This window comes from Mus musculus, chromosome 13, assembly GCF_000001635.26.
Source record: "Mus musculus strain C57BL/6J chromosome 13, GRCm38.p6 C57BL/6J".
Lineage (NCBI taxonomy): Eukaryota > Metazoa > Chordata > Mammalia > Rodentia > Muridae > Mus > Mus musculus.
The window spans coordinates 50,515,771-50,587,859 of NC_000079.6; the positions used below are offsets into that span (position 1 = coordinate 50,515,771).

Below are 72,089 nucleotides of genomic sequence, written 5' to 3' on the forward strand. Positions count from 1 at the left end.
TGCTGACCAGAGATTCTGTGACCTAGGTCAAATTAAAACAAAGATTGGAATGGGTGGATGTCCACATAGAGTCCAGAGGGGCACAGCCATGCATTCAGATATAGAGAAATTGGAGTCAACAGCAGCCAGGCATTATACATGAAGCCATTGATGCCAGGAGTCATCTAGGAGAAACTCATACCTAGCAGGTGATCTTCCTGAGATGGTTCCCTCATGAATTGTAAAGGATGTCGGATTTGCTTCTTTAGGCAAGGCCGAGAAGATTAAGTTGGAGAAAAGATTCCTGCTATTAATTTATTTTGGTTATTAATAAATTTATATAAGAAACACTAGGCATTAGCCCACCCTTTGTACACATTTCTGCAGGGCAATGAAAATTTACTGCCTTGTAGGAATGCTTTATTTCTTAATTCTTAATGATGATGATAAAAGAATTCCTAAAATTATAATAGGAATTATTGAGATCTTTAATAATAGGACTGCTATTAAGACCTTTCCTATGTCAAAACTGCAATTAGAACTCTGCAAGTCTTCAAAATTTCAGAAGAGTTCATTGCTTCTGAGATGACAGAAAACAGGCTTTTAAAACTGAAAGCATATTCCAAGGGGTTATAAAGCAATTAACCAAAGGTCATAAAATAGAACTAAGAATTTACTATAAGTGCAAGGAGAGAAGATAAAAAAAATTGACTGGGTTTACCAGTAGAAAACTTCCATAATAACTTAGTCACAAAAATTATGTTCTTTTACTTTCAATGCGCCTGTTGAGCTAGTGACAGATAATGAATGTTTAGCCAGATAATTAATCCTAAGTGATATGTATGTAAACATTCTCTGTTGTAAACTTCTTACTCAATTTATGATTTGAATTTATGTGTAAATTTGTGGTGATCTTTTTATATCATATATTCTGAAAGATACATAAGTACTAAGGACAAAGACTGTACAGAGAATTCTTTTTTGAAATGGTATGGTTTTTCAGAGGATTTGTAGACATAGAACTTGCAAATAAAAATTAAAATCACCTTTTTCCCCCTGGGACTCCAAAAGCAGGCTGAGAGTTAGATCTGAGAGGTTCCTGCAGAGAAGACACAAAGGCTACTTAATGCCCTGCCTTTATGCTACAGGTGTGAATTGTCTAAGCCAGTGGTTTTTAACCCTCAAAATGAGCCAGAATGGTTTTACAACTTCCTAGAAGGAATCAACAAGAACTCAGTATAGTCAGGGAACAAGAACATCTGGAGACTCTCAGTCTTTAAAGATACACCTGCATCAGACTCCTTGTCCAGCTGTGCAGGCTTCAGGCAGATTGACCCACACCAAGGAGAAAGAAAGGAATGGGCTGTGACTGCCTTACATTCACAATGGGAAAGGAAATTCCCAGTGAGTAAGGACATTTTACCAGATGGTGAATCAAATTCAAACAGATAAATGTCAAAGATATGAGTGATAGTGTCTGTGTAGAAATAAAACGACTCAAGAGGGCTTGTTGTCCTATAAAGAAATGAAACAATGTGTTGATGGCTTTCCATCAGAGATGTAATACAAATAGCCTTTAGGGCCCAGAGGAAGGAAAGAAAACAGCTGTTCTGAAGCTGTTTTTCTATGTTATCAAAGCTAGATTACTACTAATCTGAAATAGGTTTGGGCACATCATTAGAGCATCTATTAACTATGGTCACAAAATCAGGAAAACAATTAACATGATACAATAAAGTATCTATAGAGAAAAAGGAAAGAAGTGAGTAATAAATATGAGCTGGAGGATGAAACAAAATATCAAAAAGAAAAATGCAATCCTAACCCCATCAGTGAACAGCCATAACCAGGTGCCTTAGAGGACAGGGCTGGTAAACTTTAAAAACAACATGGTTTTGGAAAGAAGTCTGTTTGTTCTTTCATTTTCTTTTGTTTTTAATGCAGCACATGTTGGCTAATAGTGCCACAATTCTCCAGCTTAGGTTCCTTAGTTTTGGGAATGTTGGCATTGCTGCCATGCCAAGATAAAAATGGTAATAAGTGTAATCTCTACTGCAGGAGTCTGAGGTTGGAAACACAGAGGACTGGAAAAAGGAGGAGGTTGTGTGAGAGGAGAGCAAAGAACGAGGGAGCCAGGGAGGGAGGGAGGGAGGGAGAGAGGATTAACTGTTCATCCCACTGAAACTGCCAGTAGAATATTCATTCATAAACGAAGTGAATCTATATGTTGAAAATCCCAACAAGCTCATAAAACAAAACTAAATATATCATACATAAATAAAATAACTAGAACTATTAAACTCTTGCAGGTTATAGAAAATTATATTACTATTAAAATTATGTTCCCAGAATGCTCCAGATGTCCACACTCTTGACTTGTCAAAGAGTCTCTTGGACTACAACAATTACTATCCAAAAATCTAGTCAGTGGAACATCATTTGCAGGTCACTGCCCTGGGAGAACATGCAGGCTTGGCCAGCGTTCACCTCTCAGTCTCCTCCTGTCCTGTGTCTAAAATCACAGATTAGTCTTTTGAAGCCTGCAGAAGGAATGCACAAGTGTTATGCAGAAGGCTTCAGTTGTCTCTGCTCTCCATCCTGCAGCAGGTTGGGGTCTTGTGTTCCTGAAAGAGAGGAACACAGATGATATGCACTGTAAGATCAAACTCCCAGCATTTAGTGAGTGAGCAAAGAAACCTGATACACACTTAAAAAAACAAGGCAAATGGATGGAAAATATCATCCTGGGTGAGGTAACTCAATCACAAAAGAATACCCAGGGTATGCTGCCACACACCTCCAATATGATCTATATGACAAGTTCCACAGACTGAGGTGGTTGACCTCAAAAGGGGGAAACCTCCTGGAACCATTTGTGAAACTATTCGCTGGAGAAAAAAAAATATTGAACCCTAGTTCTCATGGCATCTGTTTTGTTTTCTCTTATTCCTTTTCTTATTTACATGTTTTTGATAGCCTCTGCCCTTATCTTAAGCAAGAGTAATGGGTAAGAAACGATCCCTTCAGATGGGGTCACTAACATGACCTTATCCCCGAGAAAACCAATGCTTTGATGTTTAAGTCATTTACAAAACTATTATGAGAGATAAAAACTTTCCCAACAATAAAATTTCATATGGCTACTCATGTGTCATCAGAGGTGGATTTTGGTATATGGTAAAGAAAGCCTTAATTAAAAAGAATTAAAATATTTCAAATTTACACGTTGAAGACTTATAAAAAAATCAGGGGTTAGATGATAAATAATAACTGACCATACAGGGCTGGAGGATTAGCTCAGCGGTTAAGAGCACTGACCTTAAAGATTTCTTAACCTGCTCTTGGAAATATGCCACTAGCCTGGGACAACTGCCCCCACTGAATACATCATTTTGGAATTGTAATAGTTTGATGATTAATATCAATACTGATGTTACTTGTTCTGTTTGTGATTGTTTCCCTGGATACAGTTTCTAAGAGATATTCTTGTGCTATACTACACCAAATGAGTTTTGTTGGTATTTGTGATTGTTTCACTGGATACAGTTTCTAAGAGATATAATGTTTGGTTTTTAATGTATAAAATCCTCTGTGAAAGAGCTGCAAAATATGCTCAGATTCAAACTGCCTCTGTGTTTTGTTTGTGTTTGTCACCACCTAATCCTTACCCACATGGCCTTGAGAACCCACATCTCAGGGGCCCCCATACACAACTGGGGTGGTCCATGGCAGTATGTACTCACTAATAAGTGGATATTAGCCCAGAATTCAGAATACCCAAGATACAATCCACAGATCACATGAAGCTCAAGAACAAGGAGGACCAAAGCTCAAGAACAAGGAGGACCTTCTTAGAAAGGAATCAAAACACCAGTGGGAGGAGATACAGAGACAAAGCATAGAGCAGAAAAGGAAGGAAAGGCCATGCAGAGACTGTCCCACCTGGGGATCCATCTCATATACAGTCACCAAACCCAGACACTATTGTGGATTCCAACAAGTGCTTGCTGACAGAAGCCTGATATAGCTGTCTCCTGAGAGGCTCTGCCAGTGCCTGACAAAGAAGTGAATGCTCACAGCCATCCACTGGACTGAGTACAGAGTCCCCAGTGGAGGAGCTAGAGAAAGGACCAAAAGAACTGAAGGGGTTTGCAGGCCCATAGGAGAAACAACAATATGAACCAAGCAGTATCACCAGAACTCCCAGGGACTAAACCACCAAACAAAGGGTACCCATGGCTCCAGCTACATATGTAGTAGAGGATGGCCTTGTGGGACATCAATGAGAGGGGAAGGTCCTTGATCCTGTGACAGCTTGATGCCCCAGTGTACAGGAATGCCAGGACAGAGAATCAGGAGTGGGTGGGTTAGTGAGCCGGGGGTGGGGTGGGGTAGAATAGAGGGGTTTTCAGAGGGGAAATGAAGAAAGGGGATAAAATTTGAAATGTAAATAAAGACAATATCTAATAAAAAAATTTAAAAACAAACAAAACAAGTGGACCTAGCAGAATGAACTCACACCTCTCCTGTCACTGTACCCTATTCCTGTGTCTCCCTCAGAGTGGGCACATGAAGGACAGAGGTGTCCTTCTCTTGAAAGCACATTTTACCATGAATTAAGTCTGTTATATAATGTCATTTATATTGTTGGGCCCCACTTTGGGCCTGGTATGGGCCTTGAGGACCAATCCCAAGCCTGGCACGAGTTTTGAGGCCTGTCTCAGTCACTTCCCTATATGGATGACTCAGCAAGACCTCTTTGGTGTTGCCTCTGCCCTACCACTGCTGATACAGAGCTATGCCATTGGCTCTGTCAGTCACTCCATACCCTCCATCACCCTTCCCCTGCCTCCTACATCATCTTACCCCAATAAAAATCCCACTATGTTCTGAATTTATATAAATGAGAGGGTAATGTCATAAAATTGAGTTCCTGCTTAAAGAAGACTCCAGGCTGTGTGTGGAGAGCCATGCCGCAAGCAATTGCAAGCTTGCCGTGATCAATTGCCATTATAAGATGGCACTGGCTTCCACTGCACCTAACTAGTAAACAAGCCTTATGGGCAAGTGCAAGAGTGAACTCACGCCTAGTCACTGCCCATCTCACGGCAAGTAATGGGGTGATGGGCAAGCAATGAATCAGGAGCTGTCACGCCACATCAGGTGCTGAAACGTCACAATGCAGGCTATATAAGCAGTGCCATTTTCCCAGTTCGGTGTCTTCCCTCCTGATAAGTAAGCAATAAAAGCTTTGCCACAGAAGATTCCGGTTGTCCTGAGTGTGTTCTTGCGGGCGGGGACAAAAGCTCGGGCAATAGCTGTGTATGTTTCTTTTGGGTCATCAACACTTACCATACTCCTCATCCCAATAGAGACCCAGCAGGACCCCTCGACTCTTGCCTGGACCTGCCAGCAAGGAGCCAGAGAGATAGAGATAGAGATAGAGATAGAGAGAGAGAGAAAGAGAGATAGAGAGGTAGAGGTAGAGGTAGAGAGGTAGAGAGATACAGAGATAGAGAGATAGAGAGATAGAGACAGATACAGATACAGAGAGATATAGATATATAACAAAACTATGCACAACGGGCTAAATATACCCATAGGTGAAAAGTTAATTGGAGGAAAGGGGAACCAGAAAGCACCTGAGGGGTACTGAGGAGGTTCATCACCATTTTCTGCATCCTGTTTGGACACAAGCTGATGAACCTAGGGTCTAATACTGCACTGCCATTCAATCTGATCCATCAGTGGCCTGAAACTCCTAATTTATGTCCTGTTCTGAGGGCCCTGAGCAGGCCCATCTATTTCTGTTTTGGTTCTAATCAGGGGCCTTGTTTATAGCTCCTTGCTGGAACTAGCCTCCTATCTAACACAAGAACAGTGTGTCTTAGCTAAGGAAAGACTGAGTACACAGGCTAGTTAATGTCCTCTAAACACAATCTGTCCACCACAAGAATGGAGAATCCACCCGGGGAAACGGAGGAGGTAGACCTGGGATTATACCTGCACCATCACACTTCAGCAGTGTAGATGGCTCATCACAGAGAATGGAGCCTTGTGGCAGGGAGATGTCCTCAACCATCGGACATCAGACCCTCTCAGGTTTCAGGGCCAGCTGATATCCCCGCCAGAGATGCTTATAGTGGTAATTCTCAACCTGAGGGTCATAACCACTTTGGAGGTTGTAGATCAGATATCCTGCATATCAGATATTTACATTATGATTCAAAACAGTAAAATATTTATAGGTTGGAGGTAGCAATGAAGTAATCTTATGGTTGAAGTGTCATCACATCATGAGGAACTGGATTAAAATATTGCACAGTCAGGAAGGTTGAAAACCACTGGCTTATAGGAATGAGATGAGGCAGGAATGCCAAAAGGACAAGGAACTGTATAGTGCTATAGTGTTTTGATCAGTGACTCCTGCTTACACTGAGTGAATTGTACATAGAATCGCAACAATACTTGAACATGAAGTCTATAAGAAACAGCTTCAAACTTCAAACAGGTCCATGTGTGCTCTGTGCCCAGGAACTGGCAACAAGTCTCAGTGTCCATTGTGATGTTCTTAGCCATTGTCAGTGGTATTCTTAGCCACCCTGCAAGGAAGGCACCATCTGGAATCTGCTAAAAGGTAATGTCTTCTCTTTTGTCTGTCATTTATCTTTTTAGGGTATGTGCTCCATGAACATAAATTGAATATGCCCTGGAGTGGGGTGCAACTTAGGAGTTTAGTGAACTCCTATACTGAGCATACTCAGGGCACTAGTGTCTTCCTGCATGGAGCATGTGCAGGGAGAGACCCACACTTCTACCCATATGCACAGGCTCATGGAGTGAAGTGCCCATGCTTTACTTGCTGGAGCAAGATGTGGCTTCCCAAATAGGATGCCAATGCTCTCCTCATCCCCTTCAGGTAATAAACCTTCCTCCTCTCTTTTGTCTCATCTCTGCTTAGTTTCTCTTTCACTCACTGCCAGGAGAATCCTTGGTGTTTGTCTTGCATTTAGACAATCAGTGTAGCCCACACAGCAGGCATCTGCCATGCTGCTCTCTACATTTCTTCTGCATCAGTGACATGACTTGCTGGGCCTACACAGTTGTGCCTATTTCAGGACAGTGAAAGCCCTTCAGAGATAGAGACTTAGTGGTGGACTTACTCCTCATATGCACATTAGCAGTGTCCTGGGTAGGGAACAGGAATATGGATGGCCCTTCCTCAAGTTGTCCCATCCAGGGGACAGGTGCCATGGTACAATCACCTCTCAAGGCTCAGCTGAACCACTCTTGCGTCCTGTTCAGGAATTTTGTTACAGCATCTGCTGGAAAAGAGAAGACATGACCATTCAGCCTAATAAATGTGCAAATGGAGCCAAAGGGGCCTATTTCCCTTGGGTGGCTCACCTGGTGCTGGTGGTCCAGGTTCAAGAACATGTTGCAAACCCAAGTCAGGGGTTGGGACGAGGGAACCGTTCTTGACCAGCATGACCAGGACATCATGGTTGGAGCTCCTGGAAGCTGATGGAGCATAGATCTAGTAGCTAAATTCCAGCAACTGGAGGAAGGGCACAGGCACTTGTATCCAGAGTTGCATTGTTGGCTGGTGGGTGGTCAGGCATATGTCCCCTTGAAGCTTGAGCCTGGCTCCTTCCTTAACCTCTCAGTCCTTGTCAGAATACTCCCTGCTCCCATGGTTCAACACCCACAGAGATGGGCCTTTTCTCCTTCATCTCTTGAGAGACACAGGAAACAGACTGTTGGAAAGGTTAAAATACCTCACTGATGCAGTCCTGAGTAGCCCTCAGCAGTATCAACAGCATCCTCTACTAACCCTCTTGTAAATGTATTCTGGGCCAGAAAAAGCCATCACCCATGTGGGCCTGGCCAAAAAGACGTGGCAAAGGCCTCCTCTAGAATCTGAGCATGCATGAGTAATTATGAAGGATGGATCAGTTTCTGACAAGTCCAGCCACACTGGGTCCCTCCACTTGGTCACAGAACTGTCCAACTTTACAGGAAGATCAGGAGTACACCCAAATCTGCATTCATTCCTTGCAACCTTAACTCTCTAGGACATTGTCTAAAACATGACAGCAGGGTCTACCATCTTCCATGTGTTCAATGTGTCTGACAGCAAGTTTGCTTCTCCTTACTGAATAGAAATCACAGCATCAGGATTGAAGGCACAAGCACGTATGTGAACATGGTGCACCTTGCCACTGCCCAAAAATCATGTCTGAAATACACCCTCTTCCAACATGATCCAGTAGATATGAGGACCAGCAGGCAAACATGCAACACACACACACATACACACACACACACACACACACACACACACACACACACACACACACTGCTAGCTATTATACCATGCTGCTGCCCCCCCCACTACTGCTAGGAATGAACTATAAAAGAAGGATGGCAGGCTTGTCAGAAAATGCATAACAACTCCTGAAACACAACAGTAATGTAGCAGAGGGTGGAAGTGTGCATCAGGATGCCCAGTGTGCTCTGAGAGCTGGCAGAGGATGTGAGTTCGCTACATGGATCAAGGCAAACCAACAGGCTCTGATATACTAGTGTGCATGGGACAAGCTGGGCAGCTGGGGAAAGGCTGGATACCTAGAAGTTTCTATGGGAAAACAGCAGGTCAGTGTCCAACCTGGCTTGAAAATGTGCAATGTTTGCAGATGGAAATGACTGGGAAAAGGGGATCATGCCTCCCTAGGTCCTGTCCCTCCACACTTTGTGTATTGGTTAGGTACAGTAGGACCTGACACTATACAAAGCACAGTGGTGGCAGGAGGAGGGGCTCCTGATTCTTCAGAGTGCCTTGAGTTTGGTAGTTGAATTCCTAACAAGACTAAACCTTAGCAGTGAACACAGGAGGTTAGGAACAGCAGGGTCTGATTCCTTACAATGTATGTGAGGTAGGGTGGTCTCACAGGGTATAAGACTTAGTATTGTATGTGGGGTGAGGCAGAGTGGATTTACCAGCATAGACTGAAACATAGCAGCATCTTTATGAGTGATGGGTACAGGGAGGGAATGTGTCCAGCAGGGTCGGATAAAAACCCATTACACAATAGTGAGGATTTGGTTCCCTGAGCATATGTTTTATGACAGTATATATAGGGATCTAAGTGCTTGCCAGCAGCACTTGCAATCTACCAGTTTATGTGGGGTAGGGCCCAGTAGGTCCTGAGTTATGGATGGTTGTATCCACCCAGTTATATGCAGCTGGAGTTGATAGCTTCTATTGTATATGGTATATCTGTGAGGGAGGTGTCAGCAATGCCTGCTACCTATAAGTTTATAATATTTATAATATCCACTCTCCCATGCTGCTGCCCCAAATATAATGATAATTTTCAGGCAGGGTTGGACACACTCATTTAGAACCCATGTAATGTTTAAGGTGTCAGGACTCAAAGGACAACACACCAGAGTGGCTACACCACTTACTATACCAGATGACAGATGCTACTGAACAAAACAACTCCCTGCTGCTATCTGAAAAGCATAAGCAAGCTATCAGGCCCTACAGCTTGTCTCCTGATGCAGCCCCACTTATAGTGCCATTTTGAGATCCTTCTGGACACTCTACACCATCCACATGACATACACTGAGGTTTGAAGCCCTCTAGGACATCCCTTCCACTATCACAGACAACTGCTAGGCCCTAGGTCCTGTTTCACTCGCCTTTCCCCTTTCCCACAGCCCTAAATACACTGCTTTTACTCCATGCTGGGTGCCCACACACACAGTGCTATTTTCAGGCAAGGATGTCCATTCAGGCAAGGTGGACACCTAAAGCCACCTTCCCACATAGCATTCAGGTGTCTAGGCCTTCCTAAATACCCCTTCCCTGAGGATACCAATCCACACACAGTGCTAGCTATCTGACATTACTAGAAATTCCATTGACAGTGCCACACAGCTTGGCATAGGGGACAGCATGTTGGCATTGTACCCAAACAGACTCTTGAGGGGATGTCCATCAAGACTGATGTCCTAAGTTTATCCAGCAGGGCCTATGACATAGTAGATTATAGTCTGTGAAAGGGGTACAGGAATCTCCATCAAGGCCTGATAACTATTGTTGTAGTAGGTGCAGATTGGAGCTGATGTCTAAGAGGGTCCTGACACCGAGAAGGACATGAGAACACCATTGCACACAGGGACATGAAATTGTATGTATTTGGACTGGCCATCAAAGGTACCTCTGGGCAATAGTTCAAGGGTGGTAGTGGTATAGTGTGTGGTTAATGTGAGGCTGTCAAGCAGGGCCCAGGACAGAGCAGTGAGTTGATGGTACAGTGGCAGGGAGTATCCATCATGGCCTGATGACTATCAGTCAATATGAGGGTTTGTCAGGGATCAGGACCGGATACACGGATCTAATGTGATGCATATGTTGGTGACCTGTTTAGCATGCTTCAATACCCAGCAGTCAGGGTGGTGTTTGGTGGGAAGTAGTGCATGGCCCAATACTTGGGAATGTATTCAAGGCAATGGGGAGGTTGTACAGTAATTCCTGGTGCCTCCAAGTACAAGTGCTATTTAACAGTGTATTACACCTGGGGTATATGCCAGGACAGGAGGTGTCCTGCAAGATGTGAATCTAAGAGTATATGTTGGTTAATGGCAGGGGTTGGAATGACAAGCAAGTCCTGATGCCTGTCCCTGTATTTCTGGTGGCAATGTAGTTAGGGGAATGCCTAACAGGTTCTGGCACCTGGCTTTGTATATGAGACAGCAAAATAGCTGCTGTCTAGCCAGGACTGATGTCTAGAAATCTATATGTTAATTGTTCTTTAGGTACTTGAAGTAACAATGTATTTAGGGTGTTAAAGTAAGGCTGTAGTAGATCAAGTCCTGTTGCTCACCCCATCCCATACTACCTGACAAAACAGTGCTATTCCACACACAATATATTGGGAATCTGGTGTCACCAAACCACACACTATACCACTACCACCCTTGAACTATTGCCCAGAGGTACCATTGATGGCCAGTCCAAATACATACAATTTCATGTCCCTGTGTGCAATGGTGTTCTCATGGCATAGTGAACTGAACACACCTGTGTGTGGATGTGCTGAGCCTGCTCCTCCTGAAAACTGTCAACCTTCTGTGGCTCAAAACATCTCTTTCTGCTGTACATTCTATTACCATAAAGATGCATTTTCTGATGTGGAGCAGCTTCATGATGTTTGGATGGTCCAGAAGCTTAATTTGTCAATTTCAGTCCTGTTGTCTGTGTCATTTTTCTCACCCCTTTCAGAAGATCCTGACAGCAGACCACAACTCTTTGTGGAGGTGACAGAGCCATGTAAAGCTGCCTTTACTGAGGCTCCTGAGGTGACCAAAGAGGGTCACACTTTCAGAGGGCCTGACCTCCAGGTCAGCTGCATCACTGCCTGCTCTCTTCACTTCCCTGCAAGCTGCTTAATAATTTCAACTCTAATATAGACTGACAAACAATGAGATGAAAACCATGGTATTACAAACAAGAGAAGCAGGTTTGGAAGAAGCCTTACTGTTCTCAATTCCCACGTAGAAAAGTAAGACAGAGGTAAGATGGTCCCATAGTGCACTTCTGGGTCATAGAAAACTAACAACACAACACTGGAATTTACTGGGAACAGCAGGATTCAGGCACCCAGGAACTCCACCTGACCAGTGGCACAGGTTCCTTCCAGTCTGAGCCCATGCGCTGAGCAGACCTTGAGCATGAACTCCACAGCCAGTCCCACAACACCCAGAGTAAGCTCCACTACCAGGCTCTCTAACAACCCCAGGATTGCAGGTTCACCGTTTCTCTGGATTGCAGGATCTCACAATCACAGGATCCCAGAATCACAGGATTTCATAATCACAGGATCCCAGAGACAGCTGAACTCTGAGTAGTTCTGACACAACCAGGATCACAGGAAGGACAGGCTCCAGTCAGACATAGTCAGGGTAGGTAGCACTAGAGATAACCAGATGGAGGGAAGGCAAGCATAAGAACATAAGCAACAGAAACCAAGGTTACTTGGTAGCATCAGAACCTAATTCTCCCACTAGAGCAAGCCCTGGATACATCATCACATCAGAAAAGCAAGATTTGAATCTAAAATCACTTTTCATGACAATGATAGAAAACCTTAAGAAGGACATAAATAACTCCCTTGAAGTATAGCGGAACACAGCAAAACAGCTAGAAACCCTTAAAGAGGAAACACAAAAATCCCATGAAGTACAGGAAAACACAATCAAACATGTGAAGGAAATTATCAAAACCATGCAAGATCTAAAAATGGAAGTAGAAACAATAAAGAAATCACAAAGGGAGACAACCATAGAGTTAGAAAACCTAGGAGACCTTGCCAGCGGACTCGCTGAACACCTGCAAGGGCCCACACAGGATTCCCCACAGGATCCTAAGACCTCTGGTGAGTGGAACACAGAACCTGCCCCAATCCAATCGCGCGGAACCTGAGACTGTGGTACATAGGGAAGCAGGCTACCCGGGCCTGATCTGGGGCATAAGCCCCTTCCGCTCCACTCGAGCCCCGGGCTACCTTGCCAGCAGAGTCTCGCCCAACACCCGCAAGGGCCCACACAGGATTCCCCACGGGATCCTAAGACCCCTGGTGAGTGGAACAGCGACTGCCCCAATCCAATCGCGCGGAACCTGAGACTGCGGTACATAGGGAAGCAGGCTACCCGGGCCTGATCTGGGGCACAGGCCCCTTCCGCTCCACTCGAGCCCCGGGTTACCTTGCCAGCAGAGTCTCACCCAACACCCGCAAGGGCCCACACAGGATTCCCCACGGGATCCTAAGACCCCTGGTGAGCAGAACAGCGCCTGCCCCAATCCAATCGCGCGGAACCTGAGACTGTGGTACATAGGGAAGCAGGCTACCCGGGCCTGATCTGGGGCACAAGCCCCTTCCGCTCCACTCGAGCCCTGGGCTACCTTGCCAGCGGAGTCGCCTGACACCCGCAAGGGCCCACACAGGATTCCACACGGGATCCTAAGACCTCTAGTGAGTGGAACACAACTTCTGCCAGGAGTCTGGTTCGAACACCAGATATCTGGGTACCTTCCCTGCAAGAAGAGAGCTTGCCTGCAGAGAATACTCTGCCCACTGAAACTAAGGAGAGTGCTACCATCCAGGTCTGCTTATAGAGGCTAACAGAGTCACCTGAAGAACAAGCTCTTAACAGTGACAACTAAAACAGCTAGCTTCTGAGATTACCAGATGGCGAAAGGCAAACGTAAGAATCCTACTAACAGAAATCAAGACCACTCACCATCATCAGAACACAGCACTCCCACCCCACCTAGTCCTGGGCACCCCAACACAACTGAAAATCTAGACACAGATTTAAAAACATTTCTCATGATGATGATAGAGGACATCAAGAAGGATTTTCATAAGTCACTTAAAGAATTACAGGAGAGCACTGCTAAAGAGTTACAGGCCCTTAAAGAAAAGCAGGAAAACACAACCAAACAGGTAGAAGTCCTTAAAGAAAAACAGGAAAACACATCCAAACAGGTGATGGAAATGAACAAAACCATACTAGAACTAAAAGGGGAAGTAGACATAATAAAGAAAACCCAAAGCGAGGCAACACTGGAGATAGAAACCCTAGGAAAGAGATCTGGAACCATAGATGCGAGCATCAGCAACAGAATACAAGAAATGGAAGAAAGAATCTCAGGTGCAGAAGATTCCATAGAGAACATCGACACAACAGTCAAAATACAAAATGCAAAAGGATCCTAACTCAAAACATCCAGGAAATCCAGGACACAATGAGAAGACCAAACCTACGGATAATAGGAATTGATGAGAATGAAGATTTTCAACTTAAAGGGCCAGCTAATATCTTAAACAAAATAATAGAAGAAAACTTCCCAAAAATAAAGAAAGAAATGCCCATGATCATACAAGAAGCCTACAGAACTCCAAATAGACTGGACCAGAAAAGAAATTCCTCCCGACGCATAATAATCAGAACAACAAATGCACTAAATAAAGATAGAATATTAAAAGCAGTAAGGGAGAAAGGTCAAGTAACATATAAAGGAAGGCCTATCAGAATTACACCAGACTTTTCACCAGAGACTATGAAAGCCAGAAGAGCCTGGACAGATGTTATACAGACACTAAGAGAACACAAATGCCAGCCCAGGCTACTATACCCGGCCAAACTCTCAATTACCATAGATGGAGAAACCAAAGTATTCCACGACAAAACCAAGTTCACACAATATCTTTCCACGAATCCAGCCCTTCAAAGGATAATAACAGAAAAGAAGCAATACAAGGACGGAAATCACGCCCTAAAAAAATCAAGAAAGTAATCCCTCAACAAACCAAGAAGAAGACAGCCACAAGAACAGAATGCCAACCCTAACAACAAAAACAAAAAGAAACAACAATTACTTTTCCTTAATATCTCTTAATATCAATGGACTCAATTCCCCAAAAAAAGACATAGACTAACAGACTGGCTACACAAACAGGACCCAACATTTTGCTGCTTTCAGGAAACCCATCTCAGGGAAAAAGACAGACACTACCTCAGAGTGAAAGGCTGGAAAACAATTTTCCAAGCAAATGGGCTGAAGAAACAAGCAGGAGTAGCCATTCTAATATCGGATAAAATCGACTTCCAACCCAAAGTTATCAAAAAAGACAAGGAGGGACACTTCATACTCATCAAAGGTAAAATCCTCCAAGAGGAACTCTCAATTCTGAATATCTACACTGCAAATGCAAGGGCAGCCACATTCATTAAAGACACTTTAGTAAAGCTCAAAGCACACATTGCACCTCACACAATAATAGTGGGAGACTTCTACACACCACTTTCATCAATGGACAGATCGTGGAAACAGAAACTAAACAGGGACACAGTGAAACTAACAGAAGTTATGAAACAAATGGACCTGACAGATATCTACAGAACATTTTATCCTAAAACAAAAGGATATACCTTCTTCTCAGCACCTCATGGGACCTTCTCCAAAATTGACCATATAATTGGTCACAAAACAGGCCTCAACAGATACAAAAATATTGAAATTGTCCCATGTATCCTATCAGACCACCATGGCCTAAGACTGATCTTCAATAACAACATAAATAATGGAAAGCCAACATTCACGTGGAAACTGAACAACACTCTTCTCAATGATACCTTGGTCAAGGAAGGAATAAAAAAATTAAAGACTTTTTAGAGTTTAATGAAAATGAAGCCACAACGTACCCAAACCTTTGGGACACAATGAAAGCATTTCTAAGAGGGAAACTCATAGCTCTGAGTGCCTCCAAGAAGAAACGGGAGAGAGCACATACTAGCAGCTTGACAACACATCTAAAAGCTCTAGAAAAAAGGAAGCAAATTCACCCAAGAGGAGTAGACAGCAGGAAATAATCAAACTCAGGGGTGAAATCAACCAAGTGGAAACAAGAATTATTCAAAGAATTAACCAAATGAGGAGTTGGTTCTTTGAGAAAATCAACAAGATAGATAAACCCTTAGCTAGACTCACTAGAGGGCACAGGGACAAAATCCTAATTAACAAAATCAGAACTGAAAAGGGAGACATAACAACAGATCCTGAAGAAATCCAAAACACCATCAGATCCTTCTACAAAAGGCTATACTCAACAAAACTGGAAAACCTGGACGAATGGACAAATTTCTGGACAGATACCAGGTACCAAAGTTGAATCAGGATCAAGTTGACCTTCTAAACAGTCCCATATCACCTAAAGAAATAGAAGCAGTTATTAATAGTCTCCCAGCCAAAAAAAGCCCAGGACCAGACGGGTTTAGTGCAGAGTTCTATCAGACCTTCAAAGAAGATCTAATTCAAGTTCTGCACAAACTTTTTCACAAGATAGAAGAAGAAGGTACTCTACCCAACTCATTTTATGAAGCCACTATTACTCTGATACCTAAACCACAGAAAGATCCAACAAAGATAGAGAACTTCAGACCAATTTCTCTTATGAATATCGATGCAAAAATCCTCAATAAAATTCTCGCTAACTGAATCCAAGAACACATTAAAGCAATCATCCATCCTGACCAAGTAGGTTTTATTCCAGGGATGCAGGGATGGTTTAATATACGAAAATCCATCAATGTAATCCATTATATAAACCAACTCAAAGACAAAAACCACACGATCATCTCGTTAGATGCAGAAAAAGCATTTGACAAGATTCAACACCCATTCATGATAAAAGTTTTGGAAAGATCAGGAATTCAAGGCCCATACCTAAACATGATAAAAACAATCTACAGCAAACCAGTAGCCAACATCAAAGTAAATGGAGAGAAGCTGGAAGCAATCCCACTAAAATCAGGGACTAGACAAGGCTGCCCACTTTCTCCCTACCTTTTCAACATAGTACTTGAAGTATTAGCCAGAGCAATTCGACAACAAAAGGAGATCAAGGGGATACAAATTGGAAAAGAGGAAGTCAAAATATCACTTTTTGCAGATGATATGATAGTATATATAAGTGACCCTAATAATTCCACCAGAGAACTCCTAAACCTGATAAACAGCTTCGGTGAAGTAGCTGGATATAAAATTAACTCAAACAAGTCAATGGCCTTTTTCTACACAAAGAATAAACAGGCTGAGAAAGAAATTAGGGAAACAACACCCTTCTCAATAGTCACAAATAATATAAAATATCTCGGCGTGACTCTAACTAAGGAAGTGAAAGATCTGTGTGATAAATCTTCAATTCTCTGAAGAAAGAAATTAAAGAAGATCTCAGAAGATGGAAAGATCTCCCATGCTCATGGATTCACAGGATCAACATTGTAAAAATGGCTATCTTGCCAAAAGCAATCTACAGATTCAATGCAATCCCCATCAAAATTCCAACTCAATTCTTCAATGAATTAGAAGGAGCAATTTGCAAATACATCTGGAATAACAAAAAACCTAGGATAGCAAAAACTCTTCTCAAGGATAAAAGAACCTCTGGTGGAATCACCATGCCTGACCTAAAGCTTTACTACAGAGCAATCATTATAAAAACTGCATGGTACTGGTATAGTGACAGACCAGTAGACCAATGGAATAGAATTGAAGACCCAGAAATGAACCCACACACCTATGGTCACTTGATCTTCGACAAGGGAGCTAAAACCATCCAGTGGAAGAAAGACAGCATTTTCAACAATTGGTGCTGGCACAACTGGTTGTTATCATGTAGAAGAATGCGAATCGATCCATACCTATCTCCTTGTACTAAGGTCAAATCTAAGTGGATCAAGGAACTTCACATAAAACCAGACACACTGAAACTTATAGAGAAGAAAGTGGGGAAAAGCCTTGAAGATATGGGCACAGGGGAAAAATTCCTGAACAGAACAGCAATGGCTTGAGCTGTAAGATCGAGAATTGACAAATGGGACCTAATGAAACTCCAAAGTTTCTGCAAGGCAAAAGACACCGTCAATAAGACAAAAAGACCACCAACAGATTGGGAAAGGATCTTTACCTATCCTAAATCAGATAGGGGACTAATATCCAACATATATAAAGAACTCCAGAAGGTGGACTTCAGAAAATCAAATAACCCCATTAAAAAATGGGGCTCAGAACTGAACAAAGAATTCTCACCTGAGGAATACCGAATGGCAGAGAAGCACCTGAAAAAATGTTCAACATCCTTAATCATCAGGGAAATGCAAATCAAAACAACCCTGAGATTCCACCTCACACCAGTCAGAATGGCTAAGATCAAAAATTCAGGTGACAGCAGATGCTGATGTGGATGTGGAGAAAGAGGAACACTCCTCCATTGTTGGTGGGATTGCAGGCTTGTACAACCACTCTGGAAATCAGTCTAGCGGTTCCTCAGAAAATTGGACATAGTACTACTGGAGGATCCAGCAATACCTCTCCTGGGCATATATCCAGAAGATGCCCCAACTGGTAAGAAGGACACATGCTCCACTATGTTCATAGCAGCCTTATTTATAATAGCCAGAAGCTGGAAAGAACCCAGATGCCCCTCAACAGAGGAATTGATACAGAAAATGTGGTACATCTACACAATGGAGTACTACTCAGCTATTAAAAAGAATGAATTTATGAAATTCCTAGCCAAATGGATGGACCTGGGGGGCATCATCCTGAGTGAGGTAACACATTCACAAAGGAACTCACACAATATGTACTCACTGATAAGTGGATATTAGCCCAAAACCTAGGAAACCCAAGATATAAGATACAATTTCCTAAACACATGAAACTCAAGAAAAATGAAGACTGAAGTGTGGACACTATGCCCCTCCTTAGAAGTGGGAACAAAACACCCATGGAAGGAGTTACAGAGACAAAGTTTGGAGCTGAGATGAAAGGATGGACCATCTAGAGACTGCCATATCCAGGGATCTACCCCATAATCAGCATCCAAACGCTGACACCATTGCATGCACTAGCAAGATTTTATCAAAAGGACCGAGATGTAGCTGTCTCTTGTGAGACTATGCCAGGGCCTAGCAAACACATATGTGGATGCTCAGAGTCAGCTAATGGATGGATCACAGGGCTCCCAATGGAGGAGCTAGAGAAAGTACCCAAGGAGCTAAAGGGATCTGCATCCTTATAGGTGGAACAACTGTATGAACTAACCAGTACCATGGAGCTCTTGACTCTAGATGCATATGTATCAAAAGATGGCCTAGTCGGCCATCACTGAAAAGAGAGGCCCATTGGACATGCAAACTTTATATGCCCCAGTACAGGGGAACTCCAGGGCCAAAAAGGGGGAGTGGGTGTGTAGGGGAGTGGGGGTGGGTGGGTATGGGGGATTTTGGTATAGCATTGGAAATGTAAATGAGCTAAATCCCTAATAAAAAATGGAAAAAAATTAATCTAAAAAAAAAACCTGGGAGAGATATCAGGAGTCATAGATGCAAGCATCACCAACAGAATACAAGAAGAGAGAATCTCAGGTGCAGAAGATACCATAGAAATCATTGACACAACAGTCAAAGAAAATGCAAAATCCAAAAGGATCCTAACCCAAAACAGCCATAAAATCCAGGACATAATAAGAAGACCACACCTAAGGATAATAGGTATAGAGCAAAGCAAAGATTCCCAACTTAAAGGGCCAGTAATAACTTCAACAAAATTATAGAAAACAAGTTCCCTAACCTAAAGAAAGTTATGCCCATGGACATACAAGAATACTATAGAACTGCAAATAGATTGGACCAGAAAAGGAATTCCTTCTTTCACATAATAATCAAAACACCAAATGCACTAAACAAATAAAGAATGTTAAAAGCAGTAAGGGAAAAAGGTCAAGTAACATAGAAAGGCAGACCTATCAGAACTACACCAGACTTCTCACCAGAGACTATGAAAGCTAGAAGATCCTGGGCAGATGTCATATAGACCCTAAGAAATCACAAATTCCAGCCCAGCCTATTATATCCAGAAAAACTGTCAATTATCATAGCTGGAGAAAACAAGATGTTCCATGACAAAACCAAATTTTACACAATATCTTTCCATAGATATGGCCCTACAAAGGACAACATGGAAAACACCAACACAAGGAGGGAAACTACACCCTAGAAAAAAGCAAGGAAGCAATCTTTCAACAATCTTAGAAGAAGATAGCCACAGAAGTATAATTCTACCTCTAAATACAAAAATAACAAGAAGTAACAATCACGTTTCCTTACTATCTCTTAACATCAATGGACTCAATTCCCCAATAAAAGACATAGCATAACAGACTGGCTATGTAAACAGAGCCCAGCATTTTGCTGCATACAGGAAATCCATCTCAGTGGCAAAGACAGACAATACCTCAGAGTGAAACGTTGGAAAACAATTTTCCAAGCAAATGGTTCCAAGAAACAAGCTGGAGTAGCCATTCTAATATGGAATAAAATCAACTTTCAACCAAAAGTTATCAAAAAAGATAAGGAAGAACACTTCATACTGGTCAAAGGAAAAATCTACCGAGATGAACTCTCCATTCTGAACATCTATGCTACAAAAGCAAGGGCACTCACATTCATAAAAGAAACTTTACTAAAGCTTAAAGCACACATTGTACCCCTTACAGTAATAGTGGGAGACTTCAACACCCCACTCTCAGCAATGGACACATCATGGAAACAAACTAAACAGAAACACAGTGAAGCTAACAAGTTATGAACCAAATGGATCTAACAGATATTTATAGAACATTTCATCCTAAAGCAAAAGAATATACTTTCTTCTCAGTCCTCATGGTACCTTCGCCTAAATTGACCATATAATCAGTCACAAAACAGACCACAATACATACAAGAAAGGTGAAATAATCCCATGCACCCTATCAGATCACCACAGACTAAGGCTGGTCTAAAATACCAACAAAACAATGGAAAACACACATACACATGGAAACTGAACAACACTGAACTCAATGATAACTTGGTCAAGGAAGAAATAAAAATTAAAGGCCTTTTAGAATTTAATGAAAATGAAGACACATAATACCCAAATTATGGGACACATTGAAAGCAGTGCTAAGAGGAAAACTCATAGCTCTGAGTGCCTCCCAAAAGAAACTGGAGAGAGCTTACACTAGCAGCTTGACAGCACACCAGAAAGCTCTAGAACAAACAGAAGCAAATACACCCAAGAGGAGTAGATGGCAGAAAACAGTCAAACTCAGGGCTGAAATCAACCAAAAAGAAACAAAGATAACTGTACAAGAATCAACAAAACCAGGAGCTGGTTCTTTGAAAAAATCAACAAGATAGATAAACTCTTAGCCAGACAAACCAGAGGGCACAGACACAGAATCATAATTAATAATATCAGAAATGAAAAGAGAGACATAATGAAATATATCTTAAAATAATCATTCTATTTGCTGAATATTAACAGTTGAAAATATTAAAACCATATTTTACAAACATCACGGAATTATTATTGATAATTTTTGATCACTGTGCTTGAAATTAGCATTTTCTTAATGTTTAGCTTCAAAGAGTTTTTTCCATTTAAAAGTATTTAAATATATTTACTGATAAAATAATTTCTCTCCTAGAAACATTGATAATCTTTTTAAAGCAAACTTATAGACAGTGTACACAGACATATAGTGTGTTTTCAATACCTATGTCAGGTGGTATCATATAAAGGCCTTTGAATATATTTCTTAATGATTCTTTTTTAATATTTTATGATCTTATACTATGCTTAATTCCTAAAGAATATGTTGTATGTTTTGAAACAATTTAGTATTCAACATTAGATATAGGATCCTCAGATACGGGCAGTGTTAGATGTTCATTAATGATATTTTTAGGGTATGGAAGGCTATGAATATAAAAGTTGAACAAAATTTTTGCATTTGATTCTCAAAATACTCAATATTCTTAATATGTTTGATGTATAAAATGCATTTAAATAATAAAAAAATTTAAGGAAAAAAAAGGAAAAGAACAACAAACACAACTCCAAACCAGTAGCTGATAAAACAGGCTGAAAGTGAGAGCTGAGACTAACCAAACAGAAAATAATGAACATTGAAAAAAAAATCCTGGTCCTTGGAAAGGAGAGAGGAAACTGAGGAAGCATTCCCAAATCTAAGGATATGAGAAGATACAGGATAAAACTAGAAACAAATGACTGTGATACAGTAGCAGATACAGCAAGGCTCTAACAACCTTTAGAACAGGGCTGGAGAGATGGCTTGGGCTTTGAGAGCAGTGACTGATCTTTCAGAGGTTCAGAGTTTAATTCCCAGCAACCACATGGTGGCTCACGACCACCTGTAATGGGATCTGATGTCCTCTTCTGGTGTGTCTGAGGACAGCAACAGTGTACTAACTCACAACAAATCAATATATAGATCATAAAAAGAAAAAAAAGAAAAATTAGAACATATCTAAGAATCTTTGAAACAGATATAGGAAACCTATACTGCAAACAATTGTGAAACAGGGAGTAATGGACAAATTTCAAAATACATATAAACTGCTTGAATAGATCAAAAACAAGTAATGAAGTTAAAATATTAACTGGAAAAAATCAACAAAACTCCAAGGGTTGACATATTCATAAATGAATTCTACCAGACTTTCAAAGAACACCAATGTTCCTAAGATAATTCCATAAAATAAAAGGGAAGGGACACTTTCCATTGTGTTCCAGAAAGCCAACATTACCCTGTAACCAAAACCAGACAAACAGAAAGCTTGCTGCTTTTGTGGATAGAGTTGCTTACCACCAGACCAGATGATCCAAGTTTTGTTCCTGGTGCCCACATGGTGGAATGAGAGAACTGGCCTCACAACTGGTCCTCTGTGCTTCCCATGTGTGCAGACACACACAAACAATTAAAACTAGAGTAAACCACACACTATTACCAATATTTTCATGTAAAAGATGTGACAAACCTTAAGGAGAGTCCATGATACTTCACAATAAACAACAAATTTATAAGCTCATGTTCATAAACATCAGTTCACTCAGGAATATAAGGTGAGTCTGAAATACACGAATCCATAAATAAAACCATTTGAAGAGTGTACGAGATGAAAAAGGACCTAGCCTTAAGAATAAAAAGTGTCAGCCCAGCATGGTGGCACATGTCTTTAATCATAGCACCTGGGAGGAAGAGGTAGGCATATTTTTGAGTTCAAGGCCAGCCTACAGAGTGAGCTCCAGGACAGACAAGGCTACACAGAGTAAATCCTGTCTCAAAAAACAAACAAACAAACAAACAAACAAACAAACAAAAACAAAGAATGAAAAGTGTCATTTTCCAGAAAATAGGTGGAACTAAGGATAATGGTTCATGTGACAAGCAAAGTCTCTAAAGACAACTGTGGTATGTTTTCATTTCTATGCATAATGTGCCCGTTTTTGGAAGATCCTGGACATAAAAGGGGGACATGAAAGAGGGCAAGGCTCTGCTTCCCTGTGATGGTCCACAGGGCTTGTGCTGGGCAGGAGCCTGCTTGTCTCAGCCACCCTGAACTGTCCAGGGAGTGCTGCACAGAGTCCTGGGACGTTCAGCATCTATATTCTGCAGCCCCAAGGCCTCCAATCGCCAGGCAGTGGGAAGAAAGGGTCAGTGCCTACAACACAACCAAAGTGGTTCTGACAAGATGAGAAGGCGGGTTAGGGAGTCACATCATCAGCAAGACTAGGAAAACTAGGCTGTACCTGGGTGCTGGGGGAGTAGACAGGAGCAGCTCTCTCTCCTGAAATCATGCCTGAGCACACTGTCTCTACCTCTGTAGCCCCGGAGTGAAAACTTAACCTCAGTTATAACAGGTCAGTTACCAACTGTCTCAGCAACCTCGCACCAACTGTAACTCCTGGTCTATGACCTAAGTGGTCACATATCCAGAACTTAGCCAATCAGACTGACTAGCGAACCAGGACTCTCCTGATTGGTCATACTGAGGTCATGTGACTCGTGTACACACATGAGAAGGTTCATGTCCCTACCACAAGCAGACAGTCTTATTATAGCAGGGTTAAGGAGAGAGGCTTTGCATGCTCTGTGCTTCCTTTCCAGGACTGTGCCAGCTAGGGTGCACCTCCCCATCCCATTGCCTCTGTGTACAGGAGAGCGCACTAGCTATTACACTTCCTTTCTCAGGTCCCAAAATACAGACCTATTTCTGAAGGGCAGATTTTCGGTTTGCTCCCAGCTGCCGGTCCTCTCTGAGTACAAAAGCCTTCAGTTATGTATTCAGTCAGTGATCCTTCACCTTTCTTTCACTAGGGATCACCTACAGGGTCCGGAGGGCAACAAGACTGAAGGAATTCCTGTCTTCAAAAAACTCACAGTATAAAAGAAAAAGTGTGACACATTTAAGCAGTGTCTATATCTACAGTGTATACTGTCCTGTGCCTCAGAGAGGGGGCTCTTAATGCATGCCCTGCCATGTGTGCTAATACCATTAACTAGTGAACTCCAAAGGTTTATCATAAAATACTCATGGCTTGTCATACTTGGTTTTGCTCTCAAAGTATCTACAATTAAATGTTATTTCCCCTTTCTTTTCTGATCATTCATTGCACTGCTTTAGTGATGGATAATTTTAATCCAGAAATTTTTTTCTCAGCTGTAGCAACTTCCCCAATTTTTTCATGACTTCTCCAGTACTTTTGGAAAATAGTTTCAATCTCTTGCTAGCCCTGATGGTCCATGTGCACTTTCTATGTTTCTTCCAAACCCTCCATTTTTGATTTCTTTTAATTTAATGATTTCATATATTTTTGAGAACTCTGTTCAGGGGAACTGTGTCCACTTCAGTCATGCCCCAGCCTCTCAGCTTTTCCCATCCCCCATTCAACCCATGGTTTCTTTATTGTTGCATATATATGTGTGTAATAAGTACAGGGTCTGAGATTCAATTTCAGGGAGAGAGTAAGAGTAATAGTGACAGCTCATCTTGTTGGTGGAGACTCTTGAGATATGGGAAAGGGAGATTTCCCAGGCATTAGGTCTGTTTTAACTGTAGCCCTTGGGAGAATCATTATCAACCCTAGTGTTACAATTTCATTTAAATTAAGTACACGCTTGGACACAAAAATGTCTATGTGTGTTGTCAATGATTCCTCTTAATAGCCCCCATCTTTCTGAAAGGTGAGTGTCTTAGAGCTTACATTGCTTTAAAGAGACACCATAAACAAGGCAACTTATATAAATGGGGACTGGCTTACATATTCAGAGGTTCAGTCAATTATCACCACAGCCAGAAACATGACATCTTTCAGACAGGCATAGTTCTAGAAAAAAAGCTAAGAATTTTATGCCTTGATCAGAAACCAGACAGGAAAAGATTAGTTCATGTAGGTAGAAGGAGGATCTCAAAGCCCACCCATAAATGATACAATTCCTCTGACAAGACCACTTATTCCAACAAGACACACTTCCTAATAATGTCACTCCATGTGGGCCAAGCATTCAACCACAAGGTTCTAAGGGGACAAACCTATTTACAAGACCACACTGAGTGTAAATGGCACTGCAATTGCAAGAGATTTTAACATGATAATGTTTGTTGCCTTGATTGAAGGCTTTGCCCATACTTTGAAAGACCCTTTCCCACAAAAAATGACTCTTAAAGCTGTCTTGTTGTTCTGTGATGCCAGACTCCATTGTCTGTTATGTAAATGATCCATGTTCCACATATCAATCTAGACTCAGCAGAAAGACAATCTCTCACCCTTGGAAGGCCCGAACCTAGAAATGAAGCTGCTGTTGTTGATTGCAGAGAATACTGGCAAAGTATTGGTGGGGAGTCATTCATGGCCCAGTACTTAGGAATGTATTTGACACAGTGCATAAGTTGTAAAGCAAGGCCTGTCAAGTAGCAATGCAAGTGCTGTCTATCAGTGTACTACACCTGGTGGTATATGTACCTCCTCAGTTTCTCTGGGAGCTCGAACAAGGCAGTGATGAGGTTGCAACTCATGGAGATCTGATAAGTTCTTTAGGGTAGCAGTCTTCAGCTTCCACATGGACCAGTCATCCTTACCAAGGTGATGCCAAAATATGGCAATGCCACACAGGATGACCTCAGGGGAGTGTTTGCACTTAAACTCATCCAGAAGAAACTTACACTTGGGATTAGAGTAAACCTTAGGCTGAGCTGTCAGTGCAGACTTTCCTTTCTCCAACCCCTTAGTAGGAGGGAAATTAGCCATCTTTCCTCTTTCCACTCACTCTGGGGATTCTGCTTATTATCTTTTCTACCTTGCTCTTTCCATGGGGTAGCCATTGTAGATTGGCTCCCTACAAGCTCCCTACCATCAAACTGTAGATTCATCTCAAGACATCCCTGAAATGAAATTGCTTAATAACGATGAGGAGACATCATTTGGTACCGTACAGAAGGCCTGGAGAAAAGAAGGGCCCTGACCTGTCATGGAGTGCCACAGGCTGGCTCAGTTGGCTTCTCAGCCCTCTGGAGAAATCAGTGTCCTAGTACTCAGGTGGGAAAGGAGTTGGTGAGTGACAAACAGACATGAACACCAGAGAGTGTTTGAACTGAACGTAATTTCTCAAAGCGAACATCAGAATTATATTACAGAAGAAAACAAAGATTTAGGTGATACATTGAGGTCATCTGATGCATAATGACTCTTTACACAAAACAGAGTAATGCATACATAAAGACTGGCAGGAACCAGGCAGTGGTTACAATTGAGATAAAAAGCAGCCCTATCTAAAGTCACCTATTCTTGATGCCTGGTGAGGATTTCATACCCTAGTCACAATTCTAGTCTATTGTATAAGCCACCACCAGGGGGCTTCTGCTCTTGCTAAACTTTTCATGAATAATGCAATTGTCTAGTTCCTCCTTAAACCACAACCCTCCTACTTTCTACACCATTGTAACTTCCTGCATATGAGAGTGACTGGGCTGTTATTCTGTTTACTTTGAAGAACTTGCCCTGAGATTTCTGCTCTTACCCAGTAAACTGCAATGCCTGATTTGTTTCACTATCTCTTTCAACACTGAAGGCATTTTGTCTGAATAGGTCAAATCATTCCTTGGGGCCACCTATAATAAAAAAATACTGAAAGAAAACACTCTAAGCCTATCACTGACTATGGCCAGGACATATCTGGACCACATCCCTGTTATGGAATGACTAAGACTCCCCTGGAGTCTAGTTTCTGTGAAACTTTGTGTCTCAGGACTACGGCCAAGCTATTGGACATGTAATGTACACTCCATGGGTGTGGGTGTGGCAATGGAGCCCAACGAGGATGCAGAGAATCATGATGTCAACCAGTATTACTTGCCTGAGCATCTGGAAATTCCTCAACTTATCTGGGTGACCAGCTGCCCTAGGATTCCCCTCAACACCTCTTCTGACACTTGAGTGGTCTGTATGTCATGCATGATGCTCAAGGTAAGGGCAACCAGGTGCTCCCTGGAGAAATGATGTCACAGAAATAATCATTTCTGATAGGTTGCTTCAAACTTATCCTACTCTTTCACCAGTATCCCTAAAGTTTTTTCCTGAGTTTTCTTTTAATTTTTTTTTAATCCTATTTTGCCTTACTTGCATTCTTATTGTGTCACCAGGTCTAAATCTCACTGCCATCTTTGCCTAGTGTCACTCTAACTGTTGGAACCCCTTTCTTCCCAGAAGGGTGTAGTAAAATCTCAAAGAATGAGGAGAAGAAAAAAAGGAAAAAGGCATATGAAGAGGAGGATAATGAGAAGGAGATGAAGAACAGGAGGAAGAACAAAACTACACTTGAAGGGACAAATATGTCCAGAAATCATTATCACCAGGGTCACTGCACTCACACACACACACACACACACACACACACACACACACACACACACACACAGACACACACACAAACACACCATACATTTAAAGATCCCAAGATACAATGATAGTAACCAGGAAGGAGCAATATACATTTCATTCCTGTTCTTGGATGGAACTGGAGCACCCTTCAGGCTGGCATAACTTTTTGCATGATACTTAGGTCTGGACAAAGAGTGGAGTTAATGTGTATACACTATCAAAAGCAGCAGGAGCTGTAACTTTGTCCCCAGGATTTGCTGATAACTGCTTATATGCCTGGGGTCAAACATGAAGTCCAACTTTGCTTTCAATAGGTGTACCCCTCAATTTTAGGAACCCAGGAAGATGCATATATAGAATTCCTTCCCAGGCAAATTGGAGACTATGGACTCTAAGGAAAGGCTCTCTAACAGACCTGGTTCTTAGCCTGGTGCTCTGAGTATAGGAACCCCACACCATCACAGTCTCGGAGTGACTTCTGTCAGAGCAGAGATTATGCCTCCAATGTGTCTTGTGTTGGAAAGAGGGAATTAGTGGGAAACCTGAGTCTTCCTGTCTTTCCCTTTAATTGAGGGGTGGGTGGAGTATGATCTCTTTGTGACTGTGAAGGAACCTCAGTTAGACCAGGAGAGATGGAGCTGGAAGCAGACCTACCTGGATGTTGCTGTATACCAGAGTATTGCAACATGTAAGAGCAGAGCCTCCTGCTACCATGGTAAGCAGAACTCTGGTGCCCCTGGGATTGGCAGCACTAGATGCTGGTTTGGAATCCACAGCCACATTAATACACCATGAAGTCAGGAGTGAGATGAATCTCCTACAGGAGACTTGAATTTTATGAGACCTGGGGTAAGTCCTGTTCTGGATTTGGTTATTTTTGATAAATGTGGCAAAGTTAGGAAGACCAGGTTCTTGACCAAGACTTGACTTTGGGCTCCTGGCCAATCCAGGACAGAGAGCTGGAGTTCCCCCAGAGCTATGATAAATTTCAGGTCCAAAGGACAAACTGGACTCCCTGAGGATAAGTGTGACCAGAGGCAAAGTGCTCCCTTCATGAGTACACTTCAAGTCTCTTCTTCATATTTCACTTCATGAAGACAGATATCTACATCATTGACAATGAACTTACAGAGGCCATACCTTTGTTCATAAGAGCACAAGTGTATTTACAAAAGAGGTGGATCAGGAAAATGTTACTAAATGTCTAGGTGTAATAATCCAGGGTGTGCTCTACTTCCTGGCTCCGGAGGAACTCTGATAAATTCGGAAGTCCATGAAGAGGGAGGGAAGACAACATTGCCCACTGACATTTTCTCCCCATAAATGTATGCTCTTTCTGTTCTCATTGGCAGACATTGGTCCCTCTGAGACTGGAGAGCAAACTCTCTCCTGAGGCTGTCCTACGCTCAGTTCACAGTGGAGGAGGATCCAGCAGGGACACCTGTGAAACCCAGGACGGCACAGCTTGCACGAGGTCTCCATTGCAGCCCATGAGGGTTTGGTTTAGAGTAGGGCTCCATGCAGCCCAGGAGGACACAGCTTACAGCAGGCATCCACTGCAGTGCAGAAAAGCTTGGCTTTTAGCCTGGGTCCACTGCAGCCTCCCAGCTGGACTTCCCATGCTTCTGCTCATGAAGATGAGGATCAGGCAAGTTGATGACTCTCCTTCTCCCAGGACACTTAAGGAAACATTGGGCTTGCGGGGAACTGAAGATGTAGCCTTGACACTATCTAGGAGCTGAGAATAATCAGCATTTGGATAAGTGCATAGCCTGCTGTAACAGCTATTTGTGCCATCACATCTCCCAGAACAGCTAAGAGCAGGGTCTAGTGGATGCCCTTCATGCATCCCCAACTAAAAAACCTCTCTGCAGGCTCCCCTCCCTGCCATGCTCCCAGGAAAGTACCCACCACTTGTCAATGGCTCCCTGTACTTTGTTAGATACTAGTCAACAACCTAGTACAAGTATGCTTTTTCCCAAGTCACTTCTGTGATAGAATGATTCAGCCAGGCCAGCTCTCACTCCCAAACTCCCCTTTCACTATGTCTGGTCTCTCTGCATATTAGGGGAGAGGAGAGGCTAGCTTCATTCCTCCCTCCCTAGTGAAAAGAAAGATATGTAATTCTTAAATGGACCTCCATGAAAACTGGCTCCTGAAAATTATCTCACATATCCAGGAAGTCGGATATTTGGGGATTACAGAAGAAATGCAACAGACGCTATCCCAGATATCTGGTGGTTGCTAAAAGAGACAAGAGACCCAATCTGTATAGAACAGCTTATTTAGGGAAAAGAGCTAACTACCCCATCCTGCCACTCCTAAACCTCTTTCCCACTTCTAGATCATTAGCGGCAAAACTGCTGTTTGCATGCACACTAAATAATCTGGCCCTAATATGCCCTGCCCAACTGTAGCTGTGTACACTGTATTATACATCCATGCCCCATAATGTGCTATAAATCAGGCCCTGATATACACATCACTGGGGGCAGCCAGCAGCCTAGTGATTCAACAAACTCTGACAGATACCTCCATGTCAGAGCCACATACCCACTTTTAGATTGCAGGCCTCCAAGGCACAGACCCTTCCAGTGTAATGAAACAGTATCCCTGGGAGGGCATCCTGGAAAGCCTGTTACACAGCAGCACATGTGGCATTTACTGTGGATGAACAGGAATCATAGCAGGGCCAGCTGGGCACCCCTGCAATCCACAAAGAAGCTGGCTATTGAGTACTGTTACACAGCTCTCCAGCACATAAACTTCTAGGTACCATGCTCTCTGCCCTCCCCTTTCTGCAGGCACTGCTAGAGACATAATGGGTCTTGTTAAATAGCCTCCCCCTCTTTGATGACACTCCACAGGCACTGTTATATATCAGGCCTGTGGCAATCCAACCCCCAGACTATACTCACTGTTATTTCCTGAACAACTTCACAGAACTATGACAGGAATGTCTTGACCCACCAGCTTCTGAATAATAACATGATGACTTACGTTTATTTATTGTCCCTAAGGCCTTATCTTGCTACCCCACAACAAGCTTGTATAACTTCATTAACCCCTTTATTCTAATTCACATTTGCCATGTGTCCCATGACCTCATACTCAGTACATCTGATTTCCTGCATGTCTGGCTGGTGAATCTCTTCCATCTCTCAGTTCTTCCCACAGTTCCTCTCTTGGAACAGAAGACCCATATTCCATATTCTGTACAGATATAGGCCTGTGGGTCTTTCTTAAAGCTAATGAGAGATGCCTTAGAAGGACAGAGATAGCCTACCACAGTACAGAAAAATGCTACCCCATTAGATACCTAGTTGGGTGTCAGATTCCATCACCTCCAATTCCCCTGCTAAAAAACACCCCCAGCCCAACACTCACTCCATACTGTCCAGCATCATGGGTTCTTGGTGTAAGGTCGGGCTGCACAAAATTCTGCAGCCATACATACACAACTAAGTACCAGGTCCCACTGACCTACCCCCTTTCTTAAACCACACATACTGTGTTTGTTGATAGTCCTTCACCATTGTCATCTAAACTACAGTGGTGTAGGTGATGCCCTCCTGTTAAAATGTATACGTATCAGGCTTTGCAGGACTACACCCCCAGGCTGACATTTCACATACAATGCTAGATATCAAAGTCTTCTAGACACACGTTCACCTCTTCTGCTTCCCTACAAAGACTACTAGGCACCATGCCCAGTTGAACATACAAGGGCCATTGCCACATACACACATCTAGGTGTCAGGCATGTAGTCTTCCTACTCCACAATACAATTAGAAGCAGACCTTGCAAGATATTCCCCTGTGCTGATACCAATGCCACAGGTGTTTGTTAGGCCTTTCTGGGCACCCCTTCCCTGGAGGTTGTATACTCAACTATACTACTTGGTATCAGGTCCTGTTGCATGTTTATCCCTAACCAACATTCCCTCTTAGGTATCAGCCTCTGCTAATAATCCTCCAATAAGTCCCAGGTACACAATAGATGATATCAGGCCAGCAGCACATGTGTGCATGCATGCACACACAGACACACACACTCCACAAAGACTGCTACGAATCAGGTCCTCCTGGACATCTCTCCCTCATCTCTGCCACCACATACACACTGTTATGCACTGAGCTCTTCTGCACAAATTTTTTCCATCCTCCATACATTGTGACCTTGATTTACTGGATACCACCCCACACACTGTGTTAGGAATAAGGTGCTCTTGAACATGGTCCCTGCAACACTGACACCGATAATATTTATTCTTTAGGCCATGCTAGCTGGACTCAGCACAGTTGCTCTCCATTTTAAATTTACAGGTGTCAGTCCTCTTGGACAAATCCCTCAAGTGACAATCCACATACAATGCTAGCTATCATGCCCTACTAGATTCCCTTCAATTCCTACTGCCATCCAAATTTACAGCCCAAATTAAATCTCAGCCTTCTTCTCCCCTATTGCCGCCTCATATATTATAACTGCCACCAGGCCATAAAAAAATATACCTTTTCCTCAGTGCCTCATGGTACCTTCTCCAAAATTGACCATATAAACTCTCACAAAACTAGCCTCAAGAGATATAAGAAGATTGAAATAATCCAATGCATCCTATCAGATCACCTCAGACGAAGTCTAGGCTTCATTAACAATAAAAACACAGAAAACCCACATAGCCATGGAAAGTGAACAACTCTCTACTCAATGATAACTTGGTAGGGAAGAAATAAAGAAAGAAATGAAAGACTTGCTAGAGTACAATGAAAACGATGACACAGTAAGTCAAAAGCAGGTAAACTATCTAGTCAGTCCCATATCACCTAAAGAAACAGAACAAGTCATTAAAAAACTCCTAACCAAAAAGAAAAAAAAAAGTCCAGATGCTTCAGCAGAGAATTTTACTGTACCTTAAAAGAAGAGCTACATACCAACACTCCTCCAACTCATTCATAAAATAGAAACCGAAGGAATACTACTTAATATTTTCTATGAAGCCACAATTACTGATACCCAAAACACACAAAGATCCCACAAAGAATGAGAACAGTTTTGCTTATGAATATTGATTCAAACATACCCAAAAATTTCTAGAAAACTGAGTTCAAGAACACATGAGAACCATCATTCACCACAAACAAACAGGCTTCATTCTAGAGATGCAAGGTTGGTTCAATATACAAAAATCTATTAACGTAACCCATTATATAAACAAACACAAAAGGAAAAAATCACATGATCATCTAATTCAATGCAGAAAAAGCATTTGACAAAAAACAATGCCTATTCATATTAAAAGTACTAGAAAGATCAGGAATTCATGGTTCATACCTAAATATAATAAAAGCAATATACAGCAAACCTACAGCCAATATCAAATTAATGGAGAGATACTTGAAGAAACTCCACTAAAATCAGGAATGAGACATGGATGACCACTCTCCTGTATCTATTCAATATAGTTCTTGAAGGTGTAGCTAGAGTAATAAGACAACAAAAGGATATCAAGGGGATAAAAAACAGCAAGGAAAATGTCAAGGTATCATTATTTGCAGATGATAACATAGAATACATAAGCAACCCAAAAAATTCTACCAATGAACTTCTACAGCTGAGAAACCTCTTCAGCAAAATGGCTGCATATAAAATTAACTTGAATCAGTAACTTGCATTTATACCAAAGATAAAAGAACTGAGAAAGAAATTAGGGAAACAACATACTTTATAATAGTCAGAAATACTATAAAATATCTTGGAGTAACTCTAATCAAACAGGGGACATTTCTATATGACAAGAACTTCAAGTCTCTCAAAAAAGAAATCAAAGAAACCTCAGAAAAGGAATTGATATTCCATGCTCATTGATTGGTAAGATTAACAGTCATAATGGCCATTCTACCAAAAGTAATCTAGCCATCAATATTCCAATAGAGTTCTTCACAGACATGGAAAGAGCAATTCTCAATTTGATATGGAAATACAAAAAACAAAAAACAAGAACAAGGATAATATAAACAATTCTTAACAATAAAAGAACGTCTAGGGGAATTACCATCCCTGTTCTCAAGCTATACCACAGAGCAATAGTCAGAATAACGGCAACAGACACAGGCAGGTGGATCAATGTAATAGAATTGAAGACACAGAAATAAATTCACACACTTATGGATACTTGATGTTTGACAAAGAAGCCAAAAACATACAATGGGAAAAAGAAAGCATCTTCATTAAATGGTGTTAGTTTAAGTGGCAGTTGGTATGTAGAAAAAAAATGATAACAGATCCATATTTGTCATCTTGCAAAAAACTCAAATCCAACTGGATCAAGGAGGTCAACATAAAACAAGATACACTGACTCTAATAAAAGAGAAAGTGGAAAAGAGCCCTGGACTCATTGGCATGGGGCAAAATTTCTTAACATAACTCTGAGGTCAAAAATTGATAAACGGAACCTCATGAAATTGAAAAGCTTATGTAAAGCAAAGGACACAGCCAATATGACAAATTCAGAACCTACCGATTGTGAAAAAAATCCTCACTAACCCCAAATCTGATAGACGGCTAATATCTAAAATAAATAAAGAACTCAAGAAGCTAACCTCTAAAAATGCAAACAACATAATCAAAAAATGGGGTATGGAGCTAAACAGAATTCACAGCAGAGGAACCTGGAATAGCCGAGAAGCACATAAGGAAATGTTCAAAGTCTTTAGTAATCAGGGAAATGCAAATCAAAATGATCCTGAGATTCTGCCTGACACCAATCAGAATGGCTAAGATCATAAACTCAGTTGACAGAACGTACTGGGGAGAATGTGGAGAAAGAGAAACTCTCCACCATTGCTTTGGAGATTGCAAACTGGTAGAACCACTCTGGAAATCATTCTGGATGTTCCTCACAGAATTGGAAATAGATCTTCCTGAAGACCCAGCTATACCACTCTTGGGAATATACCTAAAGATTCCCCACCGTGCCACTGGGACACCTCTTCCACTATGTTCATTGCAGCCTTGTTTGTGTTTCAGAAGCTGGAAACAACCCAGATGGCCCACAATGGAAAAATACATACAGAAAATATGGTTCATTTACAAAATGGACTATTATTCAGCTATTAAGAATGAGGACATCATGAGTTTTGCATGCAAATGCATGGAACTAGAAAATGTCATCCTGAATAAAGGAACTCAGACCCAAAAGGACATGCATGGTATGTACTCACTAATAACTTGATATTAGCCATAAAAGCACAAAATACATAAGTTACAATCCACAGAACTCAAAAAGGTTAACAATCAGAAGATGCATCAATCTTGGAAGGGAGAAGAAAGCAATCTCAGGGATGAGGGGCAGTGAGTGAGAGGGACTTGTGTGGGAGAGGAGACAGGGAAGGGAAAGTGGAAACATGACCATAATTTAGGTGGGTGTCAGGAAAGAGTAGTGAAGCCTAGAGGGCCAGCAGAAAGAATGGAAACAGGGAAACTCACGAGGTAGGATGTGGGAGAACCCTCCAGAATGTACCAGAGACGTGGTAGATGAAAGACACTCAGGACTCAGATGGAGGGACCTTAGATGAAATTCTCAAAAGTGGGGAGAGGGAATTTGTAGAGTAACCTCCAGTAGAATACAGGGCATCAAGTGGAAGAATGGGGTTGCCATCCCACAGTCAAATACTCTGTCTCAGAATTCTCCTTGTCTAAAAGAAATAAAGGAATAAAAATGGAGAAAAGACTGAGGGAAAGGAGGTCCAGTGACCAGCCCAAATTGGTATACCACTGAAGGGGTCATTACAAAGCCTGACACTATTACTGATATTACGGTGTGCTTGCAAACAGAAGCCAGCAGGGCTGCCCTCTGAGAGGCCCAACAAGCAATTGAAAGAGTCAGATGCAGTTACAGTGAACCAAAGGACAGAGGCTGGGCCCTTGTGGTTGAATTAGGGAAAGGCTGGAAGAAGCTGAGGAAGAGGGTGAGCCCATAGGACCCCATAGGAAGACTAGTAGTCTCAAACAAACTTGGCCCCCCAAGATCTCTCAGACAACAAGCCACAAATTAGGCAGCATATACTAACTTATATGAGCTTACCAACACTTATACAGCAGACGACTGCCTGGTCTGGCCTCAGTGAAATGGATGTATCTAAACCCCAAGACACTTTAGTCCCCATGGAGTGGGGTAGGCTGGGATGTTGCAATATCTTCATGGAGATGTGGAAGGAGGAATGGGGTGAGGAACTTTCAGAGGGCAGACTGAGAAGAGTATAACAACTGGATTGTAAAAAATATTAAGTACTAATACTAATACTTCTAATAAATAAAAAACAAAGACACCATTACATTTGCAAACAAATAGATGAAACTAGAAAATATCAACCTGAGTGATGTAACACAGATTCAGAAAGACATGCATAGTAAGTAGTCACTAACAAGTGGACATTAACTACAAAATATAAAATAACTATTCCTCAATTAACAGTCAGAGAGACACTGCAGAACATGGAGGGCCCAAGAGAGGATGATTGAATCACATTCAGAAGAAGCAATCCAATAGACATCAGAGGTAGATGGAAGGAAAGAACTGGCTGGGAGAGAGGTTGGAGGAGCAGCAGACACAACTAGATGCAGACACAAATAGCCCAATATTAGGCAGGGCTTGGGGAGTATTGTGAAAGAGTTGGGGTAAGGATTAAGGATAAGGGTCAAGGACACTACCGGATGACCTAGTTGACATAGTCAACTATCTGGGGCACATGGGGGCTCACAGAGACTGAATAACCAACCCAAGAGCTTGCAGAGGTTGGAAATTGGTCCCGTACACATGTAGCAGGTGTGCAGCTTAGAGTACATGCAGGTACCTGAAAATTTGAGCAGGAGTTGTCTCTGATTCTGTTGCCAGCTTTTGGATTCCCTTACCTCAGCTGGACTGCCTGGGGGAGCTTCAGCGGCACAGGATGCACTGCTTCCAGTCGATTGTTGAGGCTGGTTTTTACCCAAGGGGGGAGGGGTTGTCTCCCCTCTCTGATGAGAAGGAAAGGGAGTAATGGGCGGAGCGATTTGTGAGGGTGGGACTGGAAGAAGGGACTACAATCAGGATGTAAAATGAATAAAAATGTAATGGGAAAAAGAACTCGAATAGCATAGAAATGGGCCTAAAAATTGAAAATGGAATTACATGAAATTAAAAGGTCCTGTACAGAAAAAGAAGCTGAGATCTCAGGTCTAGATGATCAGAGATCACCCCACCAATGAAATTCTGTGTGTGGCCTGAACATTTAGAATCTACAAACAATGGTGTTAACTAAATATCAAAAGTAAATCAATCACTAAGGACTAAAGAATTGTTTTTAAAACGTAATACACAAAAGATGGTAATTATTCTACCAATATTTCAATATTCTTAGCTTTTCAGTTTAATTGAGGTTCAGAATATATAAAGAATACAAGAAATGAGATAGCAACAGACAAAATAACCCAATCATATAATAAGGTACAGAGCATAATGGAGAATTCTCAACAGGGAATACTTCAGTATTTTTTCCATTCAGGTAGTGAAGATTATAGCAATACTGAGATACCATTTTACTTAATGACAATGGCTGAGATCAAACAATGAGAAATTTTAGCAAAGATGAGGGAAGGGACATGTCAGAAGCTGCTATTGGGTGTGTAAACTGGTGTTTAAACAGCATTGTGGAAATTGGTACAGAGTTTCCTGAAAATAGATCTACCGTAGGCCCAGGTGTACCATTTCTGAGCATGGACTCAAAGGATGCAGTCTGCTTCCTGCCAAGGACATCCGTGCACATCCATGGTGACTGTGCTACTACTCCCAATGGCAAGACAATCAGGCATTTTAAAAATACCTAAATGAATTCTATCACAGTTTGCTAATTTGAAAAAGTGAATATGTAAAGGAAAGTATCCAAACACTTCTGAGCATTCAAACTATCATAGGCGGTTTAGTTCTTAATTAGCCACATGCATTTTATGGTTAGGAAATGAATTTCATTTTTCTTACAATTCTGTACCCGAAGACAACAAAGGACATTAGTTTTGATTATATGAAATAATAACAAATCTAAATAAATAAGTGACAAAAGTAAGTTTTGTGTCTGACTTGAGACAATCTGTGATCAAGAATGAACAGACTGGGTTCTGCAGACATTAGACAACCTGACAGTGACAATACCAAAGAAACAACTCAAGTTCCATCGAGAAGCTCACTTTGTCAAAAACTAAAAACCTGATCTACTCAAGTAGGTATCTTCTAGGAGGCAAACATACAATGTAACTTTCTGGTTCACACCTGAAAGACTCCAGAAATAAAGTTTGGCTGAAGCAGACACAGGTAAAAGACTGTTTCCTAGAAAAAGCAAGAAGGTAATCCCTCAACAAACCTAAAAGAACACAACCAAAGAACAGAATGCCAACTCTAACAACAAAATAAAAGAAAGCAACAATTACTTTTCCTTAACATCTCTTAATATCAATGGACTCAACTCCCCAATAAAAAGACGTAGACTAACAGACTGGCTACACAAACAGGACCCAACATTTTGCTGCTTACAGAAAACACATCTCAGAGAAAAAGATAGACACTACCTCAGAATGAAAGGCTGGAAAACAATTTTCCAAGCAAATGGTAGGAAGAAACAAGCTAGAGTGGCCATCCTAATATCTAATAAAATTGACTTCCAACCCAAAGTCATCAAACAACACAATGAAGGGCACTTCATACTCATCAAAGGTAAAATCCTCCAAGAGGAACTATCAATTCTGAATATCTATGCTCCAAATACAAGGGCAGCCACATTCATTAAAGATACTTTAGTAAAGCTCAAAGCATACATTGCACCTCACACAATAATAGTGGGAGACTTTAACACACCACTTTCACCAATGGACAGATCATGGAAACAGAAACTAAACAGGGACACAGTGAAACTAACAGAGGTCATGAAACAAATGGATCTGACATATATCTACAGAATATTTTATCCTAAAACAAAAGGATACACCTTCTTCTCAGCACCTCATGGTACCTTCTCCAAAATTGACCACATAATTGGTCACCAACATATACAAAAATATTGAAATTGTCCCATGCATCCTATCAGACAACCATGGACTAAGGCTGATCTTCAATAACAAAATAAATATTAGAAAGCCAACACACACGTGAAAACTAAACAACACTCTTCTCAATGATACCTTGGTCAAGGAAGGAATAAAGAAAGAAATTAAGGACTTTTTGGAGTTTAATGAAAATGAAGCCACAACATACCCAAACTTATGGGACACAATGAAAGCATTTCTAAGAGGAAAACTCATAGCTCTGAGTGCCTCCAAAAAGAAACTAGAGAGAATACACATTAGCAGCTTGACAACACACCTAAAAGCTCTAGAACAAAAGGAAGCAAATTCACCCAAGAGGAGTAGATGGTAGGAAATAATCAAACTCAGGGGTGAAATCAACCAAGTGGGAACAAGAAGAACTATTCAAAGAATCAACCAATCGAGGAGCTGGTTCTTTGAGAAAATCAACAAGATAGATAAACCCTTAGCCAGACTCACTAGAGGGCACAGGGAAAGTATTCTAATTAACAAAATCAGAAATGAAAAGGGAGACATAACAACAGATCCTGAAGAAATCCAAAACACCATCAGATCCTTCTAGAAAAGGCTATACTGAAAAAAACTGGAAAACCTGGATGAAATGGACAATGTCTAGACAGATACCAGGCATCAAAGTTAAATCAAGATCAGGGTAATGATGTAAACAGTCCCATATCCACTAAAGAAATAGAAGCAGTCATTAATAGTCTCCCAACCAAAAAAAGCCCAGGACCAGATGGGTTTAGTGCAGAGTTCTATCAGAACTTCAAAGAAGATCTAATCCCAGTTCTTCACAAACTATTCCACAAAATAGAAACAGAAGGTACTCTACCCAACTCATTCTATGAAGCCACAATTACTCTGATACCTAAACCACAAAAAGACCCAATAAAGATAGAGAACTTCAGACCAATTTCACTTATGAATATCGATGCAAAAATCCTCAATAAAGTTCTAGCTAACAGAATTCAGGAACACATCAAAACAATCATCCATCCTGACCAAGTAGGTTTCATCCCAGGGATGCAAGGATGGTTCAATATAAGGAAATCCATCAACATAATCCAGTATATAAACAAACTCAAAGACAAAAACCACATGATCATCTTGTTAGATGCTGAGAAAGCATTTGACAAAATCCAACACCCCTTCATGATAAAAGTCTTGGAAAGATCAGGAATTCAAGGCTCATACCTAACCATGATAAAAGCAATCTACAGCAAACCAGTAGCCAACATCAAAGTAAATGGTGAGAAGCTGGAAGAAATCCCACTAAAATCAGGGACTAGAAAAGGCTGTCCACTCTCTCCCTACTTATTCAACATAGTACTTGAAGTCCTAGCCAGAGCAATTAGACAACAAAAGGAGATCAAGGGGATACAAATTGGAAAAGAAGAAGTCAAATCATCACTCTTTTCAGATGATATGATAGTATATATAAGTGACCCTAAAAATTCCACCAGAGAACTCCTAAGCCTGATAAACCGCTTCAATGAAGTAGCTGGATATAAAATTAACTCAAGCAACTCAATGGCCTTTCTGTACACAAATGATAAACAGGCTGAGAAAGAAATTAGGGAAACAACACCCTTCTCAATAGTCACAAACAATATAAAATACCTTGGCATGATGCTAACTAAGGAAGTGAAAGATCTGTATGACAAGAACTTCAAGTCTCTAAAGAAAGAAATTAAAGAAGATCTCAGAAAATGGAAAGATCTCCCATGCGCATGGATTGGCATGGTCAACATTGTAAAAATGGCTATCTTGCCAAAAGCAATCTACAGATTCAATGCAATCCCCATCAAAATTCCAACTCAATTCTTCAACGAATTAGAAGGAGCAATTTGCAAATACATCTGGAATAACAAAAAACCTAGGATAGCAAAAACTCTTCTCAAGGATAAAAGAACCTCTGGTGGAATCACCATGCCCGACCTAAAGCTTTACTACAGAGCAATCGTGGTAAAAACTGCATAGTACTGGTATAACGACAGAAAAGTACACCAATGGAACAGAATTGAAGACCCTGAGATGAACCCACACACCTATGGTCACTTGAACTTTGACAAGGGAGCAAAAACCATTCAGTGGAAAAAAGACAGCTTTTTCAACAAATGGTGCTGGCACAACTGGTTTTTATCATGTAGAAGAATGCGAATTGATCCATACCTATCTCCTTGTACTAAGGACAAATCTAAGTGGATTAAGGAACTCCACATAAAACCAGAGACACTGAAATTTATAGAGGAGAAAGTAGGGAAAAGCCTTGAAGATATGGGTATAGGGGGAAAATTCCTGAATAGAACAGCAATGGCTTGTGCTGTAAGATCGAGAATCTATAAATGGGACCTCATAAAGTTGCAAAGCTTCTGCAAGGCAAAAGACACTGTCAATAAGACAAAAAGACCATCGACAAATTGGGAAAGGATCTTTACCTATCCTAAATCAGATAGGGGACTAATATCCAATATATATAAAGAACTCAAGAAGGTGGACCCCAGAAAATCAAATAACCCCATTAAAAATTGGGGCTTACTACTGAACAAAGAATTCTCACCTGAGGAATACCGAACGGCAGAGAAGCACCTAAAAAATATTTAACATCCTTAATCATCAGGGAAATGCAAATCAAAACAACCCTGAGATTCCACCTCACATCAGTCAGAATGACTAAGATCAAAAATTCAGGTGACAGCAGATGCTGGCGAGGATGTGGAGAAAGAGAAACACTCCTTCATTGTTGGTGGGATTGCAAGCTTGTACAACCACTCTGGAAATCAGTTTGGCGATTCCTCAGAAAATTGGACATAGTACTCTTACACGCGTTCGCGACCGGCCAGGAAGAACGCAGCAAACCGGAATCTTCTGCGGCAAAAGCTTTATTGCTTACATCTTTAGGAGCAAGAGAGCAAGAGAGCAAGAGCTCTATTGCTTACATCTTTAGGAGCCAGAGCGCAAGAGTGCAAGAGAGCAAGAGCAAGAGAGCAAGAGAGCAAGAGAGAGAATGGCGAAACCCCGTCCCCTTTAAGGAGAATTATCCTCCGCCTAGGACGTGTCACTCCCTGATTGGCTGCAGCCCATCGGCCGTGTTGTTGTCACGGGGAGGGCAGAGCACATGGGGTGGAGAACTACCCTTGGCACATGCGCAGATTATTTGTTTACCACTTAGAACACAGGATGTCAGGGCCATCTTGCAACGGCGAATGTGAGGGCGGCTTCCCACATATCCCCCTTTTCTTTTAATAAGAGCAATAGGCCACCCATTTTAATGAGAGTGGAGATAGAGGTCAAATCCCCAGTGTGCAGGTAAAGGAGCCGTACACATAACCTCCTCCCAGGCTCATCACCCAGAGGGGTCCTGGTCTGGTCCCGTGTCGTTTTACCTGGGGAGAAGGACACTTGGACACTCAACCTTCTTGAAAGATGACATGTCTCCCTAGAATAGGCTCATATGTGCCGCAGAGCCCTTCTACTGCAGTGCTTAGCCGTGCAACTCTCTCGGGCTGCTGAAGCACACTCACTCTATCCCGTGCAATGAGACTAGCCTCGTGGGGTGCAAGAGCTGAATGGCCAGCGACCTATTGCTTAAGCATAGATAACCATATATCAGGGGAAGCACCATGTTCTAGAGCTGCAAGCGCCTGGGCAATAACCACCTTGTCTCTCCTAGTTTGGGCCTTAAGCTTACAGACCAACCAAAGAAGCAACACTAATCCACAGCAAAGTGTATCTCCAAATAATCCCACCCATACCCATTCTTTAAAGAAGGAAAATGCTGAGGAGATCCAATTGGGTAATCCTTTGGTCAGGGACAGGTCCAAGCGCGTGGAGTTGACCTGAATGATGGCAAGTCTCAATTCCCGAAGGGTCTGTTCAAATTCAGCCGTCCAATTCTGTAACATATACTGAGAAAGACTTTTTAACAAATTAGCTGCCCTAGTAAATTTCTCATACTGAATGGAAGTAACGCACAATGAGAGGTCCCCCAAGCTCCCGACAAACCCTGAGCCAGTCTTGTAAACCTTTGTTCTTTCTTGGGGCTATGGCCGCTCTGCATTCCTGTGTGGCTTGCTCATAAATGAGCTGTTCTACCAGAGGTGCGGCTTGCTCTGAATCTCCAAAAATACGCTCTGCTGCCTCTGTCATTCTGGCCACAAAATCTGAGAATGACTCCTGTGGTCTCTGGACGATCTTTGTTAGTTGTCCAGTGGCTTCACCTGTTTGGGAGAGGGCCTTCCAGGCCCTAATAGCCTTTTCATCTGATTCAGAACTACTAAAAACTGGCTCCTTGAGCTCATCTAGTGATGAGTATAGGCTCCTTCTCCTAGAGACCTCCGCTAATTGATCTTTTTTCTTTTCTTTTTTCTTTTCCTTCCTTCTAATCTCTCCCCAGTTATTCTTACCTGACCTAAACTTTTCCTCGGGTTCAAGACCCGTGGAAAGGCCTGTATACTTATTTTGTGTACCATATTTCCTCTTTGCTCCTACTCTCTCTCCTCGCTTTACTTCTGATAGATTGCCCTGAATTTCATCCAGAATTTTCAGCCCTGCCTTAACCACTTGATAACATGTGAAAAGGAACAAAAAGGCTCCTAACACTAAAGAAAGTTCAAGGCCAAACATACCTTGTAAAGCTATTTCCCACTTTACTTCTGATAGACTGTCTTGAATTTCGTTAGAAAGTTCAAGGCCAGACGTACCTTGTAAAGCTATTTCCCACTTTACTTCTGATAGACTGTCTTGAATTTCGTTAGAAAGTTCAAGACCAGGCTTACCTTGTAAAGCTATACTTACGGGTACCCTGTTCCCCAGCTGAAGAGTTCTGAATTCACGCAGTTGAATCCTTCTCAACAGTCTGTTTTACGGGAACACTTCATTACCATGACCCGCAGTTCTGGTTCCGGAATGAGGGATCTTCCTTGCGCCGGTGATGGTAACCGTCCAGGGTTTTCTCATCCCAGGATTTCTCGTCCCGGGTTTTCTCGTCCCGGGTTTCAGAACCAACTCTTACCCGCGTTCGCGACCGGCCAGGAGGAACGCAGCAAACCGGAATCTTCTGCGGCAAAAGCTTTATTGCTTACATCTTTAGGAGCAAGAGAGCAAGAGAGCAAGAGCTCTATTGCTTACATCTTTAGGAGCCAGAGCGCAAGAGCGCAAGAGAGCAAGAGCGCAAGAGAGCAAGAGCAAGAGAGCAAGAGAGCAAGAGAGCAAGAGAGAGAATGGCGAAACCCCGTCCCCTTTAAGGAGAATTATCCTCCGCCTAGGACGTGTCACTCCCTGATTGGCTGCAGCCCATCGGCCGAGTTGTCGTCACGGGGAGGGCAGAGCACATGGGGTGGAGAACTACCCTTGGCACATGCGCAGATTATTTGTTTACCACTTAGAACACAGGATGTCAGCGCCATCTTGCAACGGCGAATGTGAGGGCGGCTTCCCACATAGTACTACTGGAGGATCCAGCAATACCTCTCCTGGGCATATATCCAGAAGATGTTCCCACCAGTAAGAAGGACACATGCACTACTATGTTCATAACAGCCTTATTTATAATAGCCAGAAGCTGGAAACAACCCAGATGCCCCTCAACAGAGGAATGGATACAGAAAATGTGGTACATTTACACAATGGAGTACTACTTAGCTATTAAAAAGAATGAATTTATGAAATTCCTAGCCAAATGGATGGACCTGGAGGGCATCATCCTGAGTGAGGTAACACAATCACAAAGGAACTCACACAATATGTACTCACTGATAAGTGGATATTAGCCCAAAAACTTAGGATACCCAAGATATAAGATACAATCTGTTAAACGCATGAAACTCAAGAAGAACGAAGACTAAAGTGTGGACACTGTGCCCCTTCTTAGAATTGGGAACAAAACACCCATGCAAAGAGTTACAGCGATAAAGTTTGGAGCTGTGACAAAAGGATGGACCATCCAAAGACTGGCATATCCAGGGACCCATCCCATAATCAGCTTCCAAATGCTGACGCCACTGCATACACTAGCAAGATTTTGCTGAAAGGTCCCAGATATAGCTGTCTCTTGTGAGACAATGCTGGGTCCTAGCAAACACAGAAGTGGATGATCACAGTCAGCTATTGGATGGATCACAGGGCCCCCAAGAGGAGATAGAGAACGTACCCAAGGAACTAAAGGGATCTGCAACACTTTAGGTGGAACAACATTATGAACTAATCAGTACCCCAGAGCTCTTGACTCTAGCTGCATATGTATCAAAAGATGGCCTAGTCGGCCATCACTGGAAAGAGAGGCCCATTGGACTTGCAAACTTTATATGCTCCAGTACAGGAGAACGTCAGGGCCAAAAAGTGGGAGTGGGTGGGTAGGGGAGTGGGGGGGGGAGTGTTTTAGGGACTTTTGGGATAGTATTGGAAATGTAAATGAGGAAAATACCTAATTAAAAAAAAAGCTGAAAGAAGTATGCAAAAAAAGAATGTTTCCTATAGGAAACATGAAATGACGAATAATGTTTAGATGGAACATTAATATGATCCCACAGACAGCGGGAGCTTGAGGTTTGGTTTGCCTAGCTCCATTTTGCTACTCATTGCAGGTGTAAAGCTTGTATTGGTTCACATTACAATTGCTGAGCTTCACCCGTGGAGTCCTCTTACAGAGAAACTCACCAAAGAACTTCTAGTGAGATTCCTGAGGATTTTGCTGCTTCCTTGAACTCAGACCTCATTGGCAGCCTAACATATTCGTCTGCATTCAACTGCCCTCGCTGACTCTTGTGTGGTGTCTGCCCAGTGGATCGGTCTGCAAGAACTGATTCCTGTTTGGTGTTTGCTAGGGAACTGGACTGAGACTAACTAAGTTTGTAATTGCCCAGTAGAACACTTTCTATACAGGTCTGCTTCCCCCATATCCTAACAACCTTTCTTTCCCACTTCATCTGGTGGCTTGTGGGCTAGAGGGAATTTAACCCTTGTTAAAGTAGGCTGAACAAAACAAATGCCTACACAGAGGAGCACTGATACTCAGGGATAAGGAACAAAATGTGGCCAGAGGTCTATTTATGCCTGACTCAGAGCAGGATTTGGGAAAAAGGAAGCAGGAAAAGGACACAGGAGGTGATCTTGTCCTGGAGGCTGGGAAGGGGCTGTGGCAGCCACTCTACTGCCAGCAGCCCTTTGTGATGAGGAGGCCACACCTGTGTGATGTGCCATGAGCCCTCCTGACACATCTCACACTGCACTCAAGGACTCAGTAGCCTGAGAGCTGCATTGCGATTCAGAAGATGGAAAATTTTCTCTCTCTGATGAATAGCATCATTGATCCATGGATGAGCCCCAGCTCCATGGACATAGCAATGGACATGACCATTGGCTTTATGTGTGGAGTTGGGCTCTTTTTCCTACTTATCCCCTTCCTGAAGGAGTACCCAGTGTCGCCAGCATCTGAGAATGAATGGGACTAACCACAGGTGAGGAGAGCCTTGGTTTATACACAATGGGGCAGCAGTCTGTTGTTCATGGCTGTTGCTTTCACATTTTCTAGGAACACTGGTTTAGTGACAATTTTTGTATTTAAAAAAAAAACAGTAACATAAGAATATAATGTTTTGTTTTAGTCTCAGGTATGAGATATGTGGCTGCTTCAAAATGTTCACAGCAGCTGAGTATGAATTGCCTCATGTTCAAGACAGGGAATGATTTTGCTAGCAGATGATAGTTTGTTCTGGTAACTTTGGGAATTCTTGGGATATTTCAGAGAATACATAAATGCTAGTTCCCTGGAAGACATGGTGGGTTGTCCTTTGATCTTGGTTTTTATCGCTTGCTTCTGTTTGAGCTTTGATCAGTAGTTATATGCATAGAAGACAGAAAAAAACAAAATAAGATATATTGACAGAGAAGATGAAATATCCCCAAGGCACTCACCACCCCCCCAATCAGCAGACAGTACACTTATAATATCGACTCTCCATTTCCCCTGTATGCTTTTCTCCCCACTCCTAACAACAGTTAGGGGATAGAATGAGTGGACGAAAAGGTTAGAGAAGTTTGGAAGAAAGACGAACATATAAAGTAGCTTAGGTCTAGCTACAGACAGTAAGTGGAAATCTCTAGAAAGAGTCTGGAGGGATTGACAGGCAGGGCAGAGTGGAGAGTGGTCCTGAGGTGTCTACATGAAGCTCACAGACCATCAGTCCATGATGGCAGAGAGGCCAGTAAGGATCAGTGAGGCTCCATGGACATACATTTCTGAGTTGGTGGGGACACAGGAGAAGCTCAGAGGAGATCATCTGTCCTCTGTTCAGGTGCTTGCTTTTGTCTGTGCTGAGCTGATATGAAAAAGGTGATGAGAACATGAGCCTCAGATCAGGACTTGAGTCTCCTCTGCTCTGAGGAAGCAGGTATCACCTGACAGCCCAGAGGCAACTGCAGAGCTCAGCCTTGGGTAGGATCTTGTCTGAGAAACATTGACTGAGGACATCTGTGGTAACTGTGGCATAGACAGTGCCTTCTCCTGTTTTTTCCAACAAGGTGACAAGGGAAATGTGTTTATACACAGTATAAGTGAGTGGAGGATGGATGAGAGAACACCTCCTAGAAAATGCAGATTTCATGTATTTGAGGACCATAGAGAGCAGGAAGCTTGTCTACCAGAAAAAGGAAGAAAGGTCTCCAGCTCATTTGTGTTGTTTCTAACTGGCAGGATGTGAAGAGGTGGCAGAGGAAGACCAGTAAGAAAACTGCTACTGGAAAAGGTAGGCTTCTGCTTTCCTGTGGAGAGAAATTTCCTCTGGCCTAGCCTTTAATGAAGAGGACATGGTATATAAGTAAAAAAGTGGGGGCATGTTGAAATGAAATTAGAATTATGGAATCCCCAGGTATTGGGATGGAAAGGAGCTGTGGTTGGCCTGGGATGGTTGCTACACATGGGAGTGTTGTTCAAGGCACTGGAGTGATGCTGTGACCCTGGATCAGGCGGAGGACCCAGGTTCACCTGACAGCAGGTAGCTTCAATCTCTCAAGTGCATTTCTCTTCCGGATCCTGGGCCAATACCATGTTGTAATTGGTATTATAAAGGTTGAGGTAGGGGAAAGGAAAGTGTACATGGAGAGATGAGGCCCTTCCATTCCACTTGCTCATGTTCAGTGTTCGGTCCTTGCACTAAGGTGCTTGAGCATTAGAGTCCTAGCATGCGGAGTCACAAGTGGATGCCTCACCCCTGTGTGTTCTCATTCTTCATCCTGATCCTACTTAACTATCTCCAGGTTGTACAGATGGAGAAAAAATTGCAGAAGAGACCAAGACACCATCACAACCTACGGAAATGTAAGAAATCTTTGTCTAATCGAATTTTCATGCTAGGATGTGGGCTCAGGGTCTGGGCATCTTCATTCTGGATATGCTATGCTGGAAGGGATTTGAAGGCATCTTTGTAGGATGTGAGACTAAGGGGCATAGGATATGTAGCCGATGGGGGTGCCAAATTTACACAGACGGATGGGCCTCTTGATCCTCTGATTGGGGCTGATGCTTTTGCCTCCTGTCTTTTGCAGCCCCAATAAGCAACATTACAACAATCATAGTCGATTTTTCTGGGGTACATACTCTATTAACTCTGAATCAGTTGTGGCTACTGTCCATGAGCTCAGAAGCTCTTCCTTGGAAAACATAAATCTGTGAGGTTTATTGATGCCAGTGGCCTGACGAAGCTCCATCCCAGGCTAAAGGACTTCCACAGCATTCCCAGTATCAGCCATTACCTCACCACCATGTGACACCAAACTTGGTAGATGAGAAACAAATCCAAGAAAAGAAAATCCTCACAAGATCTACCCCAAAATAAACACCTCTTTGTTTCAAAAGTAGGACCTATGTGGTGCCATATCCCACCACCGAGAGAAGGATACAGGCATCCCTACCAGCTAGAAGCCTGCCTGGGAAACATGGACCATATTCAAAATAAACCAAAGGTTATGTTGACGAAAAACATCAAAAAGCTATTAGCAAGCCCACTGACAATTTGCCTAGGGGCACCCCGCATTCTAAAACTATGAGTCCAACCACCATCCATCCTGAGCATTGCAGGAGGCTCCAGCTCCATAAGGACCCACAGAATAACGAAAAGACAACTAGAGTCAGAGAACAACAAGGAACCCCATTCAGATTCCTCCCCTACAGGAAACCGACCCAGGTACAGGAACATTTCCCACCTAACACTGTTCATTATTGCAAGAACAGGCCTCAACTCTCCCAGTCTGCCCAGCCCTCCATCTTTAAAGCCAAACCCTACAAATGCAGCAAATGGAAGGAGTCTGTGCCTACAGGGCTGCCCTTACAGAAGGACAATACAAAATCTGATGTGCATAACACCATCAAGAAGGACCTTGGTGTGGGGGCACAAAAGGTGCCTGGCACTGCAAGCAGCAGCCCTGGGAAGGAGGTGAGACCCAAGAAACCTGCACTGAGGACAGAGAAGGTGTCTCCATGAAACCTACTGAGCACTATTCCCTGCCTGAGGCAAAGAGAGCATCAAATTTCACAGAGCTTCCAGTGGTAGCTCCATAAAGCTCAAGGATACAGCCAAGTCTAGGATAGCAGAAAAAGGAGAGGCTATTCTAAAAGCTGCTCTCGGGAAGAACACCTTAAGCAATGATTTACCAGAAAGAAACCTCAGCAAAAAAGACAGTGGTCAAGGGGATTCTTTAAGGATTGATCAACCCACACCAGCTGCTGAGCAAACAAAAGGCTTAACCATTAAAATGGTCATCTACAGAATGATAGCTGCACTGAAATCCCTTGTGGATGTTCTGTTCCAGAACTTGGAGGACAGTGAAGGGGACACATCAGAGGTGTGAAGTGGAATCACTGAAACACAAGCTGATATCCCACTCTTCTGAGAGTCTGTTTGACACAAACTATAGCAGACCAGCAAGCAGGAGGAGCTATGGCCATTCCAGCCCTGAGATGCATAGCTATTCTTTCACATATAGAGGAATTGGAGACAAACTGTAGTCAGGGATTAAAGCCAAAGAGCCTGTGACCCATATATAAACCAAGAGAAGAGAGGGATGTGCTTTGACCAGCTCCACATGCCCAAGGGGAAAGAACTTCCATGTGAGTACAGGAGAATTGGAGCCAAGCAGGAGCCAGGTCTTGCTGCCCAGCAAGCTTCTGACTCTAGGTTTTGGGATAGAAAGGAGCTGTGGTTGGCCTGGGATGGGTGCTAACCATGAGAGTGTTTTTCAAGGCACTGGAGTGATGCTGTGACCATGGATGGGGGGACACAAGTTCACCTGACAGCAGGTAGCTTCAATCTCTCAACTGCAATTCTCTTTCATATCCTGTGGCCATTCCAATGTTGTAAGTGGAAATTTAAATTTTTAGGTAGGGGTAAGAAAAGTGTACATGGAGAGATGAGGCCCTCCATTCCCCTTGCTCAGGTTCAGTGCTCTGTCCTTGTGCTATGGTGCTTGAGCACTAGAGTCCTAGCATGCAGAGTAACAAGAGGATGCCTCACTCCTGTGTGTTCTCATTCCGAATCCTGATACTATTTAACTATGTCCAGGTTGTACAGATGGAGGAAAAATTGCAGAAGAGACCAAGACAACATCACAACCTATGGAAATGTAAGAAATCTTTGTCTAATCGAATTTTCATACCAGGATGTGGGCTCAGGTTCTGGGCATCTTCATTCTGGATATGCTATGCAGGGTGGGATTTGAAGGCATCTTTGTAGGATTTGAGACTAAGGGGCATAGGATATGTAGGAGATGGAGGTGCCAAATTTACACAGATGGATGGGCCTCTTGATCCTCTGATTGGGGCTTATGCTTTTGCCTCCTGTCTTTTGCAGCCCCAACAAGGCAATGGTACAACAATCTTATTTGATTTTTATGGGGTACATTCTCTATTAACTCTGAATCAGTTGTGGCTACTGCCCATGAGCTCAGAAGCCCGTCCTTGGGAAAACATAAATCTGTGAGTTTTATTGATGCCAGTGGCCTGACGAAGCTTCATCCCAGGCTAAAGGACTTCCACAGCATTCCCAGTATCAGCCATTACCTCACCACCGTGTGATACCAAACTTGGTAGATGGGAAACAAGTCCAAGAAAACAAAATCCTCACAAGATCTACTCCAAAACAAACACCTCCTTGTTTCAAAAGTAGGACCTCTGTGGTGCCATATCCCACCACTGAGAGAAGGATACAGGCATCCCTATGAGCTGGAAGCCTGCCTGAGAAACATGGACCATATTTAAAAGAAACCAAAGGTTATGATGACGAAAAACATCAAAAAGCTATTAGCAAGCCCACTGACAACTTGTCCAGGGGCACCCTGCATTCTAAAGCTATCAGTCCAACCACCATCCATTCTGAGCATTGCAGGAGGCTCCAGCTCCATAAGGACCCACAGAATAACGAAAAGACAACTAGAGTCAGAGAACAACAAGGCACCCCATTCAGATTCCTCCCCTATAGGAAACCGAACCAGGTACAGGAATATTTCCCAGCAAACACTGTTCATTATTGCAAGAATAGGCCTCAACTCTCCCAGCCTGCCCAGCCCTCCATCTTTAAAGCCAAACCCTACAAATGCAGCAAATGGAAGGAGTCTGTGCCTATAGGGCTGCCCTTACAGAAGGACAATACAAAATCTGATGTGCATAACACCATCAAGAAGGACCTTGGTGTAGGGGCACAAAAGGTGCCTGGCACTGCAAGCAGCAGCCCTGGGAAGGAGGTGAGACCCAAGAAACCTGCACTGAGGACAGAGAAGGTGTCCTCCAAGAAACCTACTGAGCACTATTCCCTGCCTGAGGCAAAGAGAGCATCAAATTTCACAGAGCTTCCAGTGGTAGCTCCATAAAGCTCAAGGATACAGCCAAGTCTAGGATAGCAGAAAAAGGAGAGGCTACTTCTAAAAGCTGCTCTTGGGAAGAACACCTTAAGCAATGATTTACCAGAAAGAAACCTCAGCAAAAAAGACAGTGGTCAAGGGGATTCTTTAAGGATTGATCAACCCACACCAGCTGCTGAGCAAACAAAAGGCTTAACAATTAAAATGGTCATCTACAGAATGATAGCTGCACTGAAATCCCTTGTGGATGTTCTGTTCCAGAACTTGGAGGACAGTGAAGGGGACACATCAGAGGTGTGAAGTGGAATCACTGAAACACAAGCTGATATCCCACTCTTCTGAGAGTCTGTTTGACACAAACTATAGCAGACCAGCAAGCAGGAGGAGCTATGGCCATTCCAGCCCTGAGATGCATAGCTATTCTTTCACATATAGAGGAATGGGAGACAAACTGTAGTCAGGGATTAAAGCCAAAGAGCCTGTGACCCATATATGAACCAAGAGAAGAGAGGGATGTGCTTTGACCAGCTCCACATGCCCAAGGGGAAAGAACTTCCATGTAGTACAGGAGAATTGGAGCCAAGCAGGAGCCAGGTCTTGTTGCCCAGCAAGCCTCTGACTCTAGGTTTTGGGATAGAAAGGAGCTGTGGTTGGCCTGGGATGGGTGCTACACATGAGAGTGTTTTTCAAGGCACTGGAGTGATGCCCTCACCCTGGAGGGGGGACACAATTTCACCTGACAGCAGGTAGCTTCAATCTCTCAACTGCAATTCTCTTTCATATCCTGTACAAATCAATCTTAGTGGAGTTTTCTGGGGTACATTGTCTATTATCTCTCAATCAGTTGTGGATACTGATCATGAGCTCAGAAGCCCTTCCTTGAAAAAACATACATCTGTGAGGTTTATTGACACCTCTGGCCCTGACAAAGCTCCATTCCAGGCTAAAGGACTTCCACAGCATTCCTGACATCAGCCATTACCTCACCAACTTGTGACACCAAACCTGGTAGGTGAGAAAAAGTACAAGAAAACAAAATCCTCCCAAGATCTACCACAAAACAAAAACCTCCTTGTTTCAAAAGTAGGGCTTATGTAGTGTCATGTCTTACCAGTGAGAAAGGGATACAGGCATGGCTACCAGATGGAGGCCTACCTGGGAAACATGGACTGTATTCAAAAGACACCAAAGGTTATGATGAGCAAAAACATCAAAAAGCTATTATCAAACCCACTGAGAACTTGCCCTGGGTATCATGTATTCTAAAGGTAGCGGGCCAGCCACCATCCATCCTGAGCATGGCCGGAGAATTCAGCACCACAAGGAGCCAGAAAATAACCAAAATGCAACAAATATGGAAGAACAACAAGGAAACATATTCAGATTCCTCCACTTCATGAAACCAACCCAGGTTCAGGGACATTTCTCATCATACACTGTTCCTTATTGCAAGAACAGGCATCAACTCTCCCAGCCTGCCCAGCCCTCCATCTTTAAAGCCAAACCCTACAAATGCAGCAAGTGGAAGGGGTATGTGCCTACAGGGCTGCCCTTAAAAAGGACATAGAAAAATCTGATGTGTATAACACCATCAAGAAGGACCTTCCTGTTGGGGCACAAAAGTTGCCTGGCGCTGCAAGCAGCAGCCCTGGGAAGGAGCTGAGACCCAGGAAACCTGCACTGAGGACAGAAAAGTTGCCCTACATGAAACCGGCCTAGCACTATTCCCTGCTTGAGGCAAAGACCAAAATTAAGCCAGCATCACACATCACAGAGCTTCCACTGAAACACAGGAGACCCAATCTCCAGATGCTTGTGGCAAGGGATCTGACCACACCCAGAGTTCCAGCCTCAAACCTCCCCCAGGTTGTGTATCCTGCCTCACCCATCTGTGATTCCAAGGCTGCCAGGGTCCTGCAAAGGTTGCATCACCAGGATCCAGGAGGGACAAGGATGGAAAGTGCATCAGTTGTGAGGCCAGAGAGAGATGAGTTTATACACTCAACTGCAGAGGCTCAGGAGACCCACAGAGCCCCTCCACCTGCTGCCAGACTCGGGGCCACAAAGTCCCATCCAGATCCATTGCCCAGATACCTGAGTGTTCAGAGACCTACTTCCTACTTCCAGGCAGCAAATCCCCAACAGATCAGGACCATCTGAGGCATTGGAAAAGGCAGTCTGAAGCCAAGTACCAATCCCAAAATGGCCAAGCATGCAACACAGAAGAGCTTTCAGGAGGTGGACTTAAGACATCACCCCAGGGTTATGACAATGGAAGGCCCTGGAGAAAGGGTCCGACCTTCAGCAGGCAAATAAACTATAGTGGAGGTGAAAGAAGAGCCACCTCGTGCATGGAGTCTGGGATCCAGTGAGAGTCACAATGGCAAAAACATCAATATCAGTCCCAGGGTCTTTGGGTCTTTATGGGCCAACAAACTCCAAGCCCATCTACAAATACCTACCTCACAACACATTCAGGACTCAAGTCAGAATATTTTGAGTTCAAACCAGCAGCCAAGGGCCTGGTCTGTGAGTCACCATCCAGTTGGCCCCAGTAGAGTCCACCATGCCAGGGTCAGCCTGCCCTCACAGGACTCTCTGCCCAGCTTCCAGGTTAGTTGGCAAAACACAAGAGTTCCCAGGGCTTATCTGATATCTTCATGAAGAGACAGGAAAGGGTGGAAACTAAAGACATCAGTGTTCCAAAGGATCAAAACAAAGTGATGGATCTCAATGGGTTTCACTCTCATGAAGAGAGGCAGAGCACTCTAAGATCTACAGGCATAAGTCAGGGAGAAAGGAATGTGAGAGTAAGACATTCCATCCAGAGCACCACCGACCTCAAGGATACAGCTAAGACTTGGATACCAGAAAAAGGATAGGCTATGTCTAAGACCTCTCAGAAGAAAATCCTAAGTAATGCTTTTCAGTGCCGAAACCTTAACACAAAATGCAAGGGACAGCAGGATATTCTAAAGAATTCTAGCTCCCCACCAGCTACTGAGCAGACACAGAAGGTTGTAACAACAAAAGAGTCCATCTACCATATGCTAGGTGAAATTACATGCCTAGTGAATATTCTGTTCCAGATCTTAGAGAACACTGAAGGGAAGGAATCAAAGGTAAAAGAGTGGTGTAAGTGGAATCACTGAGATCCAAGCTAGGTGCCTCATCCCAAACCTCTGAGGGTCTGTATAACACACACCATAACAGAGCAGCAAGCAGGATGAGCTGTGGCCTTGCCAGCCCAGAGGAGCACAACCGTCCATTTACATACATGAGAAGTAGAGACAAAGTGCACTCAGGAGATGATATCCAGAGAGCCTGTGAACAACATCCAAAGCAAGTGAAGAAAGAAATGGGCTTTAAGCTGTTACCTACTCCCAAAGGGAATGAACATCTATGTAGGTACAGGGTAACTGGAGACAAGCACAAGCCAGGCCTTGAAGTCCAGAGAGCCTGTACACCTGGCAAAATTAGGATCAAGTTTGGATTAGGGCACTGTCCACATAGAAGTACTGATGGGCAGCACCATTCCATCAGATACACACAAATTGGAGAGAAAGAGGAGCCTGGTTTTACCCATAAAGCCTTTGACCCACATCAAAGTTCAATGAAAGGAATGGGTGGTGGCTGCCCTATAAGTTCCAAAGAGAACCATCCAGTCAAGATCAAGGAGAACTGGAATCCACTGGCACTCAGGTGTTGCTGGCCAGAGAGACTCTGACATCCAGTAGACCAGAATAGGTCAAGGAGCAGGTGGCTCAGGCCACCCATGCCTCCACACACCAGGAGGTTCTAAAAGATGTCCCATCTGCCCAGTCATCGTTTCCCCCGTGTCTCCTGGTAATAAACTTGGGTTTTTCCTACAAAGAATCTTTTTCTTTCTCATGCTCATTCTTCTGTGCTCATGGCTCCTGCCCAGAAAGGAAGTGATCCTTGGTTCACATTCCTGCTTTTGAGCAGAGCTGTTTCTGTCCTACAGTGATGGATGAGGGGAAGGTTCCTCCATGCATGTTGGTATTAACAGCTTGTGTACTCTTGGGCTCCAGCTCAGGAGTACAGGGGCTTCCTCTGGCACACAGCTTGGCTTAGTCTCTGGTCCTTTGAAGCCTGTTTTCCCAAGTCCACTCACTTCAGTAACTAGTATTAGCCAGTGGGGTTAGAAACTTTTAGTATGTTTGAGGACTGTTTATATTTGTGATTTATTACATATGCTGAGCCTTGAGCACTCTCCCAATTTACTAGTAGTCTTTCTCTGCAGTTTAGAGGAGCATATATTTTGGCTGTGAGCCCTTCATTGGTTGTATATCTTTGCAGGAAATTATCCTATTCAAAGAACTTTCCCCTGTATATTGAGTTACAGGTGGCTGTGTACCACCATGTGAGTGCAGGTAGTTGAACCTTAGTCCTGTCCAAGGCAGCCTGTGCTTTTAACTACTGAGCCACCTCTCCAGTCCCATATGTCCTAATATTGTAAGAAATGACTTTAACTAGTTCATTCTTCAAAAGAATTTCATTTTCCCCTTTATTTTTGCATATCTGTCAATTTCTAAGAAGAAAAAAAAACTTAAAATTTATCATGATCATTTTGAATCATTTAATAGTATACTGAATTCTTGTTTTCATTACATTACAGTGTGTATCACTTATGATAACCAGTATGACTAAAAAACTGATTTTTTTTCAAAGATTTCTGTTTTTATATGTTAGTATAATGTAGTTGTCTTCAGGCACTCCAGAAGAGGGCATCAGATCTGTCATGGAGTTGTTCTGAGCCACCATGTGGTTGCCGGGATTTTAACTCAGGACCTTTGGAAGAGAAGTCAGTGCTCTTAACCACTGAGCCATCTCTCCAGCACCAAAATTGATTCTTTTTGAAGATGAACATGATGTTACTATTTTAAGTTTAGAACTTTTTTTTTTTTGGTTGTCCTGGAACTCACTTTGTTGAGCCTGGCCTCGAACTCAGAAATCCACCAGCCTCTGCTTCCTGATTTCTGGGATTAAAGGCGTGTGCCACAACACCTGGCTCATGCTAGCTCTAAGTTTAGAACTATTAAATGTATCTTTTCATAATATTGTAAAACTTTCTAGGGTTTCCAACTTGCATCATATATTTTTCTAAATGCAACTTTTGTTTTAGAATTATGAACACTAGACCACCATAATTTATGTGGATTTGTTTTGTGTTCCATAAGGTAAAAATATATAAGTAAATGTGTAGTGAGGGAGAATTCTGGGAAAAGGAGTAGGAAGTGAAAGAATATGAATAAAATATTGTATGAAAAACTTACAAACAAAACAAAACAAACAATGCTTTGGAAAGTACATCTATTTTCAAATAACATTAACTAAGAGTTCTCTCTGCTATATAGAAAAAAAACTGACTTCTGCGTATTGAACAGCTAACCAGCTAATTTGCTCACTTCTCAGAGCTTTCCTCTTTGCAATTTTCCTATAAGATCTGCTGTTGGGATGGACATGTCCTATCCACTTCCAGCCCACTTCTCACTGAAACTCTATTCCCTAGTGTGTTATGGGCTTTGGGACGAAACTGGGTCAAAAGCATTGCAGTGAAACCCTTGTACATAGAAATAGAGAAGAACTTCTATGTGCTCTGTCATCTATGTATAGTATTTGTATGATAGGTGTATTTGTGTATGTGTATTGTGTGGTGTGTGTGTGTCTGTGTGTGTGTGTGTGTGTGTGTGTGTGTATACCTTTTCTTTATTTCCTTCTAACAGATTGGTGTACAAATACATGAGGTGAATCTGCAAACCAGAAAGGAAGTCCTTACTGCTACCCATTCATGTTGTATGCAACTCCTCCCTAGTTGCACATGGCCTTGCAGAGGGTCTGAAGTGTATATCCCAGAGAAGACTCTGGGAGGGGACCTCCAACTTGCATGCATGTATGTAGAAGACATCAAACTCACTGGGTACTAACTTTTCTGGTCCATTTTTGCAGGAAGAAACACCCACACCTCTGTGGGTAACCACCAACCTAAGCTCTTTAAGTGAACCCTATACACTCATTGGTTCCCAGAGTGGATCCTGCTGCATGTGTCACTGGGAGCTGAGGAAGGAGGGTAGATATTAAGTCTCCCCAGGGGAAGAAATACTATTGACACCCAATCTCATAAACTTTTACTTCTTTTAATATGTCAGGGCAGGAGGTGTCTAGCAGGACCTTACTCTACCATGATATGTGGGTCATTACAAGAGGAGGAATGTCCAGCAGGACCCTATACCTATCCCTGTATTTCAGGTGACACTGTCATCAGGGGGTTGTCTAGCAGGTTCTGGTACCTGGCATTGTACATGCCACAGTAGAAGAGATGCTGTCAAGGCAGGACTTTTATCTAGAAATCTATTGAGTGTCCTACATGTCTTGAGCTAGCAAATATCTACAGGGTGTTAACAGGGAGGGAGGTACATGCTCTATACATACATAAGTCTCTGGGTTATTAGGCCCTGTTGCATACCAAGTGCAACTTCACCTGCCAACAGAGTGCTATGATCAGTTCCAGCTAGCAAGCTCTTCCCTGCCACACATAATATGCTGGTAATCTGGCCTCACCATACCACACTATCCCACCACAGTACTTGAACTTCTCTCCGCAGGACACTTATTATCCAGGGCAAATTCACACAATGTGATGTTGCTGTGTGCAACGCTGTTCTCATTGGTTAGTGAACAGAACACATCATCTGTGCGAGGAAGTGCCATGACTGTTCCAACTGTACACAACCTTCCTTCTCAGTGTGGTTCACCAGATCTCCCTCGGCAGCCTGTTCCAGCACCATAAAGATATGGTTTCTGGTTTGGAGTATGTGGAACAGCTTCATTATATTTGGATGCCTATCTCAGTCAGGTTGCCTGAGTCATTTTTCGTATCCCTTTCCTGGATTCTGAAAGTGGCCCACACATCCTTGTTGAGATGGCACAGCTGAGGAAAGTAGCTTTCATCAAGGGTCATGAAAATGAGATGATCTGAAAGGGGCACACTTTTGGAGGACCTGGTCTACATGTTAGCTTCATTGTTGCCTGCTCTGTATATTTGCTTGAATGTTGCTTGACAATTTCCATCCTAACACCAGATGACAAAACCCTGAGATGAAAACCATGATATTTTATGCAAGAGAAACAGGTCAGGAAACAAGATTTACTGCTCTCATTTCACACTTGGAAAAGTGAGAGGGAGTTGAGATGGTTCCACGGTGCACTTCAGATTCATAGAAAAATAACAGCAAAAACAAAACAAAACACAATACCCTAAAGCAGTAGCAGAACCTAACCAAACAGACCAAAATGAACAATGAAAAAATTGCATGGTCCTTGGAAAATCATGTGAAACTGAGGAAGAATTACTACAACTAAAATGAGATGATAGAGAACAAAACTCTAGATACTTGGAAGAAATACTATAGCAGATACAATAAGGCTTTAAGAACCATTAGAACAGATCTAAGAATCTATAGAATAGATAGAGCAAACTTATGACACAATCCCATGTGAATGAGGTAGAAATGGATAAATTTCCAACTACATATAAAATGCCTGAATAGATCAGTAAAAGGCAATGAAGAAATATTAATAAACAAATACAAATCAACAAAGTGCCCAAGACCACAAATATTCTTGAATGAAAACTCCCAGGTGTTTAAAGAACACCAAAGTTCCTAAAATAATTCCATAAAATGGAAGGGAAGAGACACTTCCCAATGTGTCCCAGAAAGCCAACGTTACGCTGTAACCAAAATCAGATAAAGTGAAAATAGGTGCTGGTTCTTTAATGGATAGAGTTGGTTACCACCAGACCTGATGACCCAAGTTTTATTTCTCATGCCCACATGATGGATTGAGAGATCTGTCCTCACAATTTGTCCTCTGATTTTCACATGTGTGCAGACACACATATGCAATTAAAACTACAATAACCAAATATTATGTCAAAATTTCCATGTAAAAATGTGAAAACCTAACAAGACTGCTTGATACTTCACGATAGTTCAACACACATTTAAAAAATCATATTCATGATCAAGATCATTCATGAATATGGAATGAGTCTTAAATACACAGATCCTTAAATTAAAAACATATGAAGCATAATCAAGACCAAAAAAAGTGTGTAGCCTTAAGAATGTCCTTTTGTCCTTTTCCAGAAAGTAGGTGGAAGTACAGATCCTGCTCCATGTGACAAGCCAAGTCCTTAAAGACAAATGTGCTGTGTTTTCTCTCCTATGCAGAATGTGCATGTTTGGTGGAGCCTGGAAACAAGAGGACATGAAAGAGGGGAGAGTTCTGCTTCTCTAGTGTGTTCCATAGGGCATGTGCTGGCCTGGGGTCTGGTTGTCTCAGTCACTACCGACTGTCCAGGGAGTGCTGCACAGGGTCCTGGGAGCTTCAGAATCCAGACTCTTGCAGCCCCAAAACATCCATTAACCAATCAGCGGGGAGAGAGACTCAATGCCTAGGACCCGACCTAATTGATTCAGACAAGATGAGAAGGCATGGTGAGGGACCCACCTCACTAGCAAGCCTGGTGTGGATGCTCATCTTTTTTCCTCTTAGTGGTAGCTCCTTTCAGCCCAACTCTTTGGGAGGTTGTTCCATAACCATGTGGGTTCACAGAACATAAAGGACAGTGTACATGAACCTCAGGGCAAACAAAGTCTGTTCCTCCATTGAAAACAACCCTAGAGCACCTCCCCCACCAAAAAAGGGACAGAAACCAAAAAACTGTACAGAACAAAGTTCTCCAAAAATCCTCACCACCAGGGTAATTAAAAATGTCAGACACACTGTCCCCTGAGATAATGCTGTGAAAGAGCTAAAGTGTTTTACACACACACACACACACACACACACACACACACACACACAAAACCACATGCACATTCACACACGCACACTGCATAATTCAAGATTCCAAGATGCAATGGCACTTCTCAGGAGCAATAAACATTTTGTTCCTATGTGGGAGGCATCTGGAACTCCCTTCAGGCTGGCATAACTTTCTGTCTGACCCTCAGGCCTGGGTACACAGTAGACTTAATGTGTATGCACTAGCCAGTGCAGCAGGACCTGTCACTATGTCCTCAGGAGTTTCTTATATCTACATATAAACCTGGGATCACACAAGGTAATCAAAGTCTGTTTTCAAAAGCCTTGCCCTGGTTTTTAGGTACCCAGAAAGATACTTAGATAAAATTCCTTCCCAGGCACCTCCTGGTCTGTGGACTCTGAGGAAAGAGTCTCTAACAGGCCTGACTCATAGCCTGGGGCTCTGAGTGTGGGATCTCCAGACCATCAGTGTCAGCCTGCCTTCGTTCATAGCAGAGAATAGGTGTCAAATGTGTCTATGTTGAGAAGTGGGGATTACTAGGAGACCTGGTTCTTCCTCTACTCCTCTTTAGTTAATTGTTGAGAGAAATATGAATTCTTTACTTGTATGCAAAAGCCTGGGATTCATCAGGAGACATGAACCTGGAAGCAATAGCACCTGGATGCTGGTGTACAGTAGTATTTTGCAACATGTAAGAGCAGAGGCTCCTGGTCCCTTGGCAAGCAAATCTCTGGCACACCTGGCATCACCAGCACGGAAGACTGCATTCGAATCCACAGACACACCTTTAGATGAAGAAGTCAGGAGGGAGATGAGTCTGCTACAGGAGGCTAGATACAGACCTGGAATTTAAGAGACCCTGGGTGAGTGCTTCCCCTTCCCTGAACCTGGTTGCTTTCGATAAATATGGCAGAGGAACAAAGAGCAGCCTCTTCCAGAGCATTGATGCTCATGCCAAGCACACGACAGTGGGACCCTGCCAACCCAGGGCTGAGAGCTGCAGTTTACACAGAGATATGCCAGCTTTCAGGTCCAGAAGACATGAGGTGAGAGTGACCAGAGGCATGGTGATCCCTACACTAGTACACTTTAAGCATGGCTGACAGCCTGGCAACACTGCACCTCCCAGCTGGACTTCCCAGGCCTCTGCTCATGAAGATGATGGACAGGCAATTAAGGCCTGTCCTCTTCCCATGCCAGTTACAATAAACTCGGGCTTGCAGGGAATAGGAATAGTGTTTGACACCAATTTAGAGACAGAAATAATCAGCATTTGTATGAGCCCATAGCCTGCTGCATCAGCTGTGTAGGCCACCACATCTAGCAGAGCAGCTGACAACAGGGTGTAGTGGCTGTCCTTCATGCTTCCCATATAAACAACCTCTCTGCAAGCTCCTCTCCCTGAATGCACCCAAGGACAGCACCCACCACTTATCAAAGAGACTCCTGGTCTTTTTTAGTTACTAGTCAGCAAACAAGTCCCAGGAATGCTGTTTCTCGAATCCCGTCTATGGCAGAATGCTCCAGCCAGGCCAGCTCTCACCTCCCAACATCCTCGTTCATGATGTCCAGACTCATAGAATGTGAGAATAAAGCAGAGGTTGACTTCATTCCACTCTCCTGAGAGAAAAAAGAAGGCATATGATTCTTTTTTGTTGTTTTGTTTTTCAAGGCAGGGTTTCTCTGTATAGCCCTGGCTGTCCTGGACCTCACTCTGTAGACCAGGCTGGCCTTGAATTCAGAAATCTGCCTTCCTCTGCCTCCCAAGTGCTGGGATTAAAGGCCTGGGCCACACTTCCTGGCAAAGTACATGATTCTTAAAAGAATCTCCTTGAAAGCATGTTCCATAAACTGAGCTCACATGTCCAGGAAGCCAGCTGTTTAAGGATTGCAGGGGAAATACAGCTGACCCCACCACTGAAAACTGGTGTTTGCAAAAATGCACAACAGAGCTCACACTTTCAAAAACATTATCTAGAGAAAATTGCTAACTACCCCATACTGCCCCTGCAAACCCCCTTTCCCAATTAATGAACATTAGATGCAAAACTCCTGCTTTGTATGCAGGCTAAATCATCTCAGTCTTATGTGCCCTGCCATCTTGTAGCAGCATATACTATCCTAAGCATCCATATGCCCCACCCATAGAATTTATTAGAAATCAGGACCTATTACACACATCACTGGGGGCAGCCAGGTGTTTCATCAGACTCTCATGGACACCTCCATATCAGTACCAGGTACTGACATGCCTCCATGTCACAGACAGGGACTCTTAACAGTGTAGTAAAGCAGTGCCAGGCTGATGGCATCCAGGAGGGCCTGTTACATAGCAGTATATGATTGATGTGCTGTGTTGAGTACGAAACATATCAGGTTCAGCTTGTCCCCCCTGCAATCCAAAAAAAAAAAAAGTTGGATATAGAATATTGTTACACACCTCACACCTCACATAAGCAACTAGCTATCAGACCCTCTGGTCTTCTACACATTCTGCAGGCACTGCTAATGAACAGCCCTAGTATAACCACATTGCTTTTGAAAACACTCAACAGGCACTGATGCGTGGCAAGCCACCCCTGAACCTACACTCACTGATAATTGCTGAACTCTTCGCAGAACTATCACTGGACTCTCAAACCTCTAGCTACTGAATAATGACACAGAAACTTATATTTGTTTATTGTAGCTTGGGCCTTAGCTTGCTACCCCACAACAAGCATGTATAACTTCATTAACCCATTTATTCTAATTCACATTTCTCACATGTCTCATACCCTCATGTTCAGTACATCTGACTTCCTGCATTTCTGGTTGGAAAATCCCTCCCACCTCAGATTTCTTCCCACAGTTCCTCTCTCATCCCGTAAGTTCCAACTTCTCTACTCTGCACAGATATAGGCTTGCAGCTCTTTATTAAAGCCAGAGAATGCCTTAGGCTAGTAAGGAGGACAGAGATAACCTACACACAGTGCACAGAAATGCTACTCCAGTAAAGTCCCAAGAGGGTGTCATACCCTCTAGCAGACCCCATCACCACCACAACCCCTGCTGGAAATCATCCCCTGACTGACACCCCCTCCATGCTGTCCATCACCATGGGGTCTAAGTGTAAGGATGGGTTGCACAATACTCTAGAGCCGTACATACACAACGATGTGCTAGTCTCCAGTGATCTATGCCCTCTAACAAACCAAACATATGGTCATTGATTTTAGCGCCTCACCTTTGCCACCCAAACTACACTGGACTCCCATGTACTACTAAAGGTCGGCCATGTACTGCCCTCCAACCAAAATTTTTACAAATCAGGCTTTGTTGGAAAACACTCCCAGGCTGTCATTTCAAATACAATGCTGGATATTAGAGCCTTCTACACAAATGTTCTTCTTGCACCCCACGTAGATCACTAAGCATCATGCCCAACTGAACAGTGGGGGTTATGGCCACATATACACATCTAGGTATCAGGTCATGTAGTACTCTTAACCACAAGCACTGTTAGAAGCAGACCTCGCAAGATATGCCCCTCTGTTAAAGCCAAAGCCACAAGTGTTTGGCTGGCCTTGCTGGGCTCACTATCCCTAGACTCTGGAAATTCAAACATACCTCTTGCTATCAGGTCTTCTCCCTCCTTCATCCCTAACCAACATTTACTCTTATGTGTTTTCCCATGATGGTAGTCCTCTGCCATGTTTCAGGTACACATTAGGTTACATGACAGCAGTACACACACACACACACACACACACAAAGACTGCTAGGAATCAGGTCCTCCTGGATACTTCCCCTGTCTCTGCCACAACATACACATTGTTATGCACTGGGCTCTCTTGGACAACCTTCATCAACCCTCCATACAATGTTACCTTGCCCTATTGGACTCTACCCAGCATACTGTGATAGGAGCAAGGTTTTCTTGAACAGGGTCCCTACAACACTGGCAGCAAAATATTTATTTTTAAGCCATACTAACTAGACTTAGCATTTTTGCCATCATTTTTAAACTTACAGGTGTCAGGCCTCCTAGACAACTCCGTCAGCTGACAACCTACATATAATTCAAGGTATCAGGCCCTACTGGACACCCTTCTACCACAAGTGCCATCCTACTATAAAACCCTAAATCTCAGCTGCCACTCACTGCCACCATGGATATACTAAAAGGTATCAGACCATGCCTGGCACAGCCTCAGACCCTGACTGGATACCAGCATAGCCTCACCATCTATAAACTTGTAGGTATCAAGGATCCTTGTCAAACATTCATCCAACATTTCATTATTTATGTAAAAATGAATCAGAGTATGCATCTCTCTTGTGTGAAGATGGTTTTCATCTTTAACAAATACTACAGCAATATTCACACAATACTGTTTTCAAACAAATGAAGGATTATTTGAAGTAAATATTGATGGACACATCAGTATTGCAAGTAGAGACACAGTTTAGGTCCTGTGAAAATGTTCTCAATTGAAAACTTTGGTCCTGAATGGATGAAGTTTAAAGGACCTTTGCTCTTCACCACAAAGACTGACAGCCTCCTGCTGTGTGGGTCACAGAGAAACCCTGATAATCTCATGATGGCCTGGGTGATCCTAACCACTAAAAGATCATTGGCACTGAGGTCCCAGGGTTCCCAAGGTCAGAATATGTGACTAGGTAAATGTCTCAGGAAGACACACACAGCCCTGAGCTCACCCATACTCAAGTTATAAGATATCCTGGTAGACCACCATCTCTACTACACTGTCATCTATCAGGATTTGTTAGATACCCCACCCTCCTAACATCAAATCCCCAAATAATATTAGTCAGAATGGCTAAGATAAAAAATTCAAGTGACAGCAGATGCTGGCAAGGATGTGGAGAAAGAGGAACACTCCTCCATTGTTGGTGGGATTGCAAGCTTGTACAACCACTCTGGAAATCAGTCTAGTGGTTCCTCAGAAAATTGGACATAGTACTACTGGAGGATCCTGCAATACCTCTCCTGGGCATATATCCAGAAGATGTTCCAACCGGTAAGAAGGACACATGCTCCACTATGTTCATAGCAGCCTTATTTATAATAGCCAGAAGCTGGAAAGAACCCAGATGCCCCTCAACAGAGGAATGGATACAGAAAATGTGGTACATTTACATAATGGAGTACTACTTAGCTATTAAAAACAATGAATTTATGAAATTCCTAGGCAAATGAATGAACCTGGAGGGCATCATCCTGAGTGAGGTAACACAATCACAAAAGAACTCACATGATATGTACTCACTGATAAGTGGATATTAGCCCAGAATCTTAGAATACCCAAGATACAAGATAACAATTTGCAAAAGACATGAAACTGAAGAAGAATGAAGACCAATGTCTGGACACTTTGCCTCTTCTTAGAATTGGGAACAAAACACCCATGGAAGGAGTTACAGAGACAAAGTTTAGAGCTGAGACAAAAGCCTGGACCATCTAGAGACTGCCATACCCGGGGATCCATCCCATAATCAGCCTCCAAACGCTGACACCATTGCATACACCAGCAAGATTTTGCTGAAAGGACCCTGATATAGCTGTCTCTTGTGAGGCGCTGCCAATGCCTGGCAAACACAGAAGTGAATGCTCACAGTCAGCTATTGGATGAAACACAGGGCCCCCAATGGAGGAGCTAGAGAAAGTATTCAAGGAGCTAAAGGGGTCTGCAACCCAAAAGGTGGAACAACAATATGAACTAACCCCAGACCTCCTGTCTCTAGCTGCATATGTAGCAGAAGATGGCCTGGTCGGCCATCATTGGGAAGCGAGGCCCCTTGGTCTTGCCAGCTTTATATGCCCAAGTACAGGGGAATGCCAGGGCCAGGAAGAGGGAGTCGGTGGGTTATGGAGTGAGCGGGGTGGTATGGGGGACTTTTGGGATAGCATTTGAAATTTAAATGAAGAAAATACCTAATAAAAGATATAAAATAAATTCCACTCAATATCCTATCATACACTGTACATAACAGTAAGCAAGATTTCTATAATGTACATATATTTTTCAGTTCTGATAGCTCTCCTAATAATTATCATTTATTAGAGATCACTTCTCATTCTGCCCAATACCTTTTCTCTTCATGGACTGTTCATGACTAGGTTGTAAAGCATCCAACTTAGAAGCTCATCATTCTTACAAACCTCCTCTCTATGAAAGTTCCAGGACTCAGTGTCTTGATTCTTTGTCAATCTTATCTCTTGATTTCTACTTAAAATAAGAGAATATCTGTTTGTTCTGTGAATTGCTTTTTTAAAAATTAAGAGAAAAAATAAAATAAAAATAAATCTTTCCGAACAATAAAATTTCACATGGCTACTCAAGTGTCATCAGAGGTGGATTTTGGTATATGGTAAAAAAAAAAAAAAAGCCTTCATTAGAAAGAATTAAAATATTTTAAATTTATGCATTGAAGATTTATAAAAAATCATGGGTTAGATGTTAAATAATAATTGACCATATAGGGCTGGAGGGTTAGCTCAGCAGTAAAGGGCACTGACATTTAAAGATTTAAAGATTTAAAGATTTCTTAACCTGCTCATGGAAATATGCCACTAGCCTTGGACGACCTCCCCCATTGAATACATCCTTTTAGAATTGTTATAGTTTGATGATTGAAATTAATAATGATATTACTTGTTCTGTTTGTGATTGTTTCACTGGATACAGTTTCTAAGAGATATCTTTGTGCTATAATATTCCAAATGATGTTTTTGGTATTTGTGATTTTTTCACTTGATACAGTTTTTAAGAGATGTAATGTTTGGTTTTTAATGTATAAAATTCCCTGCTAAAGAGCTACAAAGTATGCTCAGATTCAAACTGCCTCTGTGTTTGTTTCTGTTTGTCACCACCTAATCCTTACCCATGTGGCCTTGATAACCCACATCTGAGGGACCCCCATACACAGCTGGGGTGGTCCATGGCAGTATGTAATCACTGATAGGTGGATATTACCCCAGAATTCATAATACCCAAGATACAATCCACAAATCACATGAAGCTCAAGAACAAGGAAGACCAAAGTGTGGATACTTCAATCCTTCTTAGAAGGGGATCAAAATACCAGTGGGAGGAGATACTGAGACAAAGCATAGAAAAGAAACTGAAGGAAAGGCCATTCAGAGATTGTCCCACTGGGGACCCATCCCATATACAGTCACTAAAGCCAGACACTATAGTGGATTTCAACGAGTGCTTGCTGACAGGACCCTGATATAGCTGTCTTCTGAGAGGATCTGCTAGTGCCTGACAAAGAAGTGAATGCTCACAGCCATCCACTGGACTGAGCACAGGGTCCCCAGTGGAGGAGGTAGAAAAAGGACCAATAGAGCTAAAGGGGTTTGCAGGCCCATAGGAGAAACAACAATATGAACCAACCAGTACCACCAGAACTCCCAGGGACTAAACCATCAACCAAAGGGTACCCATGGCTCCAGCTACCTATGTAGTAGAGGATGGCCTTGTGGGACATCAATGAGAGGAGAGGCCCTTGATCCTGTGACAGCTTGATGCCCCAGTATACCAGAATGCCAGGACAGACAAGCAGGAGTAGGTGGATTTAGTGAGTGGGGAGGGTGGGGGGAAGATAGGATAGAGGGGTTTTCGGAGGGGAAATGAAGAAAGGGGATAAAATTTGAAATCCAAATAAAGAAAATATCTAATAAAAATAAAAAAAAACAAAACAAGTGGACATAGCAGAATGAACTCACACCTCTCCTGTCACTGTACCCTATTCCTGGGCCTCCCTCAGAGTGGGCACATGAAGGACAGGGCTGTCCTCTTGAAAGCACATTTGACCATGAATTAAGTCTGTTATATAATGTCATATATATTGTTGGGCCCCATTTTGGCCCTGGTTTGGGCCTTGAGGACCAACCCCGAACCTGGCTCGAGTTTTGAGGCCTGTCTCAGTCATTCCAAATAGGAATGACTCAGCAAGACCTCTTTGGTGTTGCCTCTGGCCTACCATTGCTGATGTAGAGCTATGCCATTGGCCCTGTCAGTCACTACATACCCTCCACCACCTTTCCCCCGCCTCCTATATCATCTTACCCCACCAAAAATCCCCCTATGTTCTGAACTTATATAAGTGAGAGGCTGATGTCATAAAATTTAGTTCCTGTTTCAACAAGATTCCAGGCTGTGTGTGTTTGTTTTGGGTCATCAACATTAACCATCCTCCTCAGCCCCGTAGAGACCCTGCAGGACCTCTCTCCTCTCACCTGGACCTGCCAACAAGGAACCAGATAGATATACATAGATGTAGATATAGATATAGATACAGATACAGACACAGATAAAGATACAGATATGGATATGGATACAGATATAAATATAGATATATAACACAACTATGCACAAGGGTCTAAATATACCCATAGGTGAAAAGTTAATTGGAGGAAAGGGGAACCAGAAAGCACCTGAGGAGTACTGAGGCTGTCCATCACCATTTTTTGCATCCTGTTTGCACACAAGCTGATGAACCTGGGGTCAAACACTGCACTGCCATTCAATCTTGGTCATCAGTGGACTGAAACCCCTATTATGTCCTGTTTTGAGGGCCCTGAGCAGGCCCAACTATTTCCGCTTAGGTTCTATTCAGGGGCCTTGTTTGTAGCGCCTTCCTGGAACTAGCCTCCTGTTTAACACAAGAACAGTGTGTCTAAGCTAAGGAAAGCCTGAGTACTCAGGCTGGTTAATGTCCTCTAAACACAATCTGTCCACCACAAGAATGGAGGATCCACCTTTGGAAAAAGAGGAGGTAGACCTGGGATTATCCCTGCACCATCACACTTCAGCAGTGTAGATGGCTCATCAGAGAAAATGGAGCCTTGTGGCAGGGAGGCCCTCTCAGGTTTCAGGGCCAAGCTGATATCCCAGCCAGAGATGCTTTTACTGGTAATTCTCAACCTGAGGGTCATAACCACTTTGGAGGTTGTAGATCAGATATCCTGAATATCAGATATTTACATGATGATTCAAAAGAGTACAATATTTACAGGTTGGAGGCAGCAATGAAGTAATCTTATGGTTGAAGTGTCACCACATCATGAGGAACTGTATTAAAATGTTGCAGAGTCAGGAAGGTTGAAAACCACTGGCTTATAGGAAGGAGATAAGGCAGGAATGCCAAAGGGACACGGAACTATGTAATGCTATAGTGTTTTGATCAGTGACTCCTGCTTACACTGAGTGAATTGTACATAGAATCCCAACATTACTTGAACATGAAGTCTATAAGAAACAGCTTCAAACTTCAAACGGGTCCATGTGTGCCCTTTGCCCAGGAACTGAAACAAGTCTCAGTGTCCATTGTGGTGTCCTTAGACATTGTCAGTGGTATTCTTAGCCACCCTGCAAGGAAGGCACCATCTGGAATCTGCTATAAGGTAATGTCTTCTCTTTTGTCTGTCATTTATGTTTTTAGGGTATCTGCTCCATGAACATAAATTGAATAAGCCCAGGAGTGTGGTGCATGCTTAGGAGTTTAGTGAAGTCCTATACTGAGCATGCTCAGGGCACTAGTGTCTTCCTGCATGGAGCATGTGCAGGGAGAGACCCACACTTCTACCCATATGCACAGGCTCATGGAGTGAAGTGCCCATGCTTTACTTGCTGGAGCAGGATGTGGCTTCCCAAATTGGATGCCAATGCTCTCCTCATCCCCTTCAGGTAATAAACCTTCCTCCTCTCTTTTGTCTCATCTCTGCTTAGTTTCTCTTTCACTCACTGCCAGGAGGACCCTTGGTATTTGTCTTGCATTTAGACAATCAGTGTAGCCCACACAGCAGGCATCTGCCATGCTGCTCTCTCCCTTTCTTCTGCATCAGTGACATGACCTGCTGGGCCTACACAGTTGTGCCTACTTCAGGACAGTGAATGCCCTTCAGGGATAGAGAGTTAGTGGTGGACTTACTCCTCATATGCACATTAGCAGTGTCCTGGGTAGGAAACAGGAATATGGATGGCCCTTCCTCAAGTTGTCCCATCCAGGGGACAGGTGCCAAGGTACGTTCACCTCTCAAGGCTCAGCTGAAACACTTTCACATCCTGTTCAGGAATTTTGTTACAGCATCTGCTGGAAAAGATAAGACATGACCATTCAGCCTAATAAATGGGCAAATGGAGCCAAAGGGGCTTATTTCCCTTGGGTGGCTCACCTGGTGCTGGTGGTCCAGGTTCCAGGACATGTTGCAAACCCAAGTCAGGGGTTGGGATGAGGGAACCGTTCTTGACCAGCATGACCAGGACATCATGGTTGGAGCTCCTGGAAGCTGATGGAGCATAGATCTAGTAGCTAAATTCCAGCAACTGGAGGAAGGACACAGGCACTTGTATCCAGAGTTGCATTGTTGGCTGGTGGGTGGTCAGGCATATGTCCCCTTGAATCTTGAGCCTAGCTCCTTCCTTAACCTCTCAGTCCTTGTCAGGATACTCCCTGCTCCCATGGTTCAACACCCACAGAGATGGGCCTTTTCTCCTTCATCTCTTGAGAGACACAGGAAACAGACTGTTGGAAAGGTTAAAATACCTCACTGATGCAGTCCTGAGTAGCCCTCAGCAGTATCAACAGCATCCTCTAACACTCTTGTAAACACATTCTGGGCCAGGAAAAGCCATCACCCATGTGGGCCTGGCCAAAGAGAGGTGGCAAAGGCCTCCTTTAGAATCTGAGCATGCATGAGTAATTATGAAGGACGGATCAGTTTCTGACAAGTCCAGAAACTGTGTGTCCCTCCACTTGGTCATAGAACTGTCCACCTTTACAGGAAGGTAAGGAGTACACCCAACTCTGCATTCATTCCTTGCAACCTTAACTCTCTAGGACATTGTCTAAAACATGTCAGCAGGCTCTACCATATTCCATGTGTTCAATGTGTCTGACAGCAAGTTTGCTTCCCCTTACTGAATAGAAATCACAGCATGAGGATTGAAGACACAAGCACGTATGTGAACCTGCTGCACCTTGCCGCTGCCCAAAAGTCATGTGTGAAATACATCCTCTTCCAACATGATCCAGTAGATATGAGGACTAGCAGGGCAAACCTGCCAACACACACACACACACACACACACACACACACACACACACACACACACAAACAAACACACTGCTAGCTATGATACCATGCTGCTGCTGCCCACCTCCCTTACACTGCTAGGAATGAACCATGAAAGAAGGAGGGCAGGGTTGTCAGAAGATGCATAACAACTCCTGAACCACAACAGTAAAGTAGCAGAGGGTGGAAGTGTGCATCAGGATGCCCAGTGTGCTCTGAGAGCTGGCAGAGGATGTGAGTTCGCTACATGGATCAAGGGATACCAATAGGCTCTGATATACTAGTGTACATGGGACAAGCTGGGCAGCTGGGGAAAGGCTGGATACCTAGAAATTTCTATGGGAAAATAGCAGGTCAGTGTCCAACATGACTTGAAAATGTGCAATGTGTGCAGATGGAAATGACTGGAAAAAGGGGATCATGCCTCCCTAGGTCCGGTCCGTCCACACTTTGTGTATTGGGTAGGTACAGTAGGACCTGACACTATACAAAGCACAGTGGTGGCAGGAGGAAGGGGTCCTGTTTCTTCACAGTGCCTTGAGTTTGGTAGTTGAATTCCTAACAAGACTAAATCTTAGCAGTGAACACAGGAGGTTAGGCAGCAAGGTCTGATTCCTAGCAATGTATGTGAGGTAGGGTGGTCTCACAGGGTATAAGACTTAGTATTGTATGTGGGGTGAGGTAGAGTGGATTTACCAGCATAGACTGAAACATAGCAGCATCTTTATGAGTGATGGGTACAGGGAGGGAATGTGTCCAACAGGGTCGGATAAAAACCCATTACACAATAGTGAGGATTTGGTTCCCTGAGCATCTGTTTTATGACAGTATATATAGGGATC

At 42.9% G+C, this 72,089-nt stretch overlaps 2 long non-coding RNA genes, 1 other non-coding gene and 1 pseudogene across 8 annotated transcripts in view; 1 reads left to right on the forward strand and 3 right to left on the reverse strand.

The window, feature by feature from the left end:
• Nucleotides 1–876: 876 nt before the first annotated feature.
• On the reverse strand, nucleotides 877–23,758 carry Gm31835. Of its 3 annotated transcripts, none has more exons than XR_873389.2 (4): nucleotides 23,217–23,758; nucleotides 7,387–7,736; nucleotides 7,143–7,301; nucleotides 877–2,603 (listed from the first exon to the last, which is right to left on the reverse strand). It is a non-coding gene; the product is annotated as a predicted gene, 31835 (long non-coding RNA). The 3 variants fall into 3 exon arrangements; XR_873388.1 differs by lacking the exon at nucleotides 23,217–23,758 and adding an exon at nucleotides 11,073–11,874; XR_382354.2 differs by lacking the exon at nucleotides 23,217–23,758 and having other exon boundaries at nucleotides 7,387–11,874.
• Nucleotides 23,759–28,855: 5,097 nt separating this feature from the next.
• On the reverse strand, nucleotides 28,856–28,964 carry Mir683-1 (microRNA 683-1). Its single transcript, NR_030453.1, has one exon. It is a non-coding gene; the product is annotated as a microRNA 683-1 (primary transcript).
• On the forward strand, nucleotides 45,703–55,136 carry Gm20789 (predicted gene, 20789; annotated as a pseudogene).
• The window catches only part of Gm31712, a 22,800-nt gene continuing 7,742 nt past the window's right edge, over nucleotides 57,032–72,089 (reverse strand). Inside the window, exons 2-6 of one of the 4 annotated variants that reach the window (XR_003950530.1) lie at nucleotides 70,348–70,697; nucleotides 70,104–70,262; nucleotides 62,330–62,553; nucleotides 61,705–61,781; nucleotides 57,032–61,003 (exon numbers count right to left, since the gene is read on the reverse strand). This is a non-coding gene — a long non-coding RNA (predicted gene, 31712). The remainder of the gene's footprint in view (nucleotides 61,004–61,704; nucleotides 61,782–62,329; nucleotides 62,554–70,103; nucleotides 70,263–70,347; nucleotides 70,698–72,089) is intronic. The other 3 variants (XR_382352.3, XR_382351.2, XR_382353.3) reach the window with 3 other exon arrangements.